This window comes from Oncorhynchus clarkii, chromosome 1 (assembly GCF_045791955.1).
Source record: "Oncorhynchus clarkii lewisi isolate Uvic-CL-2024 chromosome 1, UVic_Ocla_1.0, whole genome shotgun sequence".
Lineage (NCBI taxonomy): Eukaryota > Metazoa > Chordata > Actinopteri > Salmoniformes > Salmonidae > Oncorhynchus > Oncorhynchus clarkii.
This window is the reverse complement of record NC_092147.1, coordinates 72,166,702-72,227,695: the sequence shown is the minus strand read 5'-3', so window position 1 is coordinate 72,227,695 and position 60,994 is coordinate 72,166,702. Positions and strand designations below refer to the sequence as shown.

The 60,994-nt window shown below is 42.3% G+C and overlaps 1 protein-coding gene across 2 annotated transcripts; it reads left to right on the top strand.

Annotated features, from left to right (window-relative positions):
* The first annotated feature begins 3,767 nt into the window (after positions 1-3,767).
* LOC139417310 (E3 ubiquitin-protein ligase NEURL1-like) lies at positions 3,768-59,938 on the top strand. 2 transcript variants are annotated; one of them, XM_071166579.1, is made up of 6 exons: positions 3,768-3,914; positions 18,453-18,700; positions 19,412-19,733; positions 51,667-52,362; positions 56,883-57,050; positions 57,885-59,938. In XM_071166579.1, the coding sequence occupies exons 1-6, from the start codon at positions 3,800-3,802 to the stop codon at positions 58,127-58,129; spliced, it is 1,794 nt and encodes a 597-aa protein (XP_071022680.1). In that variant the 5' UTR covers positions 3,768-3,799; the 3' UTR covers positions 58,130-59,938. The 2 variants fall into 2 exon arrangements, with proteins under 2 accessions (XP_071022680.1, XP_071022688.1); XM_071166587.1 differs by having other exon boundaries at positions 3,842-3,909.
* Positions 59,939-60,994: the final 1,056 nt, after the last annotated feature.

Below are 60,994 nucleotides of genomic sequence, written 5' to 3'. Positions count from 1 at the left end.
TCTCCATCGTAGATGAAAACATCCTCCAAGTGCGCTGTTATTCTCTTTGTATTCCTATTTCCTGAGCCAAAAGTGTTTTTGTCCATTTTCCTATCAATAAACTGTACAATCCATCATCAGAAATGTAGTTTTTATGTTTAAAAGTTCTAATAAATTGTACATTTTGTCAAGTAAAGGCTGCTGTCATTTTTCTCTGATTTCCATTCTGTCATTGTGCTTGGGATCAATAGTGACAGAAACAGCTGACAACAACTGGACAAGCAGAGACGGCTAAAGAATGGCGGTTTTAAACAAACTCGCCTGTCAGTCAAACGCGTGTCTAGTTAACCAGTATGGCTTCAAACAGTGTATTATTAACACCAATGCTCTTAGCAAAGCTACGTATCTGAAGGCTGGCTTGCGACATGCATTATGTAACAAGGAAGGTGATAAGGAAAATTCTGAGAGGTTGCCCATTGGGAGCCGAGGCTATGATGATGCCATCTTGGCATGGCTGGACCCAGACACTGCTGAGCAAACCTACACTGTAACAAGTGGCTTGTTTGCCATGTCTAATAAAACCAACAAAGAACTACCATTTTCTTTGGGAAAATGGAAGCCAGTGCAATTCTGAGAGGTTGCCCATTGGGAGCCGAGGCTATGATGATGCAATGTAACATTGAATGATACAAGTCTACAAAAGCACGTGTTTGTAGCTTTTGTTTCATCCTTCACCTGTAGTCAAGTGTGTTAGTCTGCAAACTTGTGCTTTCGTAGACTTTTATCCTTCAATAAGCTCCCAATGGGCACCTCCCTGCTGTCTTGGCATCCTCAATTAATTTATTCAGCTCCGGCCCACAGCTAGCTGCCTAGGGGCATCTTAGCTGCTCCACAGTCAAACCTTTCAAAATGCATCAGTGTTCAAAATTGGCTCTTATGAGCATAGCAAAACCCAATTGGTTTTTGCTATGCTCATGAGAGCCAATTTTGAACAAATGCTGTCATTCAAAATTGTGCACATATGTGCACAATTTTGAATGACAGCGTTTGTTCAGTCTACCAACGGATAATTTGTACCATGCTATATATAGACTAGGCCTACCTGACACTAGTGCTGTAAAATAGGTAAGTAAAAATACTTTAAAGTACTACTTAAGTAGTTATTTTGGGTACCTGTAATTTACTTTACTATTTGACTCCTTTTACATTTACTTTACATTCCTTAAGAAAATATTGTACTGGTTACGCCATACATTTTCCTTGACACCCAAAAGTAATTGTTACATTTTGAATGGTTAGCAGAACAGTAGAATAGTTCAATTCACACACTTATCAACAGAACATCCCTGGTCATCTCTACTGTCTCTGATCTGGCGGACTCACTAAACCGATATGCTTTGTTTATAAATGATGTCTGAGTGTTGGAGTGTGCCCCTGGCTTTCATTAAATTAAAAAAAACAAGAAAATAGTGCCATCTGGTTTGCTAAATATAAAGAATTTGAAAGTATTAATACTTAAGTATATTTTAAACCAAATACTTTAGACTTCTACTCAAGAAGAATTTTACTGGGTGACTTCTACTTTTACTTGAGTCATTTTCTATTTTTACTTTTACTCAAGTATGACAGTTGGGTACTTTTCCACCACTGCCTGACAGTGAAAGTGCAACCAAAATCAGAAGTTGTGCGTACTGTAGGCCTACTGTAAACTAAAATTAGCTACTGGTGCAGGTTTATATTTACACTGATATCATTAATTAATATCTTGTTAATAAATATCTACCTAAAATTTGGGCTGCACAAGGCCTACAGCAGAACTCACCATCTTGTAGTCCTAAAAAATTGAAATGAGTTATCTCTGGTTCATTCAGCCTTTCCTATGGGGAAAATTAATGGGGAGAGAGTAAGGTTTTTGGATAAATGCTGAAAATAAGGTCTGAGGTTAACACAGGCTTAGGAGATCTTATACATTTTGTTCTATGAGATATCAGTCAGTTAACATGACCTTTATGAATTATGAAGCCTTTATGTGCATTATGTGTTTTGTTATTACTTAAATGCTTCAAAATTCACGAAAAGTCATTGAACATCTCATTCTAAAATCATGGGCATTAATAGGGGAGTTAGAAGATGGTCCCCGCTTTGCTGCTATAACAGCCACTCTTCCGGGAATGCTTTCCACTAGATGTTGGAACACTGCTGCGGGGACTTGCTTCCATTCAGCCATGAGAGCATAGGGTGAGGTCGGGCACTGATGTTGGGTGATAGGCCTGGCTCGCAGTCGGCGTTACAAATCAACCCAAAGGTGTTCGATGGGGTGGGGGTCAGGGCTCCTTGCAGGCCAGTCAATTTCTTCCACACTGATATTGACAAACCATTTCTGTATGGACTTCGCTTTGTGCACAGGGGCATTGTCATGCTGGAACAGGAAAGGGCCTTCCCCAAACTGTTGCCACAAGGTTGGAAGCTCAGAATTGTCTAGAATGTGTTGTAGCATTAAGGTTTCCCTTCACTGGATCTAAGGGGCATTGCCCAAACCATGAAAACCAGCCCCAGACAATTATTTATCCTCCACCTAACTTTACAGTTGGCATTATGCACTTGGGCAGGTAGTGTTCTCCTGACATCAGCCAAACCCAGATTTGTCCGTTGGACTGCCAGACGGTGAAGCGTGATTCATCACTCCAGAGAACGTGTTTCCAATACTCCAGAGTCCAATGGAGGCCAGCTTTACACCACTCCAGTCGACGCCTGGCATTGCACATGGTGATTTTAGGCTTGTATGCGGCTACTCGGCCGCGGAAACCCATTTCATGAAACTCCCAACTAACAGTTATTGTGCTGACGTTGCTTACAGTGAATGTTGGAGGACAGACAATTTTTATGCGGTACGCGCTTCAGCACTCAGTGGTCTCGTTCTGTGAGCTTGTGTGGCCTTCCACTTCACGACTGAGCCGTTGTTGCTCCTAGACATCTCCACTTCACAATAACAGCACTTACATTTGACTGGGGCAGATCTACTGTAGCAGGGCATAAATTTAGACGAACTGACTTGTTGGAAAGGTAGCATCCTATAACGGTGCCACGCTGAAAGTCACTGAGCTCTTCAGTAAGGCCATTCTACTGCCAATGTTTCTCTGTGGAGATTGTATACCTGTGTGCTCAATTTTATACACCTGTCATCAATGGGTCTGGCTGAAAAAGCCAAATCCACTAAATTGAAGGGGTGTCCACATATTTTGTATATATAGTGTAGATTGCAGATGATTTTAGCTATTAAACTTAAGCTGTGTTTACACAGGCAGCCCAATTCTGATATTTTTTGCACTGATTTGTCTTTTGACCAATCATATCAGATTTTTTCAAAAGTCCAATTTGTGAAAAAATAAATGCATCATTTGGCTGCCTGTGTAAATGCATCCTAAGGTAAGCTACAAGTAAATTGGTGGAATTTCCCATTTTGCATTGGCAAAACTATGTACACGTTCAGATTTCCTATAGCTGGTTTCCTCTCAGTGCATACTGGTTTTGGGCGCGCTAGGCTTGTTTACCGAAAAATGCGGTCAAGTAGGCTATTGTCGACTTCAAAAGGAGAAAAGTTAGAAGGCACCTTCCTCGGTAGTATCGACAGTGTTAATTGTTATTCTTGAAGCTCCACCTCCACATTTTATGTTAATTTCAACGTTATTCTGCGCTGCGTGTGGGACTGCTTTGTAGCCTATCTGCCGCGGTCCAATGTAAATAGCCTTGGACAGCCACTAACTACACTGAGGGTAAACGGTGTTTAGAGGGAACGAAATCGTGATTATCTGATTATGTTATGTTGACAGCCAAGGAGCGCATGTCTATGAATATTTTATCTAACAAAACCAGAGAAGAGGAACTCACCTTGTATTTAAACATGGGAGGTCAGATAACAAGACATACCTTGTACGGTAAGGATATTTTACTTTTTTTTTTGGGGGGGGGGGGGGGGGGGGGGGGTAGCCTATATTCGATTATTGATTGCGTATATTTAGCAATAATAAAAACGTTGCTGATGGGATATGCTACAATGTAAACCTAGAGGCAAAAATGGCATAATTTGAGGATGATTCTAAATTGATTAAGTGTCAGTTTATCCCTCACAGAAAGAAATGAGTCAGCAAGAAAATTAGTTAAAGTATTATGAATGCTCAAGCTATGACTTGTGTGCTTTTTTATGTTAGATGCATGCTAACGTTCAAACACAATTATAGCAATGCAATATTCTGTTATGTGCAGCAACGTGAATGTTCAAGAATTAACTTCGTACTTGCATAGTTGCAAATTGGCTGATGGTATTTAAATCTCTTATTTTTTTATTTGCTACATATTTTCTTCAGATGACAATTTATGGTTAAGTATATCTGGGATGATTGAGCCAAATAACTGGACTTTGAATATAACTGGATTTTGAAGTTATCAATGTGGAGAAATGGTGTTCCTTAATTATTATTATTTAAATCGTTTACCTTGTCTAGTATTTGTAAACAGTGTGCCTCATTGACTGCCCAAGTGTCCAATCAGTTGTCTGATACTCCACAAGACCATATGCAATGACATAACTAATCTAATTAATCATGTTAAATTACTCTAAATTAATGCATATAGTCTGCAGTTCTACTCTGATTATTTTTATGTTTTATTTTAACTAGGCAAGTCAGTTAAGAACAAATTCTTATTTACAATGACAGCCTCATAGTGTAATACATTGTATTTGTTTTTTTGTCCCTTTTTGTCCCTTGTCAGATAGATCTCTATGATGAGGCTATAATAAGAGGTTCTAAACTTGTATAAACATTCATATTTTATTGGTCACATACACATATTTATTAGATGTTATTGCGGGTGTAGCCAAATGCTTGTAAAAGAGCCTGAAACAAGGTGTCTATTGGCACCATCTTGGTGAACGTCACAAACCGCTTTCCTAGCTATGCAATCCATCTTTCCTGGCTATGCAATGATACAGAGATTGTGTGCAATGTACAGTATATGATATACTTAAGCAATAAGGCCCGAGAGGGTGTGGTGTATATGGCCAATATACCACGGCTCAGGGCTGTTCTTAGGCGCAACGCGGAGTGCCTGGACACAGCGCTAAACCATGGTATATTGGCGATATCACAAACCTCCAAGGTGCCTTATTGCTATCATAAACTGGTTACCAACGCAATTAGAGCAGTACAAATAAATGTGTTGTCATACCTGTGGTATACCACAACTGTCAGCCAATCAGCATTCAGGGCTCAAACCACTAAGTTTATAGTTTACATTAGACCTCACAGGTAGGAGAGGTCTATTTGAAATGTGAAATTATAGTTGTGACAACCAGGGTAGTACACACCCTGGGCTTCCCAATGGCTCTAGGCAGCCAGATGCCCTTAGAGTCAGACCTAGGAACATCTTACTTAAACCCAGCTAAACCTTGACCATCAGCAGGTCCAATGTAAAACTGACATTAGATCAGTGGTTAGGGCCAACCTCCACCTGTCCCTTTCAGAGATGACACAGTGTGACAACCAAGCTGCTGTAACACACTTGCCCTGTGCTCTCCAGGGCTGCTGCCTCTGAGCTTTTGTCCCACATTAGCAGGTCACTGAGCCCTGATGTTTACGTAATGTCAAGTCTGGAAAAAAGACTCCAGAGCGGGGCAGCGGGCCAGGTGTGACTGCCTATGGCGGTCTCTGGCTCTGTCTATCCAGTCTTCACTGTTTGGTTGCCCTGACCAATCAATGACGATTGAGCTCTGAGCAATATTCCCCTTCCTTAACCTGAGTGCCTGATGCTTGTCGTGGCACTTCTCTTTATCATGCCCAGTCTCTGCTCAATGTTATGCTTGACATCTCTGTCTGGTTGCATTGCTCTCAAGACATGCCCAGAGAACCTCTGTGCCGTTGAGGAGGTAGGCACTGACCTTCTCAGACAATCCAATGTAATGCTGAAGGTAAATAAGCATAAAGAATTCAACTCTATCAATGTGGCAGCAGTAGTAGCAACAAGCAAAATGCATTTGGCATTTGTGAGGTCTTTTGTAAACTAATTTTGGACCTTGAGTCAACCAAAAGTGTTTGTTTTGTATGTTCTGGCATGTCATGCATTATCATTTGCTTGGCCAGTGGTTGAATACAATACACCCTTTTATGTTGCCATCAAACAATCTGACATGATGAATAAAATATGGTTACTTGATTTATTATGACTTAATTTAGGACCATTGTTGTACATAGAGAACCATTCATCATTTTTATGTAGCCCAGGGACAGACGTGAATACCTCAAGTCAGTAGTGTATACTCTGACAAATAGGCTGTACTTTTCCTATGCCAGTTCAGCCTGAACAATTCGTTGGAGTTCTCTTGGCAGCCACAATCTAAAATAGTTTCAACAATGGAGAAAATAACTCTGTAGAAACACATGACAAATTCTGTGCTGCTTTATCTTTGGTTAATTTCCTGGTCAAAATGTGTTATTCAAATGATGCTATATGTACATCCATGGATGTATATGAGACTGTTTACCTTGCAGAATATTTCTGTCTTGAAATTGAAGTGACTGCACTCGCTGAAGCCCCATGATTCTCTGTTGCCAATATAAGCTGCCTAATTGAAATGTATCCTGGGTACACTGAAAAGCTCTTGACCCCTATAGGTCAGGAGCAATAATAACTTTCTATCCCTAAGAAATTAGACTAGGGATACTCTCCCTCTCACACACACACACACACACACACACACACACACACACACACACACACACACACACACACACACACACACACACACCCCTCTTAATTAGGTGAATGTGCTCCTCTAGTTGTTGATGCTTAGACCTTTTGCTTTTTAGTGCAGTGTCCTGGTGACAGGCCAGTGTTGACCTGCTCCCAAACCTCTGCTGGTTTATACTGTAGGTTTGTAAAGAACAGGTATTTGTGATATTATCTCCATATTATTATATATTATAAAATATTATTTGTGACTGTTAATTTGACAATCGGCTAAGTGCAAGTCATCAAACAACATTTGGTACATATGCCTCATTCCCACACAATTGTCTGTTGAATAAGTCATTATTTGGGATGATCTCACCAGAAATATCTTCCTGACAACTCAATGTCCTTGGCATTGTTGTATTGCTTTGAAGGGAGATGTGAAATTGTGAATGGGGAAAAGGAGATTAGGGGAATAGCCTAACTGTTGATTTTTTGCGCATACAGTGGCACAACCCACGCCTTATCAGTCTACAAAAAGGCAGATGTGAGAACAGTAGATTTGGAGTCAATTAGAGCTGCATTGAAGAATGTATGTGTAGGAGCTGGCTATTACCCATGATTCATTCTTTGGTATTTACTACAAGTCAGATACATCCCAAAGTAGCTTTGTAGTCATTTTTTTTTGTGTTATGCTATTCTTTGACTCTCTTTAACTTTCTCACTCATTATTATTCACCATTCATTCATCATTTTCTGTAATCATGGTAGCATTCACATCCACATCCACATGTAGAAGTGTTTAGAAACATATTATATTCTTATTTGCAATAAAAGTGACTCCAAAATGACACAATACATTATTTACCATTAATTTCTATCGGGCACACAACCTAAACTATACTAACCAAAACACACAACCAAAACTAACTGCAAATGCATCCAACAAGTTTGTAGAGTCAATCAATCACATTTATTTATAAAGCCCTTTTTACACCAGCCGATGTCACAAAGTGCTATACAGAAACCCAGCCTAAAACCCCAAACAGCAAGCAATGCAGATGTAGAAGCACGGTGGCTAGGAAAAACTCCCTAGAGTGTCAGGAACCTAGGAAGAAACCAAGAGGAACCAGGCTCTGAGGGGTGGCCACTCCTCTTCTCACGGGTGGCGATGATAACAAAACATGGCCAAGATGTTCAAACGTTCATAAATGACTAGCAGGGTCAAATAATACCAATCACAGTGGTTGTAGAGGGTGCAACAGGTCAGCACCTTAGCAGTAAATGTCAGCTGGCTTTTCATAGCTGATCATTCAGAGTTAGAGACAGCAGGTGCGGTAGAAAGAGAGAGTCGAAAACAGCAGGTCCGGGACAAGGTAGCACGTCCAGTGAACAGGTCAGGGTTCCATAGCTGCAGGCAGAACAGTTGAAACTGGAGCAGCAGCACGACCAGGTGGATTGGGGACAGTAAGGAGTCATCAGGCCAGGTAGTCCTGAGGCATGGTCCTAGGGCTCAGGTCCTCCAAGAGAAAGAGAAAGAGAGAGAATTAGCAGGAGCATACTTAAATTCAGACAGGACACCGGATAAAACAAGAGAAATACTCCAGATATAGCAGACTGACCCTAGCCCCCGACACATAAACTATTACTCGAGGCTGATACAGGAGGGGTCGGGAGACACTGCTGTAATCATTGCATGCTAGGAATATGGGATCAAATACTGAACTTTTGACTACTTTATTTATAAGAATCTTTAGGGTGTCAATACTTTTGACACCTACCTTTTTGAGAAAAAAATGGTTACTTGATAAACAAAATCTCTTTCTCTGAGCAATTGTATTAGTATAAAATATAATTTCCCCCAAAAAATGTAGCATACAATATAGCTCAGTATTTGAATTATTTATTTCAGACAGTCGATTATTGCTCATCTTTATCAAGGGTGTCAATAATTGTGGACCCCACTTTATATATTGTTGCTATATTCAATATAAATGCATATACATATATTCAAGACTCATGATCAAACCAGTGCTATATCTTTAACCAAAGCCTAAAGGTGTGTGTGTGTGTGTGTGTGTGTGTGTGTGTGTGTGTGTGTGTGTGTGTGTGTGTGTGTGTGTGTGTGTGTGTGTGTGTGTGTGTGTGTGTGTGTGTGTGTGTGTGTGTGTGTGTGTGTGTGTGTGTGTGTGTGAAGGTGTGTGTAATTCCACTCCCAAAAAATAGTAAAGTACCCTTTGCTGTCACCAACAGTCATTCAATCAGTTTGCTGCCTGTTCTTAGTAAACTGATGGAGAGAATTGTGTTGGGCCAAATACAATGCTATTTTCACAGAACACGTTAACTACTGACTTTCAGCATGCATACAGAGAAGGTCACTCAACTTGTACTGCACTGACTTAGATGACTGATGATTGCTTAAAATAAATGCATAATAAGGTGATCGTTTTAGCTGTACTGTTAGATTTCAGTGAAGCCTTTGATATTATTGATCATAAACGGTTATTGAAAAAACTCACTTGCTTTGGATTTAAATAACCTGCCATCACATGGTTGGAGAGTTATTTATCCAATAGATCCCAGAGAGGGTTCTTCAATGGAAGCTTCTCTAACATCAGATATGTACAGTGCGGTGTCACTCAGGGCAGTTGGCTTGGGCTGTTACTCTTCTCAATTTTGACAAATTATTTGCCACTTGTCTTACACGAAGCAAGAATCACTGTATGTGGATGATTCCACACTCTACATGTCAGCACCAAAAGCCAATGAGCTCACTGAAATTCTAAATAAGGAGTTATCAGTATCAGAATGTGTGATTAATAATAAACTGGACTTAAATAGGATGCCTTCATAAAGTATTCACACCCCTCGACTTTTTCCACATTTTGTTGTGTTTCAGCCTGGGTTTAAAATGGATTAAATTGAGATGTTTTGTCACTGGTCTACAATGTTTTGTCACTGGTCCCATGGAGCTCAGTTGGTAGAGCATGGTGTTTGCAATGCCAGGGTTGTTGGTTCACTCCCCACAGGGGACCTGTATGAAAATGTATGCACTCACTGCTGTAAGTTGCTCTGGATAAGAGCATTTGCTCAATGACTAAAATGTAATACTAAAAGCATTGTATTTGGTTCAAAAATGTAGCTAAGATCTTAACCTCAATGGTTATTGTCCAGAAGCTATTTTTGGTCATAGGAAACAATGGCAGAAACATTGTGTACAAAAAATTAATTTACAAAATAGCAGAATTGGTCAGGAGCCCGTAAAACAGCTATCCATTGCAGCGTCAATCTCCATGCAGCACTGGTCTCTCTGCTACTACACTGCAAGCGGTACCGATGCACCAAGGCTATAACCAACAGGACCCTGAACAGCTTCTACCCCCAAACAATAAGACCGTTAAAAAAATATATATTTCTATTTCGCCTTTATTTAACCAGGTAGGCTAGTTCTCATTTGCAACTGTGACCTGGCCAAGATAAAGCATAGCAATTTGACACATACAACAACACAGAGTTACACATGGAATAAATAAAACATAGTCAATAATACAGTAGAACAAAATAAAACAAAAAGTCTATATACAGTGAGTGCAAATGAGGTAAGATAAGGGAGTTAAGGCAATAAATAGGCCATGGTGGCGAAGTAATTACAATATAGCAATTTAAAAACTGGAATGGTAGATGTTCAGAAGATGAATGTGCAAGTAGAGATACTGGGGTGCAAAGGAGCAAGATAAATCATTAAATACTGTATGGAGATGAGGTAGGTAGATAGATGGGCTGTTTACAGATGGGCTGTGTACAGGTGCAGTGATCTGTGACCTGCTCTTGACAGCTGGTGCTTAAAGCTAGTGCGGGAGATATGAGTCTCCAGCTTCAGAGATTTTTGCAGTTCTTTCCAGTCATTGGCAGCAGAGAACTGGAAGGAAAGACGACCAAAGGAGGAATTGGCTTTGTGGGTGACCAGTGAGATATACCTGCTGGAGCGCGTGCTACGAGTGGGTGCTGCTATGGTGACCAGTGTGCTGAGATAAGGCGGGGCTTTACCTAGAAGAGACTTGTAGATAACCAGTTTTTGGCGAGGGGTATGAAGCGAGGGCCAACCAACGAGAGCGTACAGGTCGCAATGGTGGGTAGCGTATGGGGCTTTGGTGACAAATGGATGGCACTGTGATAGACTGCATCCAGTTTTTTGAGTAGAGTGTTGGAGGCTATTTTATAGATGACATCATCGAAGTCGAGGATCTTTAGGATGGTCAGTTTTACGAGGGTATGTTTGGCAGCATGAGTGAAGGATGCTTTGTTGCGATATAGGAAGCCAATTCTAGATTTAATTTTGGATTGGAGATGCTTAATGTGAGTCTGGAAAGATAGTTTACAGTCTAACCAGACACCTAGGTATTTGTAGTTGTCCACGTATTCTAAGTCAGAGCCGTCCAGGGTAGTGATGCTGGACGGGCGAGCAGGTGCGGGCAGTGATCGGTTGAATAGCATGCATTTAGTTTTACTTGCATTTAAGAGCAGTTGGAGGCCACGGAAGGAGAGTTGTATGGCATTGAAGCTCGTCTGTAGGTTAGTTAACACAGTGTCCAAAGAGGGGCCAGAAGTATACAGAATGGTGTCGTCTGCGTAGAGGTGTACCAGAGAATCACCAGCAGCAAGAGCAACATCATTGATGTATACAGAGAAGAGAGTCGGCCCGAGAATTGAACACTGTGGCACCCCCATAGAGACTGCCAGAGGTCCGGACAACAGGCCCTACAATTTGACACACTGAACTCTATCAGAGAAGTAGGTGGTAAACCAGGCAAGGAAATCATTTGAGAAACCAAGGCTGTTGAGTTTGCCAATTAGAATGTGGTAATTGACAGAGTCGAAAACCTTGGCCAGGTCGATGAATACGGCTGCACAGTAATGTCTCTTATCGATGGCGGTTATGATGTCGTTTAGGACCTTGAGCGTGGCTGAGGTGCACCCATGACCAGCTCTGAAACCAGATTGCATAGTGGAGAAGGTACGGTGGGATTCGAAATGGTCGGTAATCTGTTTGTTAACTTGGCTTTCGAAGACCTTAGAAAGACAGGGTAGGATAGATATAGGTCTGCAGCTGTTTGGGTCTAGAGTGTCACCCCCATTGAAGAGGGGGATGACCACGGCAGCTTTCCAATCTTTGGGAATCTCAGACGATACGAAAGAGTTGAACAGGCTAGTAATAGGGGTTGCAACAATTTCGGCAGATAATTATAGAAAGAGAGGGTCCAGATTGTCTAGCCCGGCTGATTTGTAGGGGTCCAGATTCTGCAGCTCTTTCAGAACATCAGCTATCTGGATTTGGGTAAAGGAGAAATGGTGGGGGCTTTGGCGGGTTGCTGTGGAGGGTGCCGGTCAGTTGACCAGGGGTATTGGTAGCCAGGAGGAAAGCATGGCCAGCCGTAGAGAAATGCTTATTGAAATTCTCAATTATAGTGGATTTATCGGTGGTGACAGTGTTTTCTAGCCTCAGAGCAGTGGGCAGCTGTGAGGAGGTGCTCTTATTCTCCATGGACTTTCCAGTGTCCCAGAACTTTTTTGAGTTAGTACTACAGGATGCAAATTTCTGTTTGAAAAAGCTAGCCTTAGCTTTCCTAACTGCCTGTGTATATTTGTTCCTAACTTCCCTGAAAAGTTGCATATCACGGGGGCTATTCGATGCTAATGCAGAACGTCACAGGATGTTTTTGTGCTGGTCAAGGGCAGACAGGTCTGGAGTGAATCAATGACTATATCTATTCCTAGTTCTACATTTTTTGAATGGGGCATGCTTATTTAAGATGGTAAGGAAGGCACTTTTAAAGAATAGCCAGGCATCATCCACTGACGGGATGAGATCAATGTCATTCCAGGATACCCCGGCCAGGTCAATTAGAAAGGCTTGCTCTCAGAAGTGTTTTAGGGAGCGTTTGACAGTGATGAGGGGTGGTTGTTTGGTCGCAGACCCATTACGGATGCAGGCAATGAGGCAGTGATCGCTGAGATCTTGATTGAAAACAGCAGAGGTGTATTTGGAGGGCGAGTTAGTTCGGATGACATCTATGAGGGTGCACGTGTTTACAGATTTGGAGTTGTACCTGGTAGGTTCATTGATCATTTGTGTGAGATTGAGGGCATCAAGCTTGGATTGTAGGATGGCCGGGGTGTTAAGCATGTCCCAGTTTAGGACACCTAGTAGCATGAGCTCAGAAGATAGATGGGGGGCAATCAATTCACATATGGTATCGAGGGCACAGCTGGGGGCAGAGGGAGGTCTATAGCAAGCGGCAACAGTGAGACACTTGTTTCTGGAATTTGTGAATTTTTAGAAGTAGAAGCTTGAATTGTTTGGGTACACACTTGGATAGTAATACAGAACTCTGCAGGCTATCTTTGCAGTAGATTGCAACACTGCCCTCTTTGGCAGTTCTATCTTGGTGGGAAATGTTATAGTTAAGCGATGGAGATTTCAGTTTTTTTTTGTGGTTTTCCTAAGCCAGGATTCAGACACGGCTAAGACATCCGGGTTGGCAGAGTGTGCTAAAGCAGTGAGTAAAACAAACTGAGGGAGTAGGCTTCTAATGTTAATATGCATGAAACCAAGGCTTTTACGGTTACAGAAGTCAACAAATGAGAGCACCTGCGGAGTGGGAGTGGAGCTAGGATTAACCTCTACATGTCCAGAGGAACAGAGGAGAAGTAGGATATGGGTACGGCTAAATGCTATACGAACTGGCCGTCTAGCACGTTCGGAAAAGAGAGTAAAAGGAGCAGGTTTCTGGGCACGATAGCATAGATTCAAGGCATAGTGTACAGACAAAGGTAAGGTAGGATGTGAGTACATTGGAGGTAAACCTAGGCATTGAGTAATGATGAGAGAGATATAGTCTCTAGAGACGTTTAAACCAGGTGTTGTCATCGCTTATGTAGGAGGTGGAACAACATGGTTGGTTAAGGCATATTGAGCAGGTGAAAGTGAAATAAGACACTAATCACTAACCAGGATAGGAATGGATGAGGCTTATTGATATTATAGAGAGGCATGCGTAGCCAAGTGAACATATGGGTCCAGTGAGTGGTTGAGCTGACTGGGAACACGGCGATTCAGATAGTTAGCAGGCCGATGCCAACAGTTAGTAGACCGGGGCTAAACAAGCTAGCAGTTAGCAGACCGGGGCTAAACAAGCTAGCAGTTAGCAGACCGGGTTAGCAAGCAAGCAGTTAGCAGGGGCTAGCAGTTAGCAGAATGGGCCTTCAGCGGACATTGCGCCTGAGGGGCCTGTTAGAATCCTCGGGCAGATTATGTCGGTATTCCAGTCGTAGCGGACCGGCTGGGTTCCGTGCCCCGTACCGGCAGTAGAAGGGGTCCGGATATTGTAGCCCGGGAGTGGGCTTCGGTGGTAGCACAGGAGCCCTGTCCGGGCTAGCTTCAGGCTAATTGGTGCTTGCTCTGGGATGGAAACGCTAGCCAGGAGTGGTCACCCGGGATTGCTGTTAGCTAGTTGTGAAGATCCAGATGAAAATGTTCGGAGTTTGCGGTATGAATCCGGGGATATGGAGAGAAATAGGTTTGTTATGCTCTGGTTTGAGTCACGTTGTTCGAACTGGCGAGAGCTTTCCGAGCTAAAGGTTAGCTGATGACCGCTAGCAATGTTTTGCTAACTGATAGCTGGTAGGTAGTTAGCTGGCTAGCTTCAGTTGAGGGATTCCAGATCCGAAGTAAATAGAAATACTTTAGAAAAAAACAGATCCACGCCACATTGGGTGAGTCAGGAGAGAATTTGTTTCGAAATAGTTAGTCCAGGTAGCTATTTGGTTAACTATTTAACTACCTTTTTTGACTCATCACATGCTACTGTTTTTTATCCACTTTATTCCTACTCACTTATATACTTATACCTCTTACCTTGCACATCGACTCGGGACTTGTACGCTGTGTATATAACTAAGTTATCATTACTCATTGTGTATTTATTATTACTTTTATTACGTGTTTTACTTTTCTATTATTTATTTTTATCTGCATTGTTGGGAAGGGCCTGTGTGTAAACAATTCATTGTTGTTTATGAAGCATGTGACTAATACAGATTTATTTGAGTTGTACATAAAGGGTGTGACCATTGAGCAAGCTGAGGAAGCTAAACTCCTAGATATAACATTGTATGATCAATTATCACGGTCAAGTCCTATTGATAAAGTTGCTGGGGAGAGGTATATCTGTTCTAAAAATATATTCTGCATTTTTGACACAAATCAACTGTACTAGTTGTTCAGGCTCTGGTCTTGTCCCATCTTGATTACTGTCTGGTAATAATGTCAAGAGCAGCAAAGAAAGACCTAGCAAAGCTGCAGCTGGCTCAAAACAGAGCAGCACGCCTTGCCCTTAACTGCACATACAAAAGTAACATCAACAACATGCCAGTCTTTCCTAGTTGAGTGTTGACGAGAGATTAACTGCTTCTCTTCTAGTTTTCATTAGAAATATTACTGTGTTAAATTCCAGATTGTCTGCATAATCATATAACACACAGCTCAGACACCCATACTTACCCAACAAGACATGTCACCAGGGGTCTTTTCACAGTCCCAAGTCCAAAATGAATTCACGGCAACGCACAGTATTATACAGAGCCATAATTGCACGGAACTCCCTTCCATCTCCAATGACTGAAGCAAACAGCAAAATTACCTTAAAACAATCAATAAAACATCTCGTGGCACAATAGAGACTGAAATGATACACACACACACACACACACACACACACACACACACACACACACACACACACACACACACACACACACACACACACCTTATTCTTTAGTTGTATTGTTTGAATATCATTGTATTTTTGCTAAATTTGTGTAACTGTTCTTGTCTATCAGTGTTTTGCTTTGTTACTTGTCGTTTTTGTTTTTGTGTGGTCTCCAGGAAGAATAGCTGCTGCTTCGGCAAATGCTAATGGGGATCCGAATAACCCAGTGCCAAATTGGCAAAATGTGGAACAACAAAACAATTAATGGTGTGACAGGAGTTTACCAATTACTGATATTACCTAATTTTGTGAGTTTTTCACAGCTGTACAATTTCTCTCTGGTTACCAAGCAGCTCTTATCTCAGTTATACCTAACTATACCAGTTATGCCAGTAACCAAAATGGTTGCTAGATCGAATCCCAGAGCTGACAAGGTAAAAATCTGTCGTTCTGATGTCCTAGCAACCACTGTTGCAGGTAGCAACCACTGTTGCTAGGACATCATTGTAAATAAGAATGTGTTCTTAACTGACTTGCCTAGTTAAAAAAATATGTATTTTCATCCAAGAAGAAAATCAAGATGACTAACAGACCTGTCTTTTTGTTTGCACTCGTTGTTGGATTTCTGAAAATAGAGTGAGTTAAATGGTTCATAAAGAAACATACAGGTAATAATGGAAATGAGGGATACGAAGTACAGTTCAAGTCGGAAGTTTACATACACCGTAGCCAAATACATTTCAACTCAGTTTTTCACAATTCCTGACATTTAATCCTAGTAAAAATTCCCTGTCTTAGGTCAGTTAGGATCACCACTTTATTTTAAGAATATGAAATGTCAGAATAATAGTAGAGAGAATTATTTATTTTAGCTTTTATTTCTTTCATCACATTCCCAGTGGGTCAGAAGTATACATACATTCAATTAGTATCTGGTAGCATTGCCTTTAAGTTGTTTAACTTGGGTCCAACGTTTTGGGTAGCCTTCCACAATTTTGGCCCATTCCTGACAGAGCTGGTATAACTGAGTCAGGTTTCTAGGCCTACTTTTTGTAGGCCTCCTTGCTCACACACACTTTTTCAGTTCTGCCCTCAAATATTCTATAGGATTGAGGTCAGGGCTTTGTGATGGCCACTCAAATACCTTGACTTTGTTGTCTAAGCAATTTTGCCACAACTTTGGAAGTATGCTTGTGGTCATTCTCCATTTGGAATACCCATTTGTGACCAAGCTTTAACTTCCTGAATGTTGCTTCAATATATCCACATAATTTTCTTTCCTCATGATGCCATCTATTTTGTGAAGTGCACCAGTCCCTCCTGCAGCAAAGCACCCCCACAACATGATGCTGCCACCCCTGTGCTTCACGGTTGGGATGGTGTTAATCGGCTTGCAAGTCTCTCCCTTTTTCCTTTAAACATAACGATAGTCATTATGGCCAAACATGTGTCGAACTGCTTTGCTTTATCTTGGCCAGGTCACAATTGTAAATGAGAACTTGTTCTCAACTTGCCTACCTGGTTAAATAAAAGAGAAATAAAAATAAAACAAAAAAACCAGAGGACACTTCAGACCAGAGGACATTTCTCCAAAAAGTATGATCTTTATCCCCATGTGCAGTTGCAAACCGTAGTCTGGCTTTTTAATGGCTGTTTTGGAGCAGTGGCTTCTTCCTTGCTGAGCAGCCTTTCAGGTTATGTCAATATTGGACTTGTTTTATTGTGGATATAGATACATTTGTACCTGTTTCCTCCAGCATCTTCACAAGGTTCTTTGCTGTTGTTCTGGGATTGATTTGCACTTTTCTCACCAAAGTATGGAGTATTCATCTCTAGGAGACAGAACGCGTCTCCTTCCTGAGCGGTATAACGGCTGCGTGGTCCCATGGTGTTTATACTTGCGTACAATTGTTTGTACGTGGTACCTTCAGGCGTTTGGAAATTGCTCCCAAGGATGAACCAGACTTGTGAAGGTCTACACTTTTTTTCTGAGGTCTTGGCTGATTTCTTTAGATTTTCCCATGATGTCAAGCAAAGAGGCACTGAGTTTGAAGGTAGGCCTTGAAATACATCCACAGGTACACCTCCAATTTGACTATCAGAAGCTTCTTAAGCCATGACATCATTTTCTGGAATTTTCCAAGCTGTTTAAAGGCACAGTCAACTTAGTGTATGTAAACTTCTGACCAACTGGAATTGTGATACAGTGAATTATAAGTGAAATAATCTGTCTGTTAACAATTGTCAGAACAATTACTTGTGTCGTGCACAAAGTAGATGTCCTAACCGACTTGCCGAAACTATAGTTTGTTAGCAAGAAATTTGTGAGGTGCTTGAAAAGCGAGTTATAATGACTCCAACCTAAGTGTATGTAAACTTCTGACTTAAACTGTATATTTAAAGCAGGTGCTTCCACACAGGTGTGGTTTCTGAGTTAATTAAGCAATTAACGTCTCATCATGCTTAGGGTAATGTATAAAAATGCCGGACAGGGCGTTTTGGCTACTATTGCTATGCCCCCATAGGATGACGATGCCCCCATCCACAGGGCATGAGTTGTCACTGAATGGTAGGATGAGCATGAAAATGATGTAAACCATATGCTATGGCCGTTTTTCAACCATCATCAACAAAACACCAAATTAGGGAATTTCTCATGTGCGAATGGTGTCGCATCCCTCCAATAGAGTTCCAGACACTTGTAGAATCTATGCCACGGTGCATTGAAGCTGTTCTGGCTCGTGGTGGCCCAACACCTTGTTAAGACACTTTATGTTGGTGTTTCCTTTATTTTGGCAGTTACCTGTACACCCAGTCATCGCCACGACATTGAGGAAAGGCAGTTTTTATTGATTGTGTGAATGCTTCTAATGCATTGTTATATTGGCTTTGTGCATATTTAAACAGTGGATGCCATAGTAATGTTCTTTGTAGATCCGTATATCTACAGTAACTCCCCCTATGCTTCCTCCTTTTCAGATTCTCTGGGTGGCCCCTTCCCCACCACATCCCACCGCTATCACCATAAGCCCACCAAGCAATGTCTGCCCGTCCTGCAGTGTGGGAGCAACCTGTCCTCTTTTCCCCTGCTTTTCCACCCCAGTGCCAAGGGCTCCCAGATCATCATGGACGTGGCCCAGAGGACCGTCAAGAGGCAGGCCAGCTTCTGCAATGCCATCACCTTCAGCAACCGGTCCATTGCCCTGTACGAGCAGGTCCGCCTCAAGGTATGGACAGACTGGGCAGTGGACCATGGTTATCACACTGTCTTTCCTTCCTTTCTTTTAGCCTAACTGTTTTCCATTTATTTGTTTGTCTGTCTCTCTCACTCACTGTGTGTTTTGCCTTCATTATTCCCCTGATTCTGTGTGGGCCAAAACAGCTTAGCCAAAGTTTCCACTTCACCTATCAGTCCATCTATGTCTCAAGTGAAAGAGCAGGGGAAGCATTGCCATGTGAGCCACTGTTATCTTGCATGGTGAAAGAAGTGTAAATAGAGGTTTTAAATGAGACAAGACAAGAATATCCAGTCTGATGATAAACAGACATATAATATGTGTTTATTTGTGTTGTTGTTTACCATTTGGTTTGTAAAAGTTTTAACATATGGCCAACCATAATGTATTTTGGTAAATCTTAGGTTAACACAACTAATGGAATGGACTTTAGGTCATTCACCAGCTTAACTCCCTTCATCAAAATTGAATTGGGGTGGCAGGTAGCCTAGTGGTTAGTGTGTTGGACCAGTAACTGAAAGGTTACTAGATCGAATCCCCGAGCTGATAAGGTAAAAATCTGTTGTTCTGCCCTTGAACAAGGCAGTTAACCCACTGTTCCTAGGCTGCCATTGTAAATAATAATTTGTTCTTAACTGACTTGCCTAGTTAAATAAAGGATAAATAAAAAATGGGACAAACCCATTACCTGTTCCCCTCCAGATCACTAAGAAGCAGTGCTGCTGGAGCGGAGCCCTGCGTCTGGGCTTCACCTCCAAGGACCCGTCCCGCATCAACCCAGACAACCTGCCCAAGTATGCCTGCCCAGATCTGGTCTCCCAGAATGGCTTCTGGGCCAAGGCCCTGCCCGAGGAGCTGTCCAATGAGGGTAATGTCATCTCCTTCTGGGTGGACAAGAAGGGTCGCGTGTTTTACCGCATCAATGGCTCCAGCCCCATGCTGTTCTTCAGCGGGGTCCATGCCTCCGAGACACTCTGGGCTCTCATAGATGTCTACGGCCTGACACGAGGGGTCCAGCTACTGGGTAAGTTTCACAGGGAGAAGGGAAAGTGTTATGGGGGTTAATGACGTTCCTTGCCAAATATTATTCCAATTCATTTTGATGAATTTCCCAAATTGACTAATGACAGCAAGTGGTGGTTAAATGTTTAAAATTGTATGTGCTGGTGGGTGTGTTTGCGTGAGGTTGGTTGTTTGGTGATGTTACTTTTGTACTACTGCTCTACCTTTCCCACACACCATCATTCCAAAATACTCCAATGGAAAAAAGATGGAGAGAGATTAGAAAGGTTGCGTAGTTACACTGTTAGCATAAAGGAAATGCCACCACAGTGGAATTTGAGAACCACTGGAAAACAAAGCATCTATTCTGAAATGCCCTGTTTGATGGGTTTACCCCAAACACTTGAAACTAATTCAGGAAAAGTTTCCCACCCAACAGATTTTGAAAAGTTGAAGAATATTTTTGTAATGTATAGGTAAAGTTTTTTTTACCAGTATCTAAAGATTTACCCAGTTTGAGAGCTGGTCAACTGATTAAAATTGATAGATTTTTTAAACTGAAAATAACTACAGTGCTGTGAGAAAGTACACTACACAAAATAGTGGATTAGGCTATTTCAGCCACAGCCACACCCGTTGCTGACATGCAATCTCCATAGCCAAACATTGGCAGTAAAATGAGATGAGCCTGAGGGGTCTTCTAGACCAACATTGCTGCCCCTGCCATTTAAGTAAGATCTGTTACATCACTAGAATCTCTTCCTTACACAGATATCAATACAGGAAGGCTTGGTTATTGTAGTCATGAACTGCTGATGTTAATGACTCACTTAGCTAAGGCTCATTTTAAGCCCTGAGAAAAGGTTTTCTCTAATACAGTAGAGCACACCAGCATGGGAGTTTTTGAATTGTTCAGTATATACAGAATGTTATCATGGTTGAGTGCCATCTCTATTCAGTATGCTCCTTCATGCAATCGTATACATAACCACAGTGCTTTTAGAGCAGAAATAGAGGGTATTAGGAGTATATTCTGGCAAATAAGTTGGTTGGTGGAGTTGTTTTTACAAGTAATCAGTTATGTTGCAATGAGTCCCGTTGTAGTGCTGTCTAACTTTCCCCTTTTGGAAATAAATTAATTTAGCTGTATTTCAAGTATGTTTTACATTTTCAAATGACATTTTCTAGAGTAATGATCAAAGCATGTTTAAAAAGGTTCACTCCTTTTATTTCACAAGGTCAAGCTAACCTTTTTATCTGAAGTTCCTGTATGAAAAGCCTGTTAAGGGAACTAAAACCCTAACACGGAACCCAAACCGGCTGCGCGCGTGCGCCATCGTGCATACATTTATTTTGTCCCCGTACACCAAAAGAGATCATGACACGCAGGTTAAAATATCAAAACAAACTCTGAACTAATGACATTAATTTGGGGACAGGTCGAAGAGCATTAAACATGTATGGCAATTTAGCTAGTTAGCTTGCACTTGCTAGCTAATTTGTCCTATTTAGCTAGCTTGCTGTTGCTAGCTAATTTGTCTTGGGATATAAACATTGAGTTGTTATTTTACCTGAAAAGCACAAGGTCCTCTACTCTATCTCTCCTCCTTCCAGGCGTTTTCATCTTTGAAATTATATGGTGATCCATCCAAACTTTCATTGTATTACCACAACCACCGGCAAAACAGTTTGTCTTTCAATCACCCACGTGGGATTAACCAATGAGGAGATGGCACGTGGGCACCTGCTTCTATAAACCAATGAGGAGATGGGAGAGGCAGGACTTTCAGCGCGATCTGCGTCAGAAATAGAAAGGAGTTCTATTTTAGCCCTTGGCATTGCAGACGCTCGTTGGCGCGCGAGCGGTGTGGGTGCAATAATTGAATAACATGGATTTCTACATGTATTTTGTGACGCTCGCGCACTTGACGTGTCCGGTCTGGTCAGCATGTTAAGTCTCAGCATGATGAGATGAATCAGTGAGTTCTTGTCATAAAAAGATAACGGCACCCCTACATATTATGATTCAGGTCATTATACATTATATATACAAAATTATGTGGACACCCCTTCAAATTAGTGGATTTTGCTATTTCAGCCACACCCGTTGCTGACAGGTGTATAAAATCGAGCACACAGCCATGAAATCTCCATAGACAAACATTGTCAGTAGAATGGCCTTACCCGCTAACTAGCTAGCCATTTCACATTGGTTACACCAGCCTAATCTCGGGAGTTGATAGGCTTGAAGTCATAAACAGTGCAATGCTTGAAGCACAGCAAAGAGCTGCTGGCAAAATGCACGAAAGTGCTGTTTGAATGAATGCTTACGAGCCTGCTGGTGCCTACCATCGCTCAGTCAGACTGCTCTATCAAATAATAGACTTATTTATAACATAATAACACACAGAAATACGAGCCTTAGGTCATTAACATGGTCGAATCCGGAAACTATAATCTCAAACAAGACGTTTATTCTTTCAGTGAAATATGGAACCGTTACGTATTTTATCTAACGGGTGGCATCCATAAGTCTAAATATTCCTGTTACATTGCACAACCTTCAATGTTATGTCATAATTACGTAAAATTCAGGCAAATTAGTTTTCAACGAGCCAGGCGGCCCAAACAGTTGCATACATCCTGACTTTGCGTGCAATGAACGCAAGAGAAGTGACACAATTTCACCGGGTTAATATTGCCTGCGAACCTGGATTTCTTTTAGCTAAATATGCAGGTTTAAAAATGTATACTTCTGTGTATTGATTTTAAGAAAGGCATTGATGTTTATAGTTAGGTACACATTGGAGCAACGACAGTCCTTTATCGCGAATACGTACCGCATCGATTAAATGCAACGCAGGACATGCTAGATAAACTAGTAATATCATCAACCATGTGTAGTTAACTAGTGATTATGATTGATTGATTGATTGTTTTTTATAAGATAAGTTTAATGCTAGCTAGCAACTTACCTTGGCTTACTGCTTTCGCGTAACAGGCAGGCTCCTCGTGAGGCAGGTGGTTAGAGCGTTGGACTAGTTAACTGTAAGGTTGCAAGATTGAATCCCCGAGCTGACAAGGTACAAATCTGTCGTACTGCCCCTGAACTAGGCAGTTAACCAACCGTTCCTAGGCTGTCTTTGAAAATAAGAATGTGTTCTTAACTGACTTGCCTAGTTAAATAAAGATTAAATAAAGGTGTAAAAAAAGAAGAAGATTGGCCAAATCGGTGTCCAAAAATACCGATTTCCGATTGTTATGAAAACTTGAAATCGGCCCTAATTAATCGGCCATTCCGATTAATCGGTCGACCTCTAGATTCAAGATCTTGAACAACATTCTGGCCTTAAATGTCCATGTACTCTTATCTCCACCGGTACAGCCAGAAAAGGACTGGCCACCTCTCAGAGCCTGGTTCCTCACTAGGTTCCTTCCTAGGTTACTGCCTTTCTAGGGAGTTTCTCCTAGCCACCGTGCTTCTACATCTGCATTACTTGCTGTTTGGAGTTTTAGGCTAGGTTTCTGTATAGCACTTTGTGACATCTGCTGATGTAAAAAAAAAAAGGTCAAGCCCATGATGTTGGAATGAGATGTTCGACGAGCAGGTGTCCACATACATTTGAGCATGTAGTGTATTTGCCCCCTTTCTGATTTTCTGTTTTTTTTATATTTTTTTATACTGAATGTTATAAGATCATCAACCAAAACCTAATATTAGATAAAGGGAACCTGAGTTTACAAATAACAAATAAAATGATTTTATTTATTTAGTTAACAAATTTATGAAACACCCAATTCCCCTTTGTGAAAAGGTAATTGGCCCCTTACACTCTAACTGGTTGTGCCACCTTTAGCTGCAATGACTGCAACGAAATACTTCCTGTAGTTGTTGATCAGTCGCTAACATCGCTGTGGAGGAAATTTGGCCCACTCTTGCATGCAGAACTGCTTTGTGGGTTTTCAAGCATGAAAAGTTATACTTTCGCCCAAAAAGTTATAATTTTGACTCATCTGTCCATAGAACGTTCTTCCAAGAGTATTGGTGATCATCCAGGTGCTTCCCGATGCTTTTTGGCAAACTTCAGTCAACATTTTGGACGACATGGGTCCCCATTATGCCTGGCGAAAACCAAACACTGCATTCCACAGTAAGAACCTCATACCAACAGTCAAGCATGGTGGTGGTAGTGTGATGGTTTGGGATGCTTTGCTGCTTCAGGACCTGGATGACTTGCCTTAAAACCTCTACAGGATTGGTGGGTCCCTAGTGGGACGGTTGAGCTAACGTAGGCTAATGTGATTAGCATGAGGTTGTAAGTAACAAGAACATTTCCCAGGACATAGACATATCTGATATTGTCAGAAAGCTTAAAGTATTGTTAATCTAACTGCACTGTCCAATGTACAGCAGCTATTACAGTGAAAGAATACCATGCCATTGTTTGAGGAGAGTGCACAGTCATGACCTTGAAAATGTATTAATAAACCAATTAGGCACATTTGGGTAGTCTTGATACAACATTTTGAACAGAAATGCAATGGTTCATTGAATCACTCTAAAACATATAGTGGCCAAAATCTAAATTGCGCCTGGGCTGGCATAATACTTTATAGCCTTTCTCTTGCATTTCAAAGATGATGGTACAAAAAATACTCTGTTCTTTTACCAGATCTAATTGTTATATTCTCCTACATTAATTTAACATTTCCACAAACTTCAGTGTTTATTTTCAAATGGTATCAAGAATCTACATATCCTTGCTTCAGGTCCTGAGCTACAGGCAGTTAGATTTGGGTATGTCATTTTAGGCGAAAGAGAATTCTACAGGATAATTTCAGGCCATCCATCTTTGAGCTGAAGCTGAAGCACAGCTGGGTCATGCAGCAATCAATGATCCAAAGCACCCAATCAAGTGTATATGAAAATTGTTAAAAAGCAACAAATTTGAAGTTTTGGAATGGCCTAGTCAATGTCCAGACTTAATCCCAATTGAAATGTTGTGGTAGGACTTGAAACGAGCAGTTCATGCTTGAAAACCCACAAATGTCGCTGAGTTAAAATAGTTCTGCATGCAGGAGTGGGCCAAAATTCCTTCACAGCGATGTGAGAGACTGATCAACAACTACAGTAAGAGTTGCAGTAAGGGTTGCAGTCATTGCACCTAAAGGTGGCACAACCAGTTATTGAGTGTAAGGGGCTAATTACTTTTTCAAACAGGGTAATTGGGTGTTGCAGATCTTTGTTAATTTAAATAAAATAAGTATATATTTTTTTGTTATTTGTAAGCTCAGCTTCCATTTATCCAATATTAGGCTTTTGTTGAAGATTTGATAACAGTCAGTATCGAAAATATGCAAAAAGGGGGAAATACTTTTTCACAGCACTGTATATTACTGTAAAATAGTGGTAGTATCTCTTCCTAGATTTTGCTTAATCCTAAATTGCACTTGTTAGAGTACAATTTTGTTTACTAAACATAATCATCACCCCTCATGGAATTAACTTGCAAACATCCCAATAATTCAATCAACATGGACTCATTTCCAATAATGATCCTCCCTCTCTATAAGGAATGGAGGCTGTCATCACCATTAATATAAATAGAAAAGGCTCCCATATATTATAGATAATACCATTTAAACTCATTTCTGGCAGTGCTAGTTGACAGCAAGCAGTGTGCTATCTGCTGTTGGGCTGTTTGGTATCCAGCGCTAGAGTGAGACTATCTGGAGTTCAGTGGGCTCGCAACGAGCTGTGATGACACACTGTGCATAGCTCTTGTTCCTCGACAGACATTGAGGAAAGATGATGTCAGGAAAATGGCGTGACTGAAGCCATTTTCCCAGACAGGAGAACAAATACAGTGTTCTCACTCAGCTAAGAAAGAGAATGTTGTGTTAGCACTGTGGAAATCACATCTTCAGCATTGGATCTCCAGTCGGCTTTGCGTCTTTACCTAAACATAATCATATGCAATCCCCATTTTAACAGTGATCTACAAACATTCCATTTCAAATATATCCTAGATTTTAAAAAAAATTGAATGTCCAAGTAGATTCTGCCTTTATTGTAGGTTTTCAGAACAGCAGCTCTCCATATTACTGTTACCTACGAGAGACTCAAGCCTTGTTGCCCCCTACATGTCTACACTGACTATACGTGCCTACACTGACCTACAGAAACAGCAGAGCAGCCTTAGCACTCAGTCAGCTGAAGGGTACTTCACTATCAGGCTTCTTCTATAGCCTAAGAACGTCACCAGTCAAGAGCATGGTATATCTCAAAGCCCTAGTATTGCCCCGTTGGCCGCAGTTCAAGCAGCACTTAGTGCCTGAAATATGGGGCGGCCACATCAAAGACTGCCCCAGTGAACTGGCACATGTGCTCAGTTTCCTAACGGGGGACATTTTGATTCTTAATGATGCTTACACTAGGAGCTGACATTAACGCTAAGCCAGCTGATAAAGGCAGACACATTTCACCTGTTGTGCGTGAAGCTATTTATCATACAATCTGTCGGGAGGTTGGTCCTATAGACTAGCTCCAGCTGTTTTCTGCAGGGACCAAATGGGGCGAGTTTAGCGAACAAACAATGCTTTGGAATAAGTAATTTTGGTTGTTCAAGTAAACACGTTAAACAAATGGAAAATGTGGGATATGAATGAGGACCATTTTGACATTGATTCCACACTTTATAGTCTCTGGTGACCTACATTATGTGATATATATATATATATATATATCAGGAAATGTATAAAATATGAGTAGCTTAAAATTTGATCTAATGTGACCAATTCCATCTCCTAAATCTTGAGCAGCTCCACCACCACCATCTGCGTGACAATATCTTGTCTTCAAATGAACTTCAATCCAATTTTCACTCTGTGTTCCAGTCAGAGATGCATACTCAGTCTCAATGCATAAATGTAGCTACCCATTTCCTCTCTGGTGCCTTGCCTTTCACGTTTGATGGATTGATTTTAAAAGTGTCCCTGATCACATGTCTGGCCAGATCAGTGTAACTGTAGCAGTTCCTCAGTACCAGCCCCAAGGAGACTGCTCTGTGCTATAAATGCATTTCCCATCATATTTGTTGTGAGGCGAGACTTGAGTGATGTGGGTAGTGGCACAACGCTATAGTCTAAGATACCGTAGATCGTGTGTGTAAATAAAAGCAGTACAGTAGAGAAGGAGTGGAACGTACTAGAGTTTAATAAGTCACTGCCTGTTCAATTCAGTTCAATTCCACATCATATGCAGACACCATTGCCCCTAGGGTCATGTAGTGATCTGGGACTTTGTTTTAACATGTCACATAGAGATAAAGTAAACAAATTTTTCTGCATTAAATCAAATCAAGCTTTTTTCATAAAGCACATTTCAGACATGGAATGCAACTCAATGTGCTTCACAGGAAAATAAAAACATATTTAAACATATTTACTACACAACAAACATAAGAGGATGAAAAAAACTAAAGAATAACAATAAAAACTGAAATGCTAAGGAAAAGCAAAGCTAAAAATGTGTGTGTTTTAAGATCTCTTTAAAATGTGGCCACAGTTTCGGCCGCCCTCAGGTTCTCTGTTAGGCTATAACAGAGTCTGGGGGCATAGTAACTACAGGCTGCATCTCCACTAGGCTTTGGGTTAGTTAAAAGGCCAGTGCCAGAGGACCTGAGGGACCTACTGGGTACATAACTCCAAAAGCATGTCTGACATGTATTGGGGTGCACAATCGTAAATTGATTTAAAAACCAATAGAAGAATCATAAAAAATTCTAAAACTCACAGAGACCGGTGTAATGTGTGATCTCCGTCTGGTCTTGGTCAGTACTCACTCTACAGCATTCTGTATGTTTTTGCAATTGACCAAGGACTTTTGTGGGTAGACCAGACAGGAGAGCATTACAGTAGTCAAACCTGCTTGTAAGCATGGATGAGCCTCTCTGTATCAGTCTGAATATACAGAACATTAGTAGTACATAAAATATCCAAAGAATACATTTCTGTTGAATTGACCAATGAGTTCAGTGATTTCGGGCTGTTATCTTGGTTTTTAGTACCAGTAGTGGTGTTCATGTTGTCTGCCTTCATGGGGTGTTACGATACAGGATCTAAGGATCTCTAGTTCTGTTTCCTCTAAGGCTGCTACAGTAACAGGGCAGTGTAGCTCAGTAGCTAGCCACCCATGTGAGAATTCAAAGGTGATCCAGAGACTGGTGAGACTACTTGAAAGCCGAGATGGTGTTGCATAACCAGTGAAGCTAAATTAATCTGCCGGAATCAAACTGAGCCTGAGGGCTCTTCTAGACCAACATTGCTGCCCCTGCCATTTAAGTAAGATTTGTTACATCACTAGGCTCTCTTCCTACACAGATATCAATACAGAAAGGCTTGGTTATTGTAGTCATGAACTGCTGATGTTAATGACTCACTTAGCTAAGGCTCATCCAAAGCCCTGAGAAAAGGTTTTCTCTAATACAGTAGAGCACACCAGCATGGGCGTTTTTGAATTGTTCAGTATATACAGAATATTATCATGGTTGAGTGCCATCTCTATTCAGTATGCTCCTACATGCAATCGTATACATAACCACTGTGTTTTTAGAGCAGAAGTAGAGGGTAATAGGAATTGTTTTTACTAGTTATCAGCTACTGTATGTTGCAATGAGTCCCGTTGCAGTGAATAACTTTCCCCTTTTGGAGAGAAATTAATTTAGCTGTATTTCAAGTTTTTTTAAACTTTTAAAATAGTTCAGTTTTCTAGAGTAATGATCAAAGCATGTTTAAAAAGTTTCCCTCCTTTTATTTCACAAGGTCAAGCTAACCTTTTTATCTGAAGTTCCTGTATGAAAAGCCTGTTACGGGAACAAAACCCTAAGTCTCACCCTGATTAGATGAATCAGAGAGTTCATGTCAGAAAAAGGTAACGGCACCCCTAAATATAATGATTCAGGTCATAATACACTATATATACAAAAGTATGTGGACACCCCTTCAAATTAGAGGATTCGGTTATTTCAGTCACACATGTTGCTGATAGGTGTATAAAATCAAGCACTCAGCCATGCAATCTTCATAGACAAACATTGGCAGTAGAAAGGCCTTACTGAAGAGCTCAGTGACTTTCAACGTGGCACTGTCATAGGGTACCACCTTTCCAACAAGTCAGTTCATCAAATTTCTGCCCTGCTAGAGCTGCCCCGGTCAACTGTAAGTGCTGTTATTGTGAAGTGGAAACGTCTAGGAGCAACAAGAGCTTAGCCGTGTAGTGGTAGGCCACATAAGCTCACAGAACGAGATCGTTGAGTGCTAAAGCGTGTAGCGTGTAGAAATCATCTGTCCTTGTTGCAACACTCACTACCGAGTTCCAAACTGCCTCTGGAAGCAACTTCAGCACAATAACTGTTCGTCGGGAGCTTCATGAAATGGGTTTCCATGGCCGAGCAGCCGCACACAAGCCTAAGATCACAATGCACAATGTCAAGTGTCGGCTGGAGTGGTGTAAAGCTCACCACCATTGGACATTGGAGCAGTGTAAATGCTTTCTCTGGAGTGATGAATCACGCTTCACCATCTGGCAGTCCGACGGACAAATCTGGGTTTGGCGGAGGCCAGGTACATGCTACCTGCCCCATAGTGCATAGTGCTGTTTTTATTGTTCAGGCTTGGTTTTTAGCATGACAATGCCCCTGTGCACAAAACGAGGTACATACAGAAATGGTTTGTCGAGATCGGTGTGCAAGAACTTGACTAGCCTGCACAGAGCCCTGACCTCAATCCCATCAAGCACCTTTGGGATGAATTGTAACGCAGACTGCGAGCCACGCTTAATAGCCCAACATCAGTGCCCGACCTCCCTTATGCTCTTGTTGCTGAGTGGAAGCAAGTCCCCGCAGCAATGTTCCACATCTAGTGGAAAGCCTTCCCAGAAGAGTGGAGGCTGTTATTACAGCAAAGGCAGGACCAACTCCATTTTAATGCCCATACTTTTGGTCATGTAGTGTACCTCCCTTTCGTGGCTGAAAATGGTGGGAAATCACACAGCTTTTTAACGAGATGAACGGATTATGTGCTAATCTGACTGAAACCAAAGTTCTGTTCTATAACACAACTGTTTGTTTATGGGACAATCATAGAATTAGGAATTAGAATAATTTAATAGGATCTCTATAGATGCAGTGAAGGAGTCAATGGAGCACAGATGTTCCATTGACCAGATTGGCACACATTCAACAAATCTGATCTAACAAAGTGGATATTCATCAAATCTGTCATTATTTATTGTTATTATTTCTGTATTGTAACAGGCCCACAATGTGGTTACTTAAGTCCGATTTGGATATATTTGTCTGTTTTCGCTGCATGTAGAAGTAATCCCTTTTCAGGTTTAGAAGAAGTGACTGCTAAATGCTAACTCCCGTTCGTATGAGCTGGTTAGCATAGCTAGCATACAGAAATCGGTGGTGGTAGTCAGTCGTTTTTAACTGTAATACAGTTGGAAATGATGACATGAACCTGTGATGGCGTTGACATCCATACAAGCGTTAATGTCAGATTTTTACCTCAACATAGTGTGAAATACACATACTGTATAAACAATAGCCTAAATGTAGGCACATTTTGCTGGGGGACAATGAGGAGACTCTGAATCTTTCCCCCACGGTCCTTTCCCCCATGTGTTTCCATGGCAATTCCATTGTTTTGGTCGATTTCAATTGACCTCTTTACCATATCTATGGGAACAATGCTCATGAGACTGTGGCATTCAGGCAGTGTCTCACAGGCAGTGTTGCCAGGTTTAGTTAAAATTGACCTCTGAAAACCTGCCACAAGGCCTGAAAAGAGTTTCCACATTTATCCAATAAACCCTTTTTATTGAGCGAATTAAGAAGGAATATCAACGTCATTTTTAACAACATAGGCAAAGAAGCAAAATGTGGATTTCCATCAAATTAATTATTGCAAGTTTAAGAATGTCGCGAGAGAAGATAAATCGCCCTTATTAAACTCTCCAGATCATTTTAATGAATGTATGTCGATTTAACATGTTTTGACTGCTATGATTAAGCAACATGGCCCAAGAAGGTGTGGTATATGGCCAGTATACCACTGCTAAGGGCTGTTCTTGGGACATAGCCCTTGGCCGTGGTATATTGGCCATATACCACAAAGAACAGCCCTCAGCTGCCATGATATACTAGCCATATATCACAAAACCCTGAGGTGCCTTATTGCTATTATAAACTGGTTACCAACATAATTAGAGCAGTAAATAAGTATGTTTTTGTCATTCCCCTTGTACATGTCTGATATACCATGACTTTCAACCAATCAGCATTCAGGGCTCAAACCACCCAGGTTGTAATTGTAAATTAATCCCATTTGTGCATGTGCATAACTATAGATAAACCCGACAGAGTTTGAATGATGAAAGTTGGACAAAGGATCTCAATCTCTGTGCAAGAAACTTTTGGACAAACTTCAAAAAACAAATGTTAGGCTATTTTCTGGCAATTGTGGCATTATTATGTGCCAGATGTTATGAGTACAAACTGTTATAAATGGCGTATTTGCGAGATTGAATTGTAATTTCAACAGGCATAGGATACAAAAAATCTGCGTTTTATAATTGTAACTCAACTTTGCCATGGTTTGCTGAGCTAGATGCGGGTAGCCTATAGCCCCTGATAGGCCAACATCTAATTTCAAGGGAAAGTCCACAAACTGACATTAAATGTGGAGAATGATACATTTGCGATTGAGCTGTGACAACGATAATAATGAATCACTTCCGATTTAATTAACTAAACATGGCCTTTTAAAAATGGCATAATACTACAAGGCTACAACAACGGACTCCGGACTCAAACCTGAACCTATAGGGGAGGGTCCGGGTGGGCATCTACTCTCGGGGGGGCTCCGGTGCGGGATGCAGACCCCGCTCCGCTTGAGGCTCCCCCCACTTCGGTTGCGCATCTAGTGCAGGGATCGTCGCCTGGGCCTCCGGTCCGTAGATCGTTGTTGGGGACTCCAGGCTAGGAACCCACCCTGTAAGTTCCGGACTGGGGACCGTCACTGGAGGCTCTGGACTGGGGACCGTCGCTGGAGGCTCTGGACTACGGACCGTCGCTGGAGGCTCCGGACTGGGGACCGTCGCTGGAGGCTCCGGACTGCAGACTGTCACTGGAGGCTCTGTGCCATTGGTTATCACTGGAGGCTCCGTGCCATGGATCATCACTGGAGGCTCCGTGCCATGGATCATCACTGCAGGCTTCGTGCCATGGATCATCACTGCAGGCTTCGGGCCATGGATCATCACTGGAGGCTTCGTGCGTGGAGCAGGCACAGGACATACTAGGCTGGAGACATGCACTGGAGGCCGGGTGCATGGAGCTGGCACAGGATATACTGGGCCGTGGAGGCGGACTGGAGGTCTGGAGCGTAGAGCTGGCACAATGCGTCCTGGCTGGATGCTCACCCTAGCCAGGCAACTGTGGGGTGCTGGCACAGGACGTACTGGGCTGTGAAGGCGCACCGGAGACACAGTGCGCAGAGCCGGTGCAGGATATCCTGGGCCAAAGAGACGCACCGGAGACCATGAGCGCTGAGCCGGCACAATCCGTCCTGGCTGAATGCCACTCTAGCACAGCAAATGCGGGTAGCTGGCACAGAGCGCACCGGGCTGTGAATGCGCACTGGAGACACAGTGTGCATCACCGCATAACACGGTCCCTGACCGGTCACACGCTCCCCACGGTAAGCATGGGGAGTTGGCTCAGGTCTAAACCTTGACTCCAATCTCCCCGTGTGCCTCCCCAAAATATTTTTTGGAGCTGCCTTTCAGGCTTCCGTCATTGACGTAACTCCTCGTATCGTCGCCATTCCTCTCTCGCTGCCTCCATCTGCTTCCTTGGACAGCGATACTCCTGCGCCCAGGGACCTTCTCCATCCAGGATGTTCTCCCATGTCCACTCCTCCTGGCCACGCTGCTTGGTCCGTTTTTGGTGGGATCTTCTGTAGTAATTCAAAAAACACTCAAACAAAATAGAAAACGCACAGTTCTGTCAGGCCACAGTAACTAGACAGAAAACAAGATCTCACAACCTAATGGTGGGAAAGGGCTGCCTAAGTATGATCCCCAATCAGAGACAACGATAGACTCTGATTGGGAACCACACTCGGCCAAAAACAAAGAAACAGAAAACATAGAATTTCCCACCCGAGACACACCCTGACCTAACCAAACATAGAGAATAATAAGGATCTCTAAGGTCAGGACGTCACAATTATTACATCTGTTTGCCAGCTCCAGGTAGGCTACACAAGTGGCACAAATGGATTTGCATTGACTCCAGTGATATTGTCATTTCAATATATATGTATTGTATAAAATAGTATGCTACAGTAGCCTGCAATGGCATAGAAATGAATAGCCAACTTGATGGTCAACAGATGCAGATGTAGCCTATCACTCTCCACATTTAATGTAATTTTCATTGTGGACTTTTTCCCCGTAACACAAGCACGAGAAGGAGTTCCATAACTTCCATTTCAAATTTCCACTCGCTCAGCGCTCCAGACCCTAGAACTGAGCAAAACCCTTCCCTTGATACTGTTATGTATAAGAAAAGTCAACATTAGAATGCAGTTTACTTTAAACCACCTCTGAGCAAATTTATATAAAGAGCTCTAGTGCACCTAAAGTTATTTTTTTTTAACCCCACACATGAATGGTCTCAGGCTGCTTTACTGATGGCATCATACAGGACTGATGGTAGCGCTCACCTTGTCTTCTCCAGACAAGCTTTTTTCTGGATGCCCCAAAAAATCAGAAAGGGGATTCATCAGAGAAAATGACTTTACCCCAGTCCTCAGCAGTCCAATCCCTGGACCTTTTGCAGAATATCAGTCTGTCCCTGATGTTTTTCCTGGAGAGAAGTGGCTTATTTGCTGCCCTTCTTGACACCAGGCCATCCTCAAAAAGTCTTCGCCTCAATGTGTGTGTAGATGCACTCACGCCTGCCTGCTGCCATTCCTGAGCAAGCACTGTACTGGTGGTGCCCCGATCCCGCAGCTGAATCAACTTTAGGAGACGGTCCTGGCGCTCGCTGGACTTTCTTAGGCGCCCTGAAGCTTTCTTCACAACAATTGAACTGCTCTCCTTGAAGTTCTTGATGATCCGATAAATGGTTGATTTAGGTGCAATCTTACTGGCAGCAATATCCTTGCCTGTGAAGCCCTTTTTGTGCAAAGCAAGGATGACGGCACGTGTTTTCTTGCAGGTAACCATGGTTGACAGAGGAAGAACAATGATTCCAAGCACCACCCTCCTTTTGAAGCTTCCAGTCTGTTATTCGAACTCAATCAGCATAACAGAGTGATCTCCAGCCTTGTCCTCGTCAATACTCACACCTGTGTTAACGAGAGAATCGCTGACATGAAGTCAGCTGGTCCTTTTGTGGCAGGGCTGAAATGCAGTGGATTTTTTGGGGGCGATTCAGTTTATTACTTTGCAAATAATTGCAATTAATCTGATCACTCTTCATAACATTCTGGAGTATCATACAAACTAAGGCAGCAGACTGTGAAAATTAATATTTGTGTCATTCTCAACTTTTGGCCACGACTGTAGCTTAAGAAACAATGTTCATTAAATTAATAACAGATGACAATATTCTGACTATCTCTGACCCTCACTTAGACAATATCTATATAACATTTACAGAGAAGACAGAAATGGGAGGGATGGGGTATCTAGTCAGTTGTACAACTAACTGCATTCAACTGTAATGTATCTTCTGCTTTTAACCCAACCCCACTGAATCAGAGAGGTGTGTGTGTGGCTGTCTTAATCAAAATTACGGATTGCCTCTTATCCGCTCGTCGTCCCCTTATGCCATAGTTTATATATCTCAATTGTCAGTAGAGACCACATTTGTTTTAGCAAGTCAGCCATATCAGCTATGTTTTTTTTAAAGGCAGAAAACGAGGCTGAATGAACTGTTTCGCTGCCAGACAAGGCTCTGCTGATAGCCATGTGTAACAGTGGTAAGGTGATGGGACTGCTGTTGGGACTCTGTTGTTGTGACAGCATGTAGGCCCTAACAGTTTGAGGGCACCGTTTGTCACCGTTATAGTCCAATTAATGTATTGTTTAGTGTTGTGTTGTGTAGTGTCTTTGCTGGTATGCATCTACATTTTTTTGTTTCCTCACCAAAATCGCCACTGTATATATATTTTAAGACAAATGCAATGGTGGCCACAACATCTTTTTCAAAGTAGCCCAATTTAGCGAGAAAACTGTGAACATGACAACACTGCTCACAGGTGTTGCTGTGTTCTTACACAACCTGGTCTCAGAGCATTTCGTATTATTCTGTAAGTAAATCCAAGACACTCCATTTAGTATGATACAGTGCATTCGGAAAGTATTCAGACCCCTTGACTTTTTCCACATTTTGTTACGTTACAGCCCTATTTTTAAATTATTTAAATAGATTTTCTCTCATTAATCTACACACACTACCCCATAATTATAAAGCAAAAACAATTTTTTAAGAATTTTTGCAAAAGTATAATAAAGAACTGAAATATCAATATTCAGACCCTTTCCTCAGTACTTTGTTGAAGCACCTTTGGCATCAATTACACTCTCGAGTCTTCTTGGGTATAACGCTACAAGCTTGGCACACCTGTACTTGGGGAATTTCTCCCATTCTTCTCTGCAGATCCTCTCAAGCTCTGTCAGGTTGGATAGGGAGCGTCACTGCACAGCTATTTTCAGGTGTCTCCAGAGATGTTCGATCGTGCCATCTACCCAAGATGTTGTAGCAGTCAGACGTCTTTGTCTTGTCTCGTCCCATGTGTATATATATTTTTCTTCGCATTCTTTTTAATATTTTTCCTAAACATCAACTTCAAAATACTCTCCTGCAACTCGCCTCACCCAATGTGGTGGGGATCTGTTTGTTTTTTCCTAAAGTATTTATATTTACCGCCGAACTGGAATACCTCAACTGAAGGTAGCTAGCTAACTAGCTACCAGCTATCAGTCAGCTAACCACTGCTAGAGGTCATCAGCTAACCTTTAGCTCGGAAAGCTCTCGCCAGTTCCTACAACGCGTTTCAAACCAGAGCATACCGGACTTATTTTTCTCTCCATATCCCCAAATTCCTACCACAAACTCTGAACCTTTTCACCTGGATCATCACAGCTAGCTAACCGCAACCCGGGTTGACTACTCCTGGCTAACGTTTCCGTCCCAGAGCTAACACCAACTAGCCTGAAGCTAGCCCATGCTAACCCCATCTCCCGGCTCACTCCTGGGCTACAATATCCGGACCCCTTCTACTTCCGGTACGGGGCACGGAACCCCGCCGGTCCTCTACGACTGGAATACCGACATAATCTGCCTGAGGATTCCAACAGGCCCCTCAGGCACGACGTCCACTGAAGGCCCATTCTGCTAACCTGCTAGGCCTGCTAGCTACCTAGAGTTACTTGGAACCCTATTAATTCCACGACTGGTCTATCGGCGTCATCGCACGAAGAGGCAAAAACAGACTTACCCCCATCGCAACGTCCCCCATAGGCTAACTTGCTATCCCCGGTCTGCTAACTGCTAGCTTGCCTGCCCCGTTCTGCTAACTGCTAGCTTGCCTGCCCTGGTCTGCTAACTGCTAACCCCTACTAACTGCTAGCTTTTTTAGCCCGGCCTACTAACTGTTAGCGTGTTAGCATCGGCCTACTAACTGTCTGAATCGCCGTGTCCCTAGTCAGCCCAACCACTCACTGGACCAATATGTTCACTTGGCTACGCATGCCTCTCTCTAATGTCAATATGCCTCGTCTATTACTGTCCTGGTTAGTGATTAGTGTCTTATTTCACTGTAGAGCCTCTAGCCCTGCTCAATATGCCTTAACCAACCATGTTGTCCCACCTCCTACATATGCGATGACATCACCTTGTTTAAACGTCTCTAGAGACTATATCTCTTTCATCATTACTCAATGCCTAGTTTTACCTCCAATGTACTCACATCCTACCATACCTTTGTCTGTACACTATGCCTTGAATTTATGCTATGTGCCCGGAAACCTGATCCTTTTACTCTGTGTTCCGAACGTGCTAGACGGCCAGTTCGTATAGCATTTAGCCGTACCCTTATCCTAATTCTCCTCTGTTCCTCTGGTGATGTAGAGGTCCTCTGGTAATCCAGGTCCTGCAGTGCCTAGCTCCACTCCCACAGGTGCTCTCATTTGTTGACTTCTGTAACCGTAAAAGCCTTGGGTTCATGCATGTTAACATTAGAAACCTACTCCCTAAGTTTGTTTTACTCACTGCTTTAGCACACTCTGCCAACCTGGATGTCTTAGCCGTGTCTGAATCCTGGCTTAGGAAAGCCACCAAAACCCCTGAAATCTCCATTGCTAACTATAACATTTTCCGCCAAGATAGAACTGCCAAAGGGGGCGGTGTTGCAATCTACTGCAAAGATAGCCTGCAGAGTTCTGTATTACTATCCAAGTCTGTATCCAAATAATTTGAGCTTCTACTTCTACTAAATTCACCTTTCCAGAAACAAGTCTCTCACTGTTGCCGCTTGCTATAGACCTCCCTCTGCCCCCAGCTGTGCCCTCGATACCATATGTGAATTGATTGCCCCCCATCTATCTTCTGAGCTCGTGCTACTAGGTGTCCTAAACTGGGACATGCTTAACACCCCGGCCATCCTACAATCCAAGCTTGATGCCCTCAATCTCACACAAATGATCAATGAACCTACCAGGTACAACTCCAAATCCGTAAACACGAGCACCCTCATAGATGTCATCCTAACTAACCCGCCCTCCAAATACACCTCTGCTGTTTTCAATCAAGATCTCAGCGATCATGGCCTCATTGCCAGCATCCGTAATGGGTCTGCGACCAAACGACCACCCCTCACCACTGTCAAACACTCCCTAAAACACTTCTTTATCCGTCTCCAACTTTAGCTATTTTTGCAATTCGTTCCAGTCATTGGCAGCAGAGAACTGGAAGGCGCCCAAAGGAGGTGTTGGCTTTGGGGATGACCAGTGAGATATACCTGCTGGAGTGTGTGCTATGGGTGGGTGTTGCTATGGTGACCAGTGAGCTGAGATAAGGTGGAGCTTTACCTAGCAAAGACTTATAGATGACCTGGAGCCAGTGGGTCTGGCGACGAATATGTAGCGAGGGCCGGCCGACGCGAGCATATAGGTCGCAGTGGTGGGTGGTATATGGGGCTTTGGTGACAAAACGGATGGCACTGTGATAGACTGCATCCAGTTTGCTGAGTAGAGTGTTGGAGGCTATTTGGTAAATGACATTGCCGAAGTTGAGGATCGGTAGGATAGTCAGTCTTACGGGGGTATGTTTGGCACCATGAGTGAAGGAGGCTTTGTTGCGAAATAGGAAGCCCATTCTAGATTTAATTTTGGATTGTAGATGCTTAATATGAGTCTGGAAGGAGAGTTTACAATCTAGCCAGACACCTAGGTATTTGTAGTTGTCCACATATTCTAAGTCAGAACCCTTCAGAGTAGTGATGCTAGTCGGCCTGGCGGTTGCGGGCAGTGATCGGTTGAAGAGTGTACATTTTTTTTAAGAGCAATTGGAGCTCGTCTGGAGGTTAGTTAACACAGTGTCCTAAGAGGGACCAGAAGTATACAGAATGGTGTCTTCTGCGTAGAGGTGTACCAGAGAATCACCAGCAGCAAGAGCAACATCATTGATGTATACAGAGAAAAGAGTCGGCCCGAGAATTGAACCCCGTGGTACCCCCATAGAGACTGCCAGAGGTCCGGACAACAGGCCCTCCGATTTAACACACTGAACTCTATCTGAGAAGTAGTTGGTGAATCAGGTGAGGCAGTGATTTGAGAAACCAAGGCTGTTTGCCAGGTCGATGAAGGCGGCTGCACTGTATTGTCTTTTATCGATGGCGGTTATGATATCGTTTAGTACCTTGAGCGTGGCTGAGGTGCACCCGTGACCAGCTCGGAAACCGGATTGCACAGCGGAGAAGGTACGGTGGGATTCAGAATGGTCAGTATTCTGTTTGTTAACTTGGCTCTTGAAGACTTTAGAAAGGCAGGGCAGGATGGATATAAGTATGTAACAGTTTGGGTCTAGAGTGTCACTCCCTTTGAAGAGGGGGATGACAGCGGCAGCATTCCAATCTTTGGGAATCTCAGACGACATGAAAGAGAGGTTGACCAGACTAGTATTAGGGGTTGCAACAATGGCGGCGGATAATTTTAGAAGGAGAGCGTCCAGATTGTCTATCCCAGCTGATTTCTACGTGTCCAAGTTTTGCAGCTCTTTCAGAACATCAGCTATCTGGATTTGGGTGAAGGAGAAGCTGGGAGGCTTAGGCAAGTAACTGCGGAGCTGTTGGCCGGGGTTGGGTTGGCCAGGAGGAAAGCATGGCCGGCCATAGAGAAATGCTTATTGAAATTCTCGATTATCGTGGATTTATCGGTGGTGACAGTGTTTCCTAGCCTCAGAGCAGTGGGCAGCTGGGAGGAGGTGCTCTTATTCTCATGGACTTTACAGTGTCCCAGAACTTTTTGGAGTTAGAGCTACAGGTTGCAAATTTCTGTTTGAAAAAGCTAGCCTTTGCTTTCCTAATTGACTGTGTGTATTGGTTCCTGACTTCCCTGAAAGTTGCATATCGCGGGGACTATTCGATGCTAGTGCAGTATAGGATGTTTTTGTGCTGGTTGAGGGCAGTCAGGTCTGGAGAGAACCAAAGGCTATATCTGTTCTTAGTTATAAAGTTTTTGAAAGGAGCATGCTTACTTAAGATGGTGAGGGATGACGGGTTGTCAGTAGAAAGGCCTGCTCGCAGAAGTGTCTTAGGGAGCGTTTGACAGTGATGAAGGGCGGTCGTTTGACTGCGGACCCATAACCGATGCAGGCAATGAGGCAGTGATTGCTAAGATCCTGATTGAAAACAACAGAGGTGTATTTGGAGGGCAAGTTGGTCAGGATAATATCTATGAGGGTGCCCATGTTTACTGATTTAGGGTAGTACCTGGTGGGTTTCTTGATGATTTGTGTGAGATTGAGGTTATCGAGCTTAGATTGTAGGACAGCCGGGGTGTTAAGCATATCCAAGTTTAGGTCACCTAACAGAACGAACTCTGAAGATAGATGGGGGGCAATCAATTAAAATATGGTGTCCAGGACACAGCTGGGAGCTGTGCATGCTTCACCATGCTTCACCGTTGGGATGGTGACAGGTTTCCTCTAGATGTGACGCTTGGCATTCAGTCCAAAGAGTTCAATCTTTGTGTCCTCTGACCAGACAATCTTGTTTCTCATGTTCTGAGAGTCCTTTAAGTGCCTTTTACTGAGAAGTGGCTTCCGTCTGACCACTCTACCATAAAGGCCTGATTTGGTGGAGTGCTGCAGATATGATTGTCCTTCTGGAAGGTTCTCCCATCTCCACAGAGGAACTCTTGAGCTCTGTCAGAGTGACCATCGAGTACTTGGTCACCTCCCTGACCAAGAACTTTCTTACCCGATTGCTCAGTTTGGCCAGGCGGCCAGCTTTAGGAAGAGTGTTTGTGGTTCCAAACGTCTTATAACTTCAATGCTGCATACATTTGTTGCTACCCTTCACCAGATCTGTGCCTCGACACAATCCTGTCTCGGAGCTATACGGACAATTCCTTCAACCTCATGGCTTGGTTTTTGCTCTGACATGCACTGTCACCTGTGGGACCTTTCCAAATCATGTCCAAAGAATTGAATTCACAACAGGTGGACTCCAATCAAGTTGTAGAAACATCTCAAGGATGATCAATGGAAACAGGATGCACCTGAGCTCAATTTTGAGAGTCATAGCAAAGGGTCTGAATACTTACAGTTGAAGTCGGGAAGTTTACATACACTTAGGATGGAGTCATTCAAGTTTGTTTTTCAACCACTCCACAAATTCCTTGTCAACGAACTATAGTTTTGGCAAGTTGGTTAGGACATCTACATTGTGCATGACAGAAGTAATTTTTTCAACAATTGTTTACAGACAGATTATTTCACTTATAATTCACTGTCACAATTCACTGTCACAAAATTACAGTGGGTCAGAAGGTTACATACACTAAGTTGACTGTGCCTTTAAACAGCTTGGGAAATTCCAGAAAAGTATGTCATGGCTTTAGAAGCTTCTGATAGGCTAATTGACATCATTTGAGTCAATTGGAGGTGTACCTGTGGATGTATTTCAAGACCTTCCTTCAAACTCAGTGCCTCTTTGCTTGATATCATGGGAAAATCAAAATAAATGCCTGAAGGTACCACATTCATCTGTACAAACAATTGTACGCAAGTATAAACACCATGGGACCACGCAGCTGTCATACCGCTCAAGGAGATGCATTCTGTCTCCTAGAGATGAACGTAATTTGGTGCGAAAAGTGAAAATCAATCGCAGAACAACAGCAAAGGACCTTGTGAAAATTCTGGAGGAAACCGGTACAAATGTATATATATCCACAGTAAAACATGTCCTATATCGACATAACCTGAAAGGCCGCTCAGCAAGAAGGAAGCTACTGCTCCAAAACCGTCATAAAAAAAGCCAGACTACGGTTTGCAACTGCACATGGGGACAAAGATCATACTTTTTAGAGAAATGTCCTCTGGTCTGACGAAACAAAACTAAAACTGTTTGGCCATAATGACCGTTGTTATGTTTGGAAGAAAAAGGGGTAGGCTTGCAAGCCGAACTACGCCATCCCAACCGTGAAGCACGGGGGTGGCAGCATCATGTTGTGGGGGTGCTTTGCTGCAGGAGGGACTGGTGCACTTCACAAAATAGATGGCATCATGAGGTAAGAAAATTATGTGGATATATTGAAGCAACATCTCAAGACATCAGTCAGGAAGTTAAAGCTTGGTCACAAATGGGTCTTCCAAATGGACAATGACCCCAAGCATGCTTCCAAAGTTGTGGCAAAATGGCTTAAGGACGACAAATTCAAGGTATTGGAGTGGCAATCACAAAGCTCTGACCTCAATCCTATAGAAAATGTGTGGGCAGAACTGAAAAGGCGTGTGCGAGCAAGGAGGCCTACAAACCTGACACAGTTACACCAGCTCTGTCAGGAGGAATGGGCCAAAATTCACCCAACATATTGTGGGAAGTTTGTGGAAGGCTACCTGAAACGTTTGACCCAAGTTAAACAATTTAAAGGCAATGCTACCAAATACTAATTGAGTGTATGTAAACTTCTGACCCACTGGGAATGTGATGAAAGAAATAAAAGCTGAAATAAATCATTCTCTCTACTATTATTCTGACATTTCACATTCTTAAAATAAAGTGGTGATCCTAACTGACCTAAAACAGGGAATTTTTACTCTGATTAAATGTCAGGAATTGTGATAAACTGAGTTTAAATGTATTTGGCTAAGGTGTATGTAAACTTCTGACTTCAATTGTATGTAAATAAGGTATTTCTGTTTCATATTTTTTTATACATTTGCTAAAATTTCCAAACCTGTTTTCGCTTTGTCATTATGGGGTATTGTGTGTAGATTTGTGAGGAACATGTTTTATTTCATCCAATTTAGAACAAGGCTGTAAAGTAACAAAATGGGAAAAAATGGGAAGGGATCTGACTACTTTCCGAATACACTGTATGTCACGTTTGGTAGTGTTACATAAGACTGATGGTTACTTAAGGCAAAAACGAAAGTAGAGTGGTTAGTGTGGGTGGATAGGAGGGAGGGATGGAGGGTATATAACATGAATGTCTAGCAACCCAAAGGTTGTGAGTTTGAATATCATCATGGGCAACTTTATCATTTTAGCTAATTAGCAACTTTTCAATTACTTAACATGTAAGCTAACCCTTCCCCTAACCTTAACCATTCACCTAACCCTAACCTTAACCCTTTTAGCTAACCATTCCCCTTACCGTAACCCTTTAACCTAACTCCTAAACTTAACATTTACCCTAACCCCTAGCCTAGCTAACGTTAGCTAACATTAGCCACCTAGCCAGAATTTGTAACATACAAGTTTAGCAAATTTGTAAAATAATGTAGGTTTTGCAAATTTGTAACATATAATATGAATTGTAATTTGTATAAAATATCATATGGATGATGGGCATCCACAAATTAATACATACCATACAAAATGTAGTGGTTCTGATTTAAGTACAGACGAATACGAAATTCTCTGAGACCAGGTTGTCTTACAGGGTAAATAAGCAGTTTGTTCATCAGTGAATATAAGTAAGCCTTTTATGGATGAGGGGTATTTGGAGCTAGAAGTGAGTTTACTGGAGTTAGATTAATCACTTTATCACTGACAAAGTGCTAGTGGTCCGTGAAGCTAGAGGTAGTGTCCCTGTAGTCATATTAAGGAAGATATAAAATGATGTCCAGATTCAGGGTAAAATATAATCTTGTGGAAGCTAAGGACTACCTTAATATCATAGTGTGTGTTGCCTTACATTATATGTCATGGTGTGAGAAATAGAATACTGGTCGTCTCATACAAACTCGCATGGGAATAGAATATTGCTCTCTAGTAAAAATGGACAATTGGTCAACATGTACTGGATGAAAAAACTCATTGTAACATTTGATTAAAACATAACATGAATTGTGGAAAAGACACCTTTTTACTCTTTTAAATCACTCATGCATGCCATGTTATACTGGTCAATGTGAACTGAAACTCTTTGAATATTTTTTTTTAGCAATTTGATTCTTCTAGGGCTGTCTTGACCCTATTGTACACGGCTTTCCTAACCTGTTTGTTTTTGTCAACAATCACACGCATGTAGAGCTTACTTTTTTTGTTTTACTTGTCACCGTAGATGTTATCTGGGGCTGCACATGGTCTCCATCTGTGGATAGGAATAGTTTTCAATCAGGCTAGATCAGATTTGTGCAATCTGGCCATTGAAGCAGCCAGCCAAACAGGCCAGGGTTTATTCAAGGGCGACACAGGTGAATGTAGGTTTGTTTAACCTCTGGTCATTCTAAAGCAGCACTGGCGACAGCATTGAAACAACATTTACACTAAACAAAATAGTAATGTCTATCTGTATGTCTTTGAGTGGCACTGCTTACAGCTTATGTATATTCACTGAATTCCACTTGTGTGTTACATACTACAGTTGCGGCCAAATATATAGAAACCCTTTTCTTAAGTAATTCCAGATTTCTTCTAAAATAAAATAAAGCAACTTTGTGACCACACCTTGTTATTGGAGTTTCAACGTTGCAGAACCTATTTTATTTTTGTCAAATTTAATTTTACCATTTTAATTCAGAGAATAAATATTAATGACGAGAACAAAGTTGTACACACCCCCGGAGCTAGTACTTGGTTGTACAGCCTTTGGCCGAGACAATTGAAGACAAACGCTACATGTAGCCAGCCACCAGCTTGCTGCACCTTTCTACTGGCAATTTGGCCCACTTTTCGGGCTGGAAATTGCTCTAATTCAACCCGGTGTCCAAAACATGTGTCTCTGTTGAAGGTTGTGGGTCTTCCAGCAGGACAACAATCCCAAACGCACATTAAAAAACCCACCCAGGAATGGTTCAAAAGAGATGCTGGACTGTTCTGGAGTGGCAAGTGAAGTGTCCAGTTCTGAATCACATCCTAAACCTATGGCAAGATCTGAAAACAGCAGTTGATTGAGGGCACCCCGCAAACATTGAAGAATTAGAGCAGTTTGCTACTGAAGAGTGGACCGGTAGAAAGGTGCAGCAAGCTCACTGATGGCTACAAGAAACATTTCTTGGCAGTTTAACTTGGCCAAAGGCTGTACTAGCTCCGGAGTGTCTATAATTTTGTATGTGTCAATAATTGAATTGGTTTGAATTGGTTCTGCAATGTTGAAAATCCATAACGGGGTGTGAATTTCAGCAGTTTTTAGACAAAGAAATAGAGAATTATTTAAGAAAAGTGTAAGGGGGTCTGTACAGTATATCCAGATGCATGTGTTAAGAATTGTTGAGTTTGTGGACCCATTAAATCTTACATTTTCATAGATAGAACAATAGGTTCTGTTTACCATCTCCATGAGGCGAGATACAGATAACTGACAAAATAAAGGAAACACCAACATAGTGTCTTAATAGGGCGTTGGGCCACAACGAGCCACCAGAACTGCTTCAATGCCCCTCGGCATTGATTCTATAAGTGTCTGAAACACTATTGGAGGGATGCGACACCATTTTTCCACGAGAAATTCCATAATTTGGTGTTTTGTTCATGGTGCTGGAAAAGGCTCTCTCGGGCGCTGTGCCAGAATCCTACATATGTTTTCAATTAATCCCACTGTTCTTTGTGAAACATCAGAAAGTTGAGCAGTCTTCGTCACTGAAGATCCTGCCAAGCGTGCCCCAACAATCACCCCTCTTTCAAAGTCACTGAGATCTCTTCTTCTAGCCATGGTTGCCAAAATAATGGGCAACTAGGCATTTGCATACATGACCCCAAGCATAATGGAATGTTAATTGCTTAATTAACTCAGGAACCACACCTATGTGGAAGCACCTGCTTACTGTGTTTGCCCCATTTACTCAAGCGTTTCATTTATTTTGGATGTTCACCTTAGTAAAGGAGGGCAGAACTAAGCTCCTTTCTTAGTTGTGATTGGTGGATGCATTTGATAGGCCTGGAGGCAGGGTCTATACCCAAGTAAGCAAAGGCTGCACTAATACCTCTATTTATGGGTCTGCTGCTTACGAATGGATCATCCAAAAACAGTGAAGCTTGGAGTTCACAGTGGTAATAATAATGTGCAGATTCATCTGTTAAAGGTCTGCTCTGACCCAAAGGAGAATGGAGGGAAAGGCGGGGGGATGCTAAGTGCCTCCACATTATTAACATTTAGTTAATTCACTGAGCTGAAATGTTTGGCATGTTAAAATCGTGAAACATTGTACAGCCCTTCCTCTCTATCCCTCCTTTCTTTTCTTTCTTTCTTTCTTTCTTTCTTTCTTTCTTTCTTTCTTTCTTTCTTTCTTTTCTTTCTTTCTTTTTCTCTATGTCGTACCTTTCTCTGTCTGGGACTGCTGATCACACTAATACATACTCAAATTCCCTGCTGTTTTGTTGGTTGTGTGTTTTAAAGGTGGTTAAAGTTACATTTGAACTTTGCAAGAGTATGGATCCTGCTCCAGGTTTCCACATTTTGGAAAATTGCCATTTATTCTTAGACCTCATGAGGTTAAGATGTGTATCATGTTGTTACCTTTGTCCTGAGGTTTTTGATCAAATGGAGTGTATGTGTGCACTACAGTGAATTATATACATATGTTCTTAGACCCCAGAATCCAGGCCAAGGCCAAATAAACCATTATTCAAATAACACACTATGGATCAACCATAGAGTACAGTATAAGTGCCCTCCCTTAGAAAATATCTAGTCCCCATGGCAACCCTATTCTCAGGTATGTTGCCCAAGATACAACTCCAAACATCCAACATTTCACACTGGATGCCCACTGGACAATGAGGATAAGTAGAAACTAGAACGTGGGATGATCCTCTTTCATCAACATCATGCTATGCAAGGTTTTAGCATATTTAAATCTAGCTTTATTTCAGATGACCTCAGCTCTTTTATATTGATATGATTTGTAAAGAAATATAAATGTCTCTAGACAGGGCCAGTTGATCAGTCCGGATGGAATCAAAGACATTTGTAGTGAAATCATAATGGAAATGGTAATAGAACATGTCAGCTCAGAATCTGGGGAGCTCAGCTATACAGTACAGGGGGAGAAGCTAATCACTTTCAGATGGCCAGAGAGTCCATTATCAATAATGAGCTCATTGTGCGTGGATGTTTCACTGGGGGTTACCCTGGGTTTCCTTGACCAAAACAAGGAGATGAGACTAATTGAGGAAATCTGTTTGTGATTAGAGAGAATAACCATTGGCTCTATAGCCCCCCCATAGCCCCAAAGCAAAATATTGTTGATTCACCAGAAACATCACACAGATGAAAATGTTTACATTTCAGCCGTAGAAGTGCAGTGACATAAATACGTAACTTTTTGCTGACACAATACACCTTTGAGGTATGATTAATGTTGGAGTCATCAAAGAACCTTAAGATATTTCAAGTGTCTAAAACATAGTTGTTGTTTTTTTGTCCTCCTTGGTAATGACATGATTCGCAGAAGGTGTGTGTCAATAGTTTAGCAGTCACCTGAAGCATAATGTCTACAGAAGGGGTTCTCAAATGCCTGACGACAGACTGAATTCTTCCGCTGCTCGATGTTCGCTACATACTTCAGTCTGAGACTGCAATCATTAAAGTTGTTCAAACGTCCGTGGGCGTGGCGTAGCGTTTGGCTGGAGCAAGCAGTTTGGGTAGGCAGGCAAGCTTCTCCGCTGACCTAGGGTACATTGTGCCCTTAGCAGCACAAAGTGCTTCTAAGGGCACAATGTGTATGTGAACTGTGTATGTGAACTGTAGTACAGTGGCACAAAGTGCTGACCCTGCCTGCCTTTGTAGATATTTGTCACCTCAGTGAGTTCCATCTTCTTTCCACTATGGAAGGAGGTCCAAGAATCAGAAACATCTGGCTTTGGGCCAGAGAATCCAACTTGGTGTTCCAAAATGCTACGTGCACAGCTCATCTTACATTTGCCATCTCCGAGGCTGAGAGTTCATTGAAACATATAGCCTCCCACTACACACCAGAGGAGCTATAGGACGACGGGCTCGTTATAATGGCTGGAATGGAATAAATGGAACGGTATCAAACAAATGGAAACCACATGCTTGACTCTGTTCCATTTATTCCATTACAGCCAATACAATGAAACCGTCCTCCGATAGCTCCTCCCACCAACCTCCTCTGCTACACACTAATACAGTGCCCAACCCCCCATCCCACTATACACATACTGTACACACATACACCTATGCGCCACTATCTCAGTTGGGATAACACTCCTTAAAAGCTCATTGATGTGTATTCTCCCCAGAGCCCTCACCCTTTCTTCCCCTGATAAACGAAAGCCCCTCTCTCTCCTTTTTGGGACAGACAAAGCTGCCCCTCTCCCCCTCTCTCTCTCCCCCAGGCAGCCCCTCTGTTTCATGATATATGACCTCACTTACTCAATCTGGACAGATCATAGGCCCTTGAGTCATGCATACTTACTGCAAATCCCCCCACCACACACACACACAAAGACACACACACAGGCCACTTGGGAGCACTGACCTTGTAGAGGTTACAGCCGTACTCTCAGTAAAGCCCAGTGAGCCCCCTAATCCAGTTCCACTACGCCAAGGAATGAATCAAACGCTCTCAGGCAACTCACAGCTGCACACCACTGTCTCAACTGATGTTTTAAAAGTCTATAAAAGGTATAGGATTCCTGAATTACTGTGAATGATTTAGCTTTAATTGCCTTTAGTGAACTGGACTGTGCTCTATCTTTCCTGCTATTGCATTTGGGTCCTTCTGAAAATATGCCAGTGTGAATGAAATGTAATTTAGTTATAGGACGTTTTCCGCTTTCCAAGTTGGAAAGGTTGTTTAAATTGGCTGGGGAATATAGGAGAACATTTAGAATCTGGGCAGCATCAGACTAATCATGTGTTTCTATGTTAGCAGGTGCTCTCTGTGTTTAATGAGTGGGAAATAGTAATCAGTGGTCCAGACCTACATTCCTGCATTAGTATAGGCTAAACTATCATCCTCCTCCCTTTCACCCTCCAGCCCAGCACACAGCCCAGACCAGACTGGACTAACAGCACCAGAGACCAATGCTTGATGGACCATTTATGTATCTTCCTCCATGAGGTTAAATAACCCTTATAGGTACAATATAATGGTAATGTGTTTATTGGCTGATTTAATTTTTTTCCCTGCCGTATCCTGGAGTTTCTACCTCCCCAAAATGTCACATTCTAATCCTTAGCAACTGGTTTTACTAGGTTGTGCTCAGTCAGTTAGTCCCTCAGTTTCTGTTTGTTCCTCTTTTTATATTTGGAGTCAGTTTTGGGAAGGGTCTTACGTGGATTATAACTAAGCTGCTTTCCAAAGTCACCTCTCAAATCAAATAAATTGTATTTGATGCATGCGCCAAATCCAACAGAAATGCTTTCTTTACAAGCCCTTAACCAACAATGCCGTTTTAAGAACATAGAGTTAAAATCATATTTACTAAATAAACTAAAGTAAAAAAGTAACACAATAAAACAAGAAATGACTCCTTTACTTTTTTGTTTCATGTTTGCGGTTCGATGATTGACAGGCTGTGGTTTTCAATGGCCACAAATATGAGAACTACAAACGTTTACTTTTTGAAGTTTGCCCCAAGGATTAAAATCTATGGTTTTAAATGGCCACATTCATGAGGTCAACCACTGCACCGACCACTGTTAATAACATTAGTGTATAATATGTTGTTCACCTGATTTGAGTGGAGTTGTAGTCACTTAATCACGTCTTTTTTCTAATTTACTCAAAATGTGATCACAATTTTCTTTTGCTATTCAGAAACTTCAAAGACTTGAACTTTGCTGTTTTTTTGTGAAACGTTTTTAAATAGTGGATAATCACCATTAGTCCTCATACGCCCTATTATAAAACCATCGGAGCGTATCCAAATGAACCAGTAAAAATGGGAACGCCAAAGTGGCACTCGTTAGGCGACAGTGAATGTCTGAATGCCTTTGCCTAATTTTCTGGCACAATGGCTTCAAACGGGATCCAGAGGACAAAAGATGCAAGTCTGCACCTGTCTGTGTGTGATTGATGTTTTAATGAGTGAGGTTGTGAAACACCAAGGCACTCAGTCTGAGAGGAACAAAGCTCTAAACTCCCAACTATGAGGGTAATCACACTTGGCTTAGGATCAGCTCTATTAAAAGAAAAACATTGGCCAGTGATATGGTGTATGTGCCATTGAAATAATGTAAAGTCATACATCAAATAGTATGAATGCTTTTCGTGAAGAGTTGCAAAATCGAAGAGGGAGATGAGAGAGGCTGTACCCTGGGTCTGGGTGCTGTTGCTAGGGAACTTTGTTGTGAAAATACTGTATATGTTTCTCTCTTGTGTACAATCATGTCCTATACCTGGTGTGAGCCCAAATTGACCATTAAGTTAGTTTGGTGAAGATCTCATTGTGTGACTTCAGGCCTTGGTCTTCCCCTCGTGTCTCATGTCTATAGTTGCAAAAATACGGTAACTTTCACAAAATTTCCAGGTTTTCCAGAAATTCCAGTTGGAGGATTCCTGGATTTTCTGCTTATTTTTGCCTTATTCCAGGAATGTTCCAACCGGGATTTCTGGAAAACCTGGGAATTTTGAGAGTTACCGTAATTTTGCACCCCTACTCATGTCATTCTAGCCCAATCTCCTTTGTAATCTAAATTGAGAGGATTCAGATGATTTATAGGTGTAAATGATACTAATATGTAGTGTATTTAAACCGTATTCACTGTTGGGGAGACTGAATGTGTATGTGAACTGTAGTACAGTGGCACAATTATTTTGGGGCCCCATCACGACATGGACAGAAATAGTGGTGCTAAGACTGTGGCTGTTGTTAGTGGACACCGTTCACACAGGAAGTAATTACGACAAAGGAGTTTATCATCTGGGTCCAACCTACCGGAGATTTGCTGCCTCCGTGTGATAAAGAGTGAGTGTGAGGTAGCAAGTCTCCTCTGGCTCTTCTTCTCTATTTCTCCCTCGTTTTTTTACTCCCTCTCTTCCTTTCTCTATATTTCTCTCCGTCACACACACCCTCTCACTGTCTCTCTCACACTTCCCTTCGCACGCTATCCTTTGCGCTCTCTCTTTTGTACAGTGAGTGGACCCTGCCTCTTAGGTCAGTCAACCCCTTTCCACTCTTCTCACATGTCCAATCTGGCTAATTTTAGCCCAGGTTTAGAGGGGCAGGTTAATTTTGGCTGCTGCCTGTCCCCTGTCCCTAAGCGTGCTATGATGCAGATCCGTTTGTACCAACCAGAGGTTTATTTTCTCTGCTAAGGCGGTCTATGAACGGCCATGTGACTCTCACTCAACGGTTTGCCAATTTAGTTCAAGGGAGGCTATTTATTAGTGTTGAGCACAGCCAAAGGAAAGGTGATACTGTTGGCTCTTCAATGTCTGTCCCTCTCAGTTGCAGTATTGGCCATCTCTTTAACACGCAAACACATAATTCAATGGCTACAGTGGAGACACTGTATATAAAGTCAATGTGATTGTGTGTTATGTAAAGTTGTCATATAGCTTTTTGAAACATGTTTATGCATACATGTGCTTTACTCGTAGAAGATACTGCACCAACCCAAATACTTCCACATTAAAGCATTAAGTTCCAATACATTGTGTGTACACTCACATTCCATGAGGATTGTATTGAGGCTGATGAATAAGGATATATACTTTAACACTTTTATTTCTAAACACAGAAAAATGCACATTTAGGTATTTGCAGGAGGCAAGTAGCCTAGCAGTTAGAGTGTTGGGCCAGTAACTAAAAGGTAGTTGGTTCAAATACCTGAGCCGACAAGGTGAAAAATCTGTCTGTGCCCTTGAGCAAGGTACTTAACCCTAATTTGCTCCAGGGGTGACGTACTACTATATCTGACCTTGCAAAACAGCACTTTTCACTGCACCTTTCCGCTGTGTGTGACATAAAAAAAAATACAAAATTGTTTTATTTGTGCATTTATGTGATAGTATGTTTCATAACATTGAGTGGATCTTGAATGTGAAAGAAAGAAAGAAAACCGAAAAGCGTTTAGTAAACAGCTCATAATACCAGTATTCCAAAAAACTGCACTTCAGTGTACAAATGGGAGGATTGTATTAACATAGCAAGTTCTTTACAAAGCTTTGACCCTTTGCGACACATTATAAGAAAAGTGATGATTGATCACTCTGTGTTTGTTTCTACAGACAGTGAGATGGTGCCTCTAGAATGCCTACGTCCTCGCTCCTTCACCACCGCCCACCGAGCATCGCTACGGCGGGACCCAGGCGACCTTTCTATTAGCCTGTGTGACCTCAGCCTCCAGCAGCAGGAGCAGGAGGAAGAGGAGCGCCTTCACCCGACCACCTCTTGTTCTATCCCCCAGAACTCTCTCAACTCCCAGCAGTGCTCCCTGCTCCCCTCGCTCCTCGACAGCGATCTCCACTTCCACCCGCTCCGAGGTGCCCACATCAAGGCCCTCGATGAGCACACGGTGTCCCGGGGCGTGGAGCATCGCAGCGGTGATGAGAGGACCCTGGTGTTCACCAGCCGGCCCCTGCGTTGCGGAGAGAGCGTGTTCCTGAAAGTGACTAAGACGGGTGCCACACGTCTCGGTTCACTCTCCTATGGCGTGACGTCGTGCGACCCGGCTTGGCTTCGTCCGAGCGACCTACCATACAGCCCGGAGTCCCTGGTCGACCGCAAGGAATTCTGGGCGGTGTGTCGGGTGGGGGCACCCCTGCAGAGTGGTGACATCCTGGGTTTCGTGGTGAATGTGGAGGGGGAGGTGTTTCTAAGCCACAATGGAATCAACGCAGGGATGCAGGTGTGTGTGGACAACTCCAGACCTCTGTGGATGTTCTTCGGTCTGCATGGAGCCGTCACACAACTCAAGATCCTAGGTGAGTTCACTGAACAGTTTTGTAAAACAGTTATAATGTAATAATACGATACATAATTCTGTTTAACATTCATGTCATTGTTATTACGTGCTTAAAGTGAGATTACAGTATAAACTGGGTTAATACATGCTAATATGTTGCTATATAGTCATTCTCATTGACTCAAAGACATCATATTCATCTTTGTTCAAGTTTATCTGAAAATCGTGAGACTTTTCAGTATTTTTTCCCATTAAGAAACTATTTCAGTGTCTGATCCTTGAATGACCTGTGGAGGATGGATTCTTACATAGCCAAGTCATGACCTAGTTTTCCTCTTCCTCTGTTCCTTGTTGCACTCTGACTTTTTATCAACTCGTATATCTCACTTGGCATTTAGCTTCTCCTCCCACAGTTTGTAAATTTAGGCGAGCGTTTCATCTTCAGTTCTACTCCATTTCTATGAACTCACTTGTTATCGGAAGTGGCTCCAACAGATGGAAGTTTACCGCAGCTCACTTGCTGATTGGGAAATGAATCCTAGCCTAGCCTAGTCGACTGAATCCATTCAGTTTTGACTCTAGGCAACTGTAAAGGCCAATTAGAACATGGTGCAATAATGTATTTGCATAGTAGTTGGGCACATTGAAAAGCTGTTACTCTCCACACGCACGCACACAGACACACACACACACACTTACTGTATGACCATAATAACACTCTAATTCCCTAGCTGTAAGTCATCTCAGGTGCACACTAACATATCATGCCCAATCTGTACATACCATGACAAGCTTGTCCGGATGAGGAGGCCTAAGGGGGAAAACCCTGTCTTGATTGAATCCAGTAAAAGGCTGGTTTTAGGACCAGCCCATGATAAATGAACAGTAGAATAACATGTTATAAATAATGGCTGACAGGAAAGGGTGCTGTTGGAAATGGGGAATTAATGGCGAAATGCATGTGGAGGTTTGTGGTCGTATTTAATTTCACTTGGCTTTGCAGTGATTCTCCTGTTTGTAAGTGGATTCTAGGGCTGGAATTTAAAGGGATCCTACAAGATTTTGGCAATTAAGCCCCTAGCATAATGCTAGCGTACCTTTAGACTTACAGTCATTGCATTAACGCTAGCCAGCATTGGCTCGGGAAACTACCTCTAACTTCCTTCATACTGTACGCAGAGACATCAACAAAAAAATTATCCACAAGTTAATTTGACTCTGGGTAAGTAGAAAAACTGAATTGACAAAATCTCGCAGTGTCCCTTTAGCAGACCTACAATGTGGTACACAGAGAGATGAGGAAATACTGATTTGAAGAAAGACTGTGTTTACAGGTTGAAACAAATCATAACTCACTGAAGATGTAGGCATACATTATAATAATGCAGGATCATATATTTTTCTGGTTTGCAAGCAAGTTCATTACTAGATGTTCATGACTTTGATTCTGGCTGTGAGGCAGAATACAGCTTGTAAGCACAGATGTGTGTGCTCTCTAGGTTGTTAACAAGCTCCGCTGAGACCAGGATATTTGTCATCAGGCCCTGAACACCCCGTTCCCCCTGCTAGGCTTTGTTTTCTGGCCAACTTGTTAATAAGAGTGATCGTGTCTCAATTCGTTTGATTATTCTCCAAACTGACTGCTAGATTGAGAGCAATATTGCAATGCCTTTAAGACGACTTTTTAAAAAATATGATGGAACTGATCATGAGCTACTTTGATATTACAAGGTAGTTTGTGTGTCCTATCTTTTCCACTGTCATACCCCCTTTCCTCTCCTCTTCTCCTCTCCTCTCCTGGGTTGAGGAGGTTATTTCTGTCCTATGTGGGCCCAGCAGCATCAGACAGCTAGCAGAGCCCCCTGTCCATTAGGGGAGGGGCTCTGCTAGCTGCTGTACTAACTGTTTATGATGCCTTCCATATGCATTATTAAAATGTAATTGTGTCTCACATTCAGGCGCCAGCGTTTTCCCTCATACCTTACTATCCTAGCAATGGCCTCCTCTCTCTCTCTCTTTCTCTACCTCCTCTCTCTCTCACAATACCTCCACCCCCCTCTCTGTCTCTCTCCCCTCTTATGACTCTGACAGCGCTTCCCATTACCCCCTCCAGCTGTGGGGAGGGCAGCTCTGACGTTTCTCTCCGCCCACACACTGGCGCCACATGCCACGCATTGCCATGGAAACGTACCGCCACCTCTGAAAGTGGCACTTGTCCGTGGTCGGGTGTCGTTAGAGCTGTGAAATGAAGCAGATGGGAGTTCATCACTTTTACATGGTCATGGAGTCTGTGTGAATATCTTAGTTTGGTTGTATGTAAGCTTCATAAACGTACTTGTTTGTCTGAATTCCCATTGCAACTCCACACATACATTCTAGATGGGGCTTAAGCGTGATAATATAAACATGGTTTGAAACATATGCTCATATTATGTAAGTACAGTGGCTGATGTCCCTACAGCACCAATGGAGTAGCAAACTGAACGAGGCCGTATATGATAATATATGCCATTTAGTACATGCTATTATCCAAAAGGACTTAGCCATGCGTTTATACATTTTATATTCACTGTATGGGTGGTCCCGGGAATCTAACCCACTAGCCTGGTGTTGCAAGACCCATGCTCTTCCAACTGAGCTATAGAGGACAGCAAATGAGACCTCAAATATAACCCTAGTATTTATTGTAAGGTCAGGCATTGAAAAGTCTGTCTTAATGAGAATGTTTATGTGTTTTGATGCAGTAAATCTGTCACATAAAAAAAAGCAACCATGGCGGTGTGGCAAAGATCACTGCCAACGATAAGAAGGTGATATAATGCACTAAATAACCACAGTGGATTTATCTGGGGCATCATGCAGACCTCCCAGGCTTCCCTACATACTCAAATGCCCTCAGATGTCGTCCATTCCAGATAGAGGGGCCAGGAGTGCATTCATACGATGGCAGGATCTGAACCTAATCCTGGATGAAAGGGTTTATGAATAGACATGAAGGGTATCTGTCTGTCTTTCTGTCTGGTCTCCTATTAGATGTGACCAGGATGTTACCAGACAGCTGTGCAGCCGGTCAGTCAAACAGGTCAGGTTAACGATCATGAGAAAGTTTGCAAGCAAACCTATGTAACTATATAGTAGTCTACCACGATGTCCCTGTCTTTGTTGCTAGTAATGCTGGGGATGTATTTGGTTGACACGTTTTAAAGATGATACTGTGTATCTGCAAGTGGTACATTGATCCATTTGTCACTAGTGTAATAACCAACTTTGGTTTTAGAAGTTATTTCTTTACACTCCAAACAGCCTCCCTACGGCTCGGAGGCGCCTGCATGGTCCTAAAGCACACCATTGTCTTGTTTTGTATCACATTCCAATGATAAAACTGGGCGGGACAAAAATGCGATTTCAGAATGTGGGGGGGGACATGTCCCCAGTGAATGTTGCGCCCCTGGTAATAACCATGCAAGAAACCAAACATGGTTGAGTGTAACCTTGTTCAATACAACAATAAACACTAGTAAGATAAAGCTAGGATGGCTTTTAAAGGCTCCAAGCCTTTGAATTTACTCTCTCTTCTTCTTTGCCATTTCCCTCAGCCCACAGTACAGTGTGTCTGTTAATGTTTCAACATTTTGAAAAGCAACCTGGCCACCATATGAACCACTGTTTGCAGAAGCTAACAAGGCTTATTTATTTAGATTGAAACTGAAACCACAGCAGTAAGGGTGGTCCAAGAGAGATGGGAACTCAGGGGAACGGATAGGGGCACCCCATTGTCAAGGCTCTATAGCATTAGACCCTGCTCAGTTTTTTCAGGCCACATCGACTAAAGCACAGCTGTTTGCAGTTGTTTTTAATCTTAGGGAGTAAAGTCACAGATCTCTGCCATTTCAGGGAGACTTGGGGTACGGGATCCTGAAAAAATTGGGTGATGTGTAGGTTAGTTGCGTATGCTTGCTGTTGCTTGCAAACTGACTGTGTTGTTTCATTTGGCACATAAGATATATATTATGCCATGCCTATACCAGTGCAAGAGCAGTTTTATGGCAGACATCAAGTTGTGTAAACAAAAATGTTTTATGCCATTCAGACATAGCCTACTAGGTCTGTGGATTTGGAACTGTCAGAGGTTTCTCCTCTGCGGAGAGAGATGTCAATGTGAGGGCTGATGTCAAATAGGGCTGCCAGTGCTGCTGTTCAGAATAGATGGAGATGGCACAGGACAGACACAGTAGACTCTCTCTTCCATGGCCAGAGGGATTGTATATGTGGGGGATGGGGAGGGGGGCGAGACTACAATACCTCAAGGGCTCCTGACTCGCTCATAGACACACGCAAATGGATGTTTGTATGTGCTTTAGTCAGCTTTAGCCAGACTCTCAAAGTTGAACTTCGTCATATTCTGACATACAGTGTTATTACACCATATCTATGGAGATCTGCAAATAACTAGACCCAGCGTTTTCCTTTCTGAGGAATTTGTACATACATGAGTTCCGAGTAGTTTGCATGTGACACAGTGCTTCTCTGTGCCCTCAGGCTCGTCTCTGAATGCAGACCCCCGGGGACTGTCAATTCCCAGCTCCCCCAACACCCCCACTCTGCGTTGCAGCGTCAGCTCCGAGCCCAACTTTAACTCCAACCTGAACATCAACCTCAACACCAGCCTCAATGCCAGCAACCCACCAGCCTTCAGCAGCTCCACAGGTAAACCGTCTTTCCATTACTACCTTGTCTCGCTCACCAGGTTATCCCTGTGTTGTCTTTCACTCTCTTTTCTCTCTCTTTTCTCTCTTCTCTCTGTAGGATGTAGGATCTTAATTTGATCACTGTGTTGCTGGAGAACTTTCCTTTAATGCAGTAAATGTAAAATGTGTAGTGTATTTGAGGTTTAAAAAGAAAACGTGATTTTCCTTTACAAAAATGTTTATCAACGCCTTCAAAAATGTATTATAATCAACATAATAATTTACATTTCCTGTTGATGCAGGATCATTTTCCTGCTGTAGCAAACTGGCTCAAATTAAGATCCTACATCTGTGTCTCTGTGTCTCGCTCTCTCTTTCTCTTTTCTCTCTCTCTCTCTCTCTCTCTCTCTCTCTCTCTCTCTCTCGCATACCCCTTCCCCACCCCCCCCTCTCTTTCTCTTTCTCTCTCCCTGATTTTCCACCTCTGTTTATGGCAGGAATGTGACAAAACAGTCAACATACCATGACCAAGAAAGGCAACGTCAGTTGCAGTAAACGTAACCAGCATTTGTTGAGAGTTTCTTTGGACTTTAATAGGGAATGTGATGTGATGAAATGTGATGTTTATATTGCACAATATCACACCTGTTATGATGGTTTAGCCCCTCTCAAAAGGATGAAAACAAGTTATTTGACGCAATATCCTGTAATGTGTAAACATAGAAGAGAACATTCCAGAGCAGATACAGTATAGATAGTCAGAAATTGAAAAACTATTCCTAAGTACAGTTTCCAAGTTATACTGTATGCAAATGATCCACCAACCTCTAAAACCTGTTCCATTGTCTCCCAGGTACGAGCCCCAGCTCGCCATTCTCCAGCCACTCGGAATCCCCCACCTTCCCATCATGCTCTGGCTCGTGGAGTGACGAGTGCACCATCTGCTATGAGAACGTGGTGGACACGGTGCTGTACGCCTGTGGTCACATGTGTCTCTGCTACGCCTGTGGCCTCAAACTGAAGAAGATGGCCAATGCCAGCTGCCCAATCTGCAGGAGGACAATCAAAGACATTATAAAGACCTACCGGAGCACGTAGGATCTGCCTGGCTGTGTAACATCAAGGCTCATTCATCAAAGAAACCATTGAGACGTATTGGAGCATGTACGTTTGGCCTGACTGTCTCAATATTGCTCAGCAACATTATGAGATTCAGCATCATGCAGTTGGACCATCAAAGATATTAGAAAAACATGTTGGGATATGAATACATTGTAAAGATTAACAGGAAGAGGTAATGCTGGCCTCCAGTGTGTCACTGTGGCCCAGATACTGGATTGGGTTCAGCCACCATGGAGCTGGACTTAACCAGGAGGGATCTGGCTCACTCTCTGCAGAACAATCATCATTCATTCCACTGATGATATCATTGCTACTAGGATGTTTCAGAGACATGAATTTCTCCAGAGCCTTGAAGGCAGCAAGGGGAATTATCTATCTATGGTTGTATCAGCACCCTGGACCTATCATTCAGAATGTTGCAGTTATAAATGTATTGTACAGCACAGACATTCAATATCATGAAAGATGGAGAATTGTGTCTGTTAGGGCTGTGACAGTCATTGAATTTTGGATAACGGTATTTGGCCAGCCAAATGACCGCGGTCACCATAATGACAAATTTAGACTGACATTTTATCCACCACCCATGATTGCATGTGCTCTCACATAATTGAATGAATTGAACGGGCTTCGCCATTCATGTCAGTGATGACATAATAGGTGGACGGGCAGCCATTGTGAGTGTACCAATAGGAGCAAAGCAGGAAGTAAAATATGTGCTGTGATTTGTTGATTCAACTGAACTGACATTACATGAGCCACACCAGTTGACATAATTTAAATGAGCATTCTGCATTACCATGAAAATTATTGCATCCCAATACCAGGCAGTCATTGCGAGTAGTGTACCCATGAGTTCACCAGTCAAATTGCCAGGGTTTAAGGTTACAAGCCCATTATATTCCTTCTATGTCTATGTGTCCTGCTGCTGCATTGTGGGGGGTGTTGCCTAGGCAACCAAAGACCAATTTGCTTGTTTCAGCAAGTTGTTAAGAGTCCACGTTACATCCGAAACGGACTCAACCGCATGAATGCCCTTCCGTCCCATTTTCAGTCAGCAGTTCGTTATGACAGTTATTTTATTTTCATAACGGTCTTCATACATAACTGTCAGTCATACAGTAATTGTGGCAGCCCTAGTGTCTGTACAATTCATTTCCATCTGTGACGCTCTGAATGTTCCGCCTGGTTGAATAATAACGTTACCCTTTGGACAAGTGACTCATGAATGAAGAGGACATGCAGTTTTTAGTTTGTTTGGTTGGAGAAGAAAGTGAAAGATATTGCCATGAAAAAGGGATGGTGTAATCAGAGGAAGTATTTTACTCGTGAAAAGTAAGGAATATAGTAATTAGCTGTGTGCCTATGTTGCATGAATAATCCCTTACATGCATTCTCTACCCAGTCTCAAAGACACTGTAGGGAAGATCACATGCAGGCAGAAATGTGAGAATACAGTCAGCTGGTCACCATAGAATGTTATAGATTCAAGATGGATATAAATCTATGTGGATAGAGCAGGGGTGTCAAACTCATTTTGCCCCGCGGGCCGCATTCGGTTTTCATCAAGGTCCGGATGGCTCCACTGAAAATGTGTTATTTCCTTACCATCAAAATGGACAAATTGTTTTTTGGAATTTTCAATGCTCCTTGACTGTCTAGCTTTAATTTAGATGATTATTAGCGAACTGGACACAGTAAAACAAAAAAAACTGTATGAATGTAGATTCATTATCATTTATACACAGTTTTGATTTGTTAAATTGAGTTTGTCCTGTCCGTCTGTCCCCCCCCCCCCCCCCCCCCCAAACATGTTTTGTTACTCAAACCACCTGCGGGCTGGATTGGATCCCCCATGGGCTGTATGTTTGACATCCCTGGGATAGAGGATGTTCTGTGTATAGTGAGGGAGACGTGACCATAGACTTCGTTACACAGTGTAGGGGCACTTTGGTCCTGTGTGTGTGTCTGCACAATGTTCAGTGCACAGAAACCCTTAGCAAAGACGCAACATATATACGCAACATATATCAAAGCTCTAACTGTCTGAAGGGTCGTAAAATGCTGACTCTATTGTATACAGCCATCTTCCTGACTATCTTCTAACTATCTCTGGTTAATTATTGTGCCATTTCCTGAGTGTATTGGAAGTAATCACAGGTTGAAGTTTATTGGGATGAGTCTTGTCCTTCAGGCAGAACTGAGCGATTTCCACTAGATGGGAAAACTTCAAAGTCAAAATGGGCTATACTGTAAAAATTCATGAACACAAAACTGTGACCCACCACCTTGTAAAAAATTGTGTTTTTTACATTGGTAGAGACTCAAGAGCTAAAAATGTTTTATATCATACACTGCAGTTGAGGAACAATGGGAAAGTAATTGTGCTTTGAAAGTCGATGAACTTGTAACCCCACTTTTGAGAAAATAGCTGTGGTATGTTTTGGTACACCTACTGGAGAGCTCTTCTATGTCTACACCCATTCAGCATCGTTCACACACTCCTAAGCCTTAGCCCCACCCATCTCTTTAAAGATTCACGTGTGAGGCTGTGCTAAACATGTGAGTGAGTAAGGTTGTGTAGTAAACAACCAAAGATTAAGACTAAAAGTATAGAAAGTAGTAATCAAATCAAATCAAATTGTATTGGTCACATACACGTGTTTAGCAGATGTTATTGCGGGTGTAGCGAAATGCTTGTGTTTCTAGCTCCGACAGTGAAGTAATATCTAACAAGTAATATCTAAAAATTTCACAACATATACTCAATTCACACAAATCTAAGTAAAGTAATGATGAATTGTGAATATATACACAAACGTTTGTGGTTACTTAGAAATG

Excerpts from the sequence above, each read along its gene's own strand:
- LOC139417310 (XM_071166579.1), top strand. The coding sequence starts at position 3,800 with ATGTTGACAGCCAAGGAGCGCATGTCTATGAATATTTTATCTAACAAA. Across the intron at positions 3,915-18,452 it reads AACAAGACATACCTTGTACG|ATTCTCTGGGTGGCCCCTTC; the intron begins GTAAGGATATTT and ends CCTCCTTTTCAG. Across the intron at positions 52,363-56,882 it reads CACACAACTCAAGATCCTAG|GCTCGTCTCTGAATGCAGAC; the intron begins GTGAGTTCACTG and ends CTGTGCCCTCAG.